At 39.5% G+C, this 60,948-nt stretch overlaps 2 protein-coding genes and 1 long non-coding RNA gene across 6 annotated transcripts; 2 read left to right on the forward strand and 1 right to left on the reverse strand.

Annotated features, from left to right (window-relative positions):
* The first annotated feature begins 6,804 nt into the window (after positions 1 to 6,804).
* LOC133265906 (uncharacterized) lies at positions 6,805 to 18,483 on the forward strand. The gene is made up of 3 exons (XR_009742171.1): positions 6,805 to 7,145; positions 13,128 to 13,229; positions 18,102 to 18,483. It is a non-coding gene; the product is annotated as an uncharacterized LOC133265906 (long non-coding RNA).
* A 3,419-nt stretch (positions 18,484 to 21,902) lies between these two features.
* IL16 (interleukin 16) lies at positions 21,903 to 53,538 on the forward strand. Of its 4 annotated transcripts, XM_061446821.1 has the most exons (21): positions 23,004 to 23,134; positions 31,162 to 31,271; positions 32,121 to 32,257; positions 32,896 to 33,025; positions 35,176 to 35,269; positions 35,740 to 35,882; positions 38,035 to 38,145; positions 38,760 to 38,874; positions 39,092 to 39,165; positions 39,248 to 39,461; positions 40,514 to 40,631; positions 41,656 to 41,788; positions 42,655 to 42,742; positions 43,413 to 43,885; positions 46,103 to 46,241; positions 47,409 to 48,498; positions 49,011 to 49,194; positions 50,793 to 50,894; positions 51,593 to 51,842; positions 52,681 to 52,806; positions 53,064 to 53,538. In XM_061446821.1, the coding sequence occupies exons 2-21, from the start codon at positions 31,245 to 31,247 to the stop codon at positions 53,255 to 53,257; spliced, it is 3,942 nt and encodes a 1,313-aa protein (XP_061302805.1). In that variant the 5' UTR covers positions 23,004 to 23,134; positions 31,162 to 31,244; the 3' UTR covers positions 53,258 to 53,538. The 4 variants fall into 4 exon arrangements, with proteins under 4 accessions (XP_061302806.1, XP_061302803.1, XP_061302804.1 ...); XM_061446819.1 differs by lacking the exon at positions 31,162 to 31,271 and having other exon boundaries at positions 21,906 to 23,134; XM_061446820.1 differs by lacking the exon at positions 31,162 to 31,271 and having other exon boundaries at positions 21,906 to 23,134; positions 46,106 to 46,241.
* A 2,431-nt stretch (positions 53,539 to 55,969) lies between these two features.
* STARD5 (StAR related lipid transfer domain containing 5) lies at positions 55,970 to 60,366 on the reverse strand. The gene is made up of 6 exons (XM_061446823.1): positions 60,196 to 60,366; positions 60,071 to 60,120; positions 59,803 to 59,935; positions 59,083 to 59,200; positions 57,984 to 58,077; positions 55,970 to 57,427 (listed from the first exon to the last, which is right to left on the reverse strand). The coding sequence occupies exons 1-6, from the start codon at positions 60,283 to 60,285 to the stop codon at positions 57,280 to 57,282; spliced, it is 633 nt and encodes a 210-aa protein (XP_061302807.1). The 5' UTR covers positions 60,286 to 60,366; the 3' UTR covers positions 55,970 to 57,279.
* Between the last annotated feature and the right edge of the window lie 582 nt (positions 60,367 to 60,948).

The raw sequence follows: 60,948 nt of genomic DNA on the forward strand, positions 1-60,948 counted from the left end.
TAAATTCTGTGATGTCTTAATTTATTTTACTGTATTTTGTGAGCTTGCTGCCGAAGTGGCAGTTGAAATTTGCTTTTCAAAACTTTCCTATTGAAATACCAGCTTTGGAACAAACCAGCAATTCTGGCAGAAGTCACTGTATTGTACAAAAATTTTTATGACCAATAAAATATTTTTAGACCTTAAGTAGAACAAATGTTAGCAACTTGAGCAGGTTGCTGTGGTAATGGTAAAACACTCTTTTGGGAGTCCCAAGCAGGCATAGTTGAATCTATCAGCATCCAACTCTAACAGAATGGGCAGATTTAAAGGTAACTAAAGAGTGCTTCCTGCCTTGTTGCCTGTAGAGGGGAAGGTCTGAGTACGAACCTGCAAATCTTACAGACGTAGTGCAGTTAACCCTGGCTGAGCAAGTTCTTGAAGAAAGCACCAAAACGCACATCAGAGGACGGGGCAGGCCACCCGGTGGTCACGTAGGTGTATGGCATTACAAATTCATGCTTATCCCTATTGTGAAGTAAAATGTATAATAGATTATAATTACAAAAATGGGGGCTGAGCTCACTTCTTAAGCGCATGGTAAATTGAAGTAGCTCAGGTGAGGGGTGGTAACTAACTCTGTGTTTTGGTTTTATGGCACCATTGTAGATCAGTGATCATAGTAGATAAAGAGCAAAGAGATTAAGCAGGCCAAAAATGCACTATGTTTGAGCTTTGGATCTCTGATTACTGTTTCAAACAAGCACAAAACTCCTTTCATTTCTCACTAATATAGGTAATGAAATTCTATTCTGCTCTCTCTCATACATGTATCATGCTTTTTCATTCTCCGTTTACCATATCTGTGCATCAGTGTTTCTTCCTGTCAAATGGACATGACTCTGTCCTAAAGGAAGATAGTAAAAAAGTATTTTGTGGATATATACATTTGCTCTCAAATGACACCAAATTTCACAGGTTGAATTAATAAAGTTATCAATCTTGATCAAGTTATCAATTTATCCACGTTTCTTTTTCAGACACAAATGATGCTTTTTTTTTAAAGGGGTCCGTATTTCCATCTCAATAATTACGATGTACAGACCTTGATACAACATAGCTTATTGTTCTCACTGCTCACTAAAAATGTTGATGCTTCCAGAAGTACTTGTAACTCAACACTTTCCTCTGTCCCATGCTAATTAATATCTAGCTATATATCAAGTGATTGTACCATGTTAGGCAGTTATGGAATTTTGCCCTTAAGTGCTAACTCATTTTGCACAGTATCACAGCTTGGGACTAGTGAATGGTTTCTACTAAACACTAGGCTTTATACAGTGTTCAGAAACACCAACACAAATTCCTGCTTCTTATGAAATTAGCTTAGCAAGGATTTGGGGAGTAACCATTTGCACTATATGGCTGATGTGTGCAACCTTTTCATTTAAGCTATTATTTCTGAGAACAGAACGTTCATTCATTACAGAGAGAATTGAGAAAAAGTGAATTTATACTGCATATTTGACCTGTTACATACACAACCATTAGCTGCTGGGTTTTAGAAGTGTTACGTGTAAGCCAAAAAGTGGTAAAGGTTTTTTGTCAGCCCATGTAACCTATAGCAATTTTAGGTTTTCTGCAGTAACCTAAGGTTCACATTGTAAAGAAAGATGTTGTCAGAATTTGAATAAATGCATAACAAGGTTTTCCAAACATATTTGAAGCCATCCTGTGAAAGAACTTAATAACATTCTGTGGTAGGGCAGCAACTTCTCCAAATGAACAGTGCAATTAAGTGAGCCCAATACTCCTGTGTATCTGTCATGATCACCTAGATCATCACCTAGAGTTCTGCCCACAACAGAACAGCATTGCTGGCTAAGAGGCTTCATGTGGGTGGGACAACGAATCTGAAACTGAACTGATAGGCAATGAAAGGAGTTCTTAAAAAGTTCAGAAAACACATCCATGAGAACAAAGTTACAGAGGGGAAATAAAAAGAACACCAACTGAAGTTTTTCAAAATACATTTAAACTTGCAGAGCTAATCCCTTGGGATATGATATTAAACTTCTGCAGGTGAACATAGGCTATTTTCCGCACAGAAATAAGCAATGATCATGTTATAATTTAATAGTCAAAAATAGCCATAGTTATAGTCTTCAATAATAAGCTATGAAGTATTGTCTTTATACTTTTCTCTTTCATTGATCAAAGTTAAAAAAGTTCATTCAAAGAGTGTTTTAGAGATCAAAAAATCCACCTTAGACACAGTTAAAAACAGTTTGCCTTGTATAGGTCCTGTAACTGCAAAAAGATCTTGGTATGATAAAGCCACTGATTATAGAATAGAAAGTGTATTGGGTTTACAGCTCAAAGTTCATTGATGTATGTAACGTTTGTATGTTGAGTACAATCAGGGCAACACCTAATAAGTTATAATTAATAGCTTCACTTAGGTAAAGAAAACAAACCATTAGTGAGTTGGATCTATTTTATCTGATTTTGCCAATTACTATATTACGTTCTTCCAATCCAGAAGAATATTAATGGAAAATACGAATGGCTGGGCATGCTTTTGAAGACACAACTAAACAGAAACAGCTCCCAAAATTGGTTATGGGAGTACTAACTGTTGAAATGAGATTAGTTACTATGCCCCCAAAAAAGTACATCTCCGCTGTGTTAAATTGCATAGAGCAGAATAAACATTCCAGAAAGTTCTAATTACCTTAATGCTGAACTTTCATTTAACCATATTTCTGATTCCAATATATCTGCCTTCAAATCCCAGTCCTCTGAATTCTGTCTGTACACAGACAACAAAGAAATCACGTTGCAAGAATCTGCTGGAAGAAAATAAAACAAATTCTTCAGTCTTTTACTGCAAAACACATTCCTCAGACTTCTTATAATTGTTTTCTGAACTCTTCCCACCTTGTTAACATCTGTGCTAAAAAGAGTGGATGCCAGACTTGGACATAGAGTGGCTCGCTTAACGCTTTATTCAGTAGTAAGCATGCTGTTTTTTCCTTGACGCTTTTTGGCACATGCATCCATTTTCAAGGCTACATCCAAGTCCATGGTGAGGGTGGGTGGCCTGGGGCTAGCTAAAGGAAAAAGTTGCATCCTCCAACCCCCCTATTCTCATTTCTGTTTGCTTGAGCAGCTTGAGATTAGCACAAACTGTTTCCCCCAGAGTCGAGGGAGGGAGAGATGGAGAAGTGAGGTTGGATGCACAGAAGTATGTGCTTGGGCTCAGTAGTTAGGCTAAGAACACCTGGGAGCTGTTATACTGACTTCAGCTGTTGGTGAATTACTCCATGCTGCTCTTGGGAGACTGGAAAGGACTTTTTGTGCATTGAGATTACAATTTTCTGTCTCATGGTATTCTGCTGCTCTAGGTAAGTGCTAGCTTTACCTATAACTACTTTGTCTGCTTTTGTCCATACAGCATTTTAACAGCCAATTGCCATTAAATTCTTTATTAAAGATATTAGTGTAAAGGATAAAAGTATAACTTTAGAGGTATAACCTAGCTGTATATTTAAAATGGCATAAGGTGTTTAAGGGTAAAGAATAACAGAGGACTAAGAAAAATACGACTCAGAAAGTATCCAGACTGAGTACACAATACAAGTTAATAGTTATTTTGAGCTGGGAGGGATATGAAGAAAAGGGGATCCCAAGACCTACACCAAAACTGGGGTTAATTTCATATATTTACTACTCACCTGGAAAGCAAGCTTGCAATAGCGGAGACATCCTAATTGGGAAATTATACATGATTGTGTAGAAAAGCCACAACTATAAAAACAAAAAAGAACAAACAAACCAAAACCCTAAAGGAAGGGACTGGACAAGGTGGCAGCTGAAATTTAGTGCAGGTAACTGTGAGGTAACGTGTGTTGAAAGGAATAATTTGAATTATTCATATGCAGAGATGATTTGCAAACTCACTCAAGAAAAAGATCTAGGCGTTGCTGTGGACAGCTTAATGGAAACTTCTACTCAGTGTGCAGTAGCGGTCAAAGAAGCAAACAAAATGTCAGGCTATATTAAAGATGGGTTAGAGACTAATACTAGAAATAATAACAAGACTATCAAATACATCAATAAAGTGTTCTTCCTTGTAAGATTAGATTATTTAGCTTTCATTATCTGAAAAGAAACAGGCATCCCCTGGAAAAGGGAATTAAAAGGGATTTGGGGCACTTCTATAAAGTGAAAGATTTTTAGAGGCTGTCAGAATCATCACGGCCTTCAAAGTCAAAATACTTTCTCTAAACAACTTCTCTGCTCATCAGTTTGTAAACAAGGATAGCAGAAGCCACTGACCTTTGCTATATCTACTGAGATGAATGGATGAAAAGTGGCATACAGACTGTGGATGACCTGCTTTTGAGCACACAGCCTGAATGTCATTTCCCTGCTTCTCCAGAGAAAAGAGGAAAGGGTCAGTTCCTTACCGAACCTCTTCTCTGCTCTCCCTGGAGCCCAATCTGCAGGGCCTAATCCAGCACCACATTTTATACAGCTTAGGCTCAGCTGATGCCTATACTAAGCACCTTTTATTCATTCTGTACCTACTTCTCAAATCCAGTTTAGCACCCTAACTTGAGATCTTTCCTCCTTTAATTCTTTCCTTCCCATTGTTCTCCTGCACTTACATATCTGAACTATCCTCTGCTGCTTCCGCAATCTCACACCAGTTACCCCACTGCTCCAAACATGGCCTTTTAACCCACTTTCCCCTCACAGCAGGCACAGCTCACCAGCTTAGTTCCTTCAGTGTCTGCTGTCAGGATTATCAGCACTGTTGGATATGCATTAATTTGCCTCCCCTGCAGTACCTGCACAGCAGCCCACTTCCCCATGTTCTGCAGACCACCAAGAAGTGCATGATGATGTTGACATTATCAATTACTATCTATGGTAAATGACAAAGAATGAAATCAGAGCTTAATTTATCACAGAGGACCCCTTCTCTCCCTCCCTCGCCTTAGAGTTATAGCATGCATCAGTGCATATAGTGCTTAGGTATTAAGGCAGAAGGTTTCTCTCCTAATCATTTGACATACTAGATTCAAAGCTGTCCTGTGGATTATGGACAATGATATACACCAAACTCTGTGGTTCCTAGGGTAAAGTGCTTGCTATAAATAGATGTCAGATTTGTAAATTTAACATTGTTTAGTCTGAGGGTAAGTGAGGAAAAAGGGAAACTCATTTTCTCAGCAGTGGGAGGGTGTGGAGTGTTGTTTTCTGCTGGGGAGTTTTATTTTTATTACTAAACTCTTGAGATGTCAGAGCCTAGAGATGTCACAAGGTCCTTTTGCTGTTCTGGGCTGTGAAACCAGAAGGGGAAAACATGAACTGATGCAGTTTCATATAACTTACGAATGTGTTTAGCATTTCTGTGACAGTGAAGGCAGAAAATTTAACTGTTTCCTTTGTGAACTTTATTTTGTTTGTCTGGAATTTTGCTCTGTTCCAGCAGAACTGGCAGCAGCCTTGTCCGGAGCAGGACATTTTCCCATATAAGCAAAATAAATCCTAATTACAATAAAAACAGGAGAAAAAAAAAAAGAAAATTTAAAGTTGTGCTGTAAAATGGCATTATTACCTCTTTAACAGGAAGCATATGGAATAGTAGCGTGCACATAGGTCTGAGAGCCAGGAATAAATCAGTGCTAGTCTAGACATGCTGATTCCAGCTGTGGTCCTGAAACAAGCTGTTAGGGCTAGAATTTGATTAAGTCTAATACCCATCTGGAGATGATGATGAATGAAGGCAGAATAGCACTGTCCTATCAGAGTTGTGCTAGAGGTACTTAGATGATTGCTAGGACACAGGCAGGAGAGCAAGAGTTACCCATTGTATTCCCTCTAACAGTGACTGAATCCACAGCCAGTATAAGAAATCAGTGTGGCACATCCTATGGAATAGTGTCTTATCACATTGCCACATTCTCTCCAGGACAGAAAAAGGAGGAGAGGAAATGTCTTTACCCAGTCCAGTTTTCCACTTCTTAGTATGTCCTTCACTCAGGATTTTGTCTGTGCTTTTTCCCCCAGTGTGGCTATAACACTTCATTAACTAATATTTATAAGAACCCAGGAAGATGGAAAGCCTACATGTTATCTATTTAGGGTAATTACCTCACAAAAAAACATAAATAAATGTTGACCAGTGATGTAATTACAGACAGCAAAGAACTAGCAGTCTTACAAACCCTCACCAAAATAACTCCTCTCTCCTGCCTCCACTCCTGAAAACAATGAATCTGTCTGAAGTGGTCTAATATGAATATTTGCACCTCCTTTACTATTATCTTATTTTCACACAGCAAAAGCATCCTAGCTTGTGTCTGTTTGCTTTTGCTTGATTTCTGCCACCTTCAGACAAAACTCTTCCTCCAACTACACAGACTTTATTCACCAAAGAAAAAACTCCCAAAGCCCTTGCAGACCTTATGAAAGGCGTTTTCACTCACTTGGGTTAAATGAGCACTGTGTGTTTTCTTTCTCCTTTTTTGGGGGGGGGGGGGGTGGGGGGTGGGGGAGGGAGGTGAAAAGCAATAAATGAATCATTTCAACTTCGGGCGAGAAGTTTAGGTGTTGTATTTATACCATGCAACTACATAAACACAGAATCAGCCAGTTAACCAATGAACTGCAGGAATGAGAAGCAATGAGATGATCTAAAACATTTTAACACATTTTCCATATATTAGCCCTTGGACTAGTTGTGTTTTGCTTTCTTAAAACAGACACAAGTCAGTAAGCGTCCAGAAGGAAAGTCTGAGGTTTTACATTTCTGTTTGTGGTACAGGAAAAGGGTTACGATCTCAGTGGTTGATTCAGTGAAATAACATCTCTTTTATACACATCTGCCTAGCAAGTAGGGCGGTAGTTGGAAATACCCAATCTAAAGTATTAAAGATTTGCTGGCAAATAGCAAGGCATTTTCTGCAAAGGAAAAGTTATACTGAGTAGTCACTTTGAATGCTTAGGAGTTACAGTCAAATATCCAAACACTGTGGAGTTACACTGCATATATTATTTTGTCAAGTATTTAACACACTGGGAATTGACTGCTGCACAGTTCATAACCAAGAAGGCATGATAACAGTGGACTTTTAAGAAGAGACTTGGCAAAGGTAAGTTATATTTTTATAGCAAATTATTCAGGCATCATGCAGTTATCTTTTTTTACATGTCAGCATGTATAATTTTCAACTGTTTTAAATTAAGAATTTAAGAGAAGAGTAAACAAATGAGAGGTAAACCAGAGGTGTTTCACAAACTATGTTTTTGTCTATTTACTGTCATCACTGTTTTGTTTTTAAGTGATATGAGAAATTTGAAGTAACAATCAGCATTATGACTTAACACAAAGATGCTTTGCATGGACATACCTTAATTTAGGACACTTTCATTTCACTGCACATTTGTCCTATTTCTACTGGCACATATAAAAGCCAAGTCTTTTGTGAGTTTGTAGCTTTCTTCAGTTTTGGAGGCCTCTGTAAACCTGCAATATTAGAATAGGCAGAAAAGAAACAAAATCACAAATCAAATGATTCATTACTCAAAACAATTTTAAATCAACATAATCTCTCTGACTGGCAGTTAATTTTCATAAATAAGAACTATTAATTAATTTCAAAATGAGATGAAAAGGAGAGGGGATATGGGCTTATTGCTATTCTTTTTAAGTTAAGCCCATTGTTTTTCCAGAATTGTTTATACTCTTTGTACTCATTTCAACTCTGCTATGTAACTGCATGGTTTATTCTTTAAATATTTTATTTTTCTTTCAAGAAGCAATGCAGAAAAATGCATTTCTCCATGAGAACTGGATAGGGGTAGTAATCCTCTGAAAACACATAGATATTTCCAAACTATTTTAAAATTAAACATTAATATGATTATCCACTACAGTTTCAGAGCATAGTTCTAACCAAGACATCCAAATGCAATATTTACTTGAATCTCTGTATGAACTAGCCTATACAGGAAATCAGTAAATTGCTCCAGAGTCTCAGCCTCAAAGGGGATACGTATTTGTTTAGTCATACACTATAAATAACTTCTGTAGACTCGAAGCCTTGCCAGCATTATTAGTGCAGTGTTCACTTAAAAGTACCCTTTATTATGAGCCTCATTAGTAACTGATTTATACAGTATGAGCCTACAGGAAAAACATGCAGGCAAGCATAGCACACATATATTGATGTTGTATTATCCATATTGCCAGTGTAACCTCTGTTGTGGTGCTAGTATGCTCCGAGTTGGGCAGCCCCTTGGGAGACACAGAAGAGGGGTCCTGGAGCACCTTTTGTTGCTCCTCTGCAGGGGGATTGCTGTCAGGGTGGAGGTGGGAACAACACACTCCTCTCTTCCCCCAGTGTACCAGTCTGTGTCTGTGAACTGCTGACATAAAGCTGGGGGGTTGCCAAATTGCTGCAATTTATGCTGAAGGACTGACCCAACAGATGATGGCCTCTTCATCACTTTTATAGCTCTTTGCTATTAGAGAGCACTGGTGATGTGATCTGCTGCTGTTATTTGCCTAGTGCTGTTATAATATTTATGCTGTCTATATTACAGTATGACACACACTGTACACTATAAAATAACTTGCATGCTTTATCATATGGAATAAACTTTGTATGCAATGGATTCTGCATAATACAAGATAGTTTGGGGTAAAATATCATTACTTGACATCAGCAAATTCTTACTCTTTTCCACGAGTAGCTGTTAATTATTTCGTTTATTGTCCCATTAAAAAAAATCCAAAACAAAACAAACAACAAACATTTAATTATCTTATAACATTTTTCATCAAGAGTAATCCCCATCCCATGCATCCAAGAAAAAATGTGACAGCCACAACCAATTTTCATTGATGAGGACAAGGATTCAGAAGTGATGGAAGGTAAGCCTATCCACAGTCAGAACAGCAGGTCACTATCAGAGCTGGAAGCAGATCTCCACACTCAGTACAGTGTTCTGCCAAAAAATGAGCTGTGCCTGACTGTTACTGCTTTATAGTGAGTGGTTTGTATTAGATGTGGTTGGTAAGGTTCAGTTATATGTAACCCAAGATTAATGCTGAGCTTAAACTGACATTGTCAAAATCTGAACTTTTTGCTATGCTCATTTTATAAATTTGAGTCCAGAAATACCAAAAAAATACTTAAAAAATCCCCAGCTTTAAAACTCTGTCCTTGTATGTGTTCCCCAAAAGCATAGGTACTCTTACCTCCTGAATGTGTGAGTGAAGTCTACTAAGATTCATTTCCATGAATTAAAAGACAAAGTTTATAGTAATTTTAAAAGATATTGAAGAAAAAGGAAAGAAAAGGAAAAAGGAAAACCTGGGTTATGTTGGTGGTTCCATGGTTGTCTTAGAACATGATTTTGGACAACCGCTTGGGACTTAAATTCCAAAAGAGACTGTTTCTTTTCAGAAATCCAAAGGCGATAATATTAATTCTTCTACAGAACCTAGTAGAAATTTGACCTCCCTGAGCACATGTCTGCTCCCATGTCAGTGGCTACTCCCAGGACCAAGCTTATGGGAATACATGGCATCGTGAGATCCTCAACGTGCTCTTTTAAACATTCACAGACATACTAGCTTTTTGTGCATGTCCAGACAGCCTTTTCCAGATAGTCAGTTCACAAGACAGCCATGTCTCTGGAGGCAATCTATCACACAATTGAATCATGTAGCTGCTCATTCCCTCCTTCAGCTGCAAAATGAGTATAATACCTGCCATCTGAGTAACACCAATTTCTTATGGATGAAGGTATTTGTCCTGGTTTCAGCATGACAGTATACCTTCCACTCCCTGATGCTATGGAGCTTAATTACTTACTATCTGGTAGCCCTGGACTACAGACACTGTGGACCTAACAGTTATTTTAGCCAACATTTAAATTGAGGTCATCACAAAAAAAACAAAGCAACCAAATATTAGCCCATGAAATAAAGCTCTTTGGTGCTTCCCGCTCCATGGTCTCCCTTCCTTATCTTCAGAAAGGGTGCTAAAGTAGTGCCAAGCAGTAATAGTCAAGCTTTTTTTGACAAACACAGAAATAAAGCAAATGATTACCAGGACACAGCAATGTTTAAAAGAAATGGTAACTAACCTGTGTAACAACCTGTCTGAGGGTGTAGCAAGTTTTCAAGATTAGTGGAATAATGCATTTACATTCAGATTTAGTGCTTGTTTTAAAACACATGCTTCAGCTGGGGCCATCAGTACAGGAATTAGAGGTTAATTTTGTCTTTGAAGGTCACTTAGACTAGCTAATTACAACTACTTCTGGACTTGAAACCAGCGGTTCTTTAGAAAAAACAAAACCCAAGAGCGGGAATCCTCTCAGGATCAGGACCCTCTCAGTCACTAGCTCCAAGCTATTTAACATCAGGTACTGCTCAGAAGTTGCAGGTTGATTTCAAAACATGGAGGAAAAGTCATCTCTAAAGACACTAGATCCTAGACTGTTTAGGATGCTACAGCTGACTCCAGCACCTATTCACATCTATGAGAGTGTCATCAGATCTCATGAAGCACCAAAAACATTTTCAGTTTGTGTCTTACCAGGGGCTATTTATGTGACAGATAATACCGTTTCACTTACGAGAAGTTTATAAAATAATCTAGTCACATCTTGCTGTCAAAAATAATGTGCCAACACACACGTGGTGTGCATTCCAACTAAAGTTGGTGTTTAAAAGATATAGTTTGCAGAAGTTAAGAGAGCTGCCATCACAGCTTTGTACTGCTGTCTTCAACACCATAAATAAAACTATCCACTTGGCTTCATTCCAGCTGTCACAGCCTTAGAGATAAAGTAAAGCAGCATGAATGTGAAAGGTCCTCAAGACTTCCTTAGTTCAGTTAAGCAACAGCCTGTATTGAGTAGCTTTGCCTCTGCTGGCACTAGGAATGACAAATAATCAGAATTAGCTGCTGCTAAAGCCTTGCAAGTTAAAATGACAACTGTACTTACAATGTGGTAAAGTCATCTTATTCAGGCACAGACATCCAAAAGAAGAGACTGCATAATTCATCAATCACTGGCAGTACTATTTAAAAATAAACAAGCAAACAAAACCACCCAACCAAACCCCAAACCCAAAAACTCCACAACAACACCCTCAAAAAAAAAAAACAAAAAAACCAACCCCAAACGAAACCAAAACCGCACTCAAACCATCAAGTCCAGCAAAGCCAGACAGGACTATGCATGCTATCTATGAAATACTAAAGGATGGCCGCTGGCCATCATATTTGAGAAATCATGGCAGTCAGGTGAAGTTCCCAATGACTGGAAAAAGGGAAATATAACCCCCATTTTCAAGAGGGGGAAAATGGATGACCTGGGGAATTACAGAGCAGTCAGTCTCACCTCTGTGCCTGGCAACATCTTGGAGCAGATTCTCCTGGAAGGCATGCTAAGGCACATGAAAAACAACAAGGTGCTTGGTGACAGCCAGCATGGCTTCACTAAGGGGAAATCCTGCCTGACCAATTTGGTGGCCTTCTATGATGGGGCTACAGAACTGATGGATAGAGGTAGAGCAGTTGATGTCATCTACCTGCACTTGTGCAAAGTGTTCGACACTGTCCCACACGACATCCTTGTCTCTAAATTGGAGAGACATCAATTTGATGGATGGACCACTCGGTGGATAAAGAACTGGCTGGATGGCCACACCCAAAGAGTTGTGGTCAATGCTCAATGTCCAGCTGGAGACCAGTAACGAGTGGCGTCCCTCAGGGATCGGTGTTGGGACCGGTCTTGTTCAACATCTTTGTCGCTGACACGGACAGTGGAATTGAGTGCGCCCTCAGCAAGTTTGCCGATGACACCAAGCTGTGTGGTTCGGTTGATACCCTGGAGGGAAGGAATGCCATCCAGAGGGACCTCGACACGCTTGTGAGGTGGGCTGATGCCAACCTCATGAAGTTTAACCATGCCAAGTGCAAGGTCCTACACCTGGGTGGGAGCAATCCCAGGCACAGCTACAGGTTGGGCAGAGAAGAGATTCAGAGCAGCCCTGCGGAGAAGGACTTGGGGGTGTTGGTTGATGAGAAAATGAACATGAGCCGGCTTCAGTGTGAGCTTGCAGCCCAGAAAGCCAACCGTATCCTGGGCTGCATCAAAAGGAGCGTGACAGCAGGTCGAAGGAGGTGATCCTGCCCCTCTACTCTGCTCTTGTGAGACCTCACCTGGAGTATTGTGTGCAGTTCTGGTGTCCTCAACATAGAAAGGACATGGAACTGTTGAAATAAGTCCAGAGAAGGGCCACAAGGATGATCAGGGGACTGGAGCACCTCCCGTATGAAGACAGGCTGAGGAAGTTGGGGCTGTTCAGCCTGGAGAAGAGAAGGCTGCGTGGAGACCTCATAGCAGCCTTCCAGTATCTGAAGGGGGCCTATAGGGATGCTGGGGAGGGACTCTTCATTAGGGACTGTAGTGACAGGACAAGGGGTAACGGGTTAAAACTTAAACAGGGGAAGTTTAGGTTGGATATAAGAAGGAAATTCTTTCCTGTTAGGGTGGTGAGGCACTGGAATGGGTTGCCCAGGGAGGTTGTGAATGCTCCATCTCTGGCAGTGTTCAAGGCCAGGTTGGACGAGGCCTTGGATGATATGATTTAGCATAAGGTGTCCCTGCCCACGGCAGGGAGTTGGAACTAGATGATCTTAAGGTCCTTTCCAACCCTAACTATTCTATGATTCTATGATTCTACAACAGACCCCCGAGTTCAGTAAGACCAAGATCAGGCTTCTGTAGAAAGTGGTGCCTGTACCAGATTGTAAAATACTGAGCTAATTCTGCCACTGGTACTCAGATGGACTAGACACATTCACCTCTTTAGTACTGCCATTCATTCATATCTGGCTGTTCAAGGAGTAAAGGAGGAGGCAGTAGCAAAGAATATGACAGAATCCAACACAGACTCACAATGAAATGTAAAACCAGACAGGTCCATATGCACCTTTTATACTCAACTCATGAAAAATACAGAGAAAATTTTCATATGATATTTTTATGCAGAGTAAGTTCAATCATAATTTTGGCAATTGATATTTCTCCTTTCATTCAACCTAAAGGGCCCCTTATGTCAGCCTACAGTTCAAGGGAACATAAACCAAAAGGAATGCAAAGTCAGATGAAAAAGGAACAGTATGTGACTGGAAATGTGTAGAGAAGAGGTAAAGTCATAACTTTTTAAAATATTTGTTTTAAATTAGAATGACACCATACAGGGAAGCTCACATAATGTTTTTACTACTCTGGTGCACAGTTATAAACTGTGTATTGGTCAATGGCTTTTAAGAAAATGATGGACCTTTTCTTCAGTACCAGATATTTAGCAGCTTCATAGCTGACATAAATGTTCTGTCATGTTCCTCTAAACCCAAGATAATCTCTTACGTGTAGTCTATATACCCAGTACTAAAATAATAAAATAGCAAACACAACCCACAACACTGTTAAAAGGGTTCAATACTTTCTGCACCTCATACGCTGCACCATGGCTACAGTCAACGCTCCTCACATTTATAGAGCTGTCATTTTTCGATCCCATGCTCTGAACACAATATTTATGTAGATGACATGGTCCACTTTTTCTGCAAACAAAGAATTGCACATATACAGTAACATATTCTTCACAGAGTTCTAGAATGTGCTCTCAAGATGAGGTAAATATACTTTTTGATGGATGGACACTCAGTGTTAGACCCTCTTCCATGGAAGTATGTGAACAATATTTTACAGCTTATCTCTAAGGCATTGCAACAAATAAGGACACCAGAATAAGGTGTGAGTGCATGTCATGCAACACATGTTTTTGGAAAGATAAGGTCTAGGAACTCTTATAAACTCACAGGAAAGCAATTCACTGGAAAACAGTCTAGAATGCTGTAGAGTGGGACACTATTATGAAAGAGTCAGGTAATAAAGTTCACAAAAGGAAGTGGATTTTAAAAAATGGATCTGAAGAAGGAGATCCAACCATATGAAAGCTGAAGCAAAAGAAGAAAAGGTAAATGCATGTAGAAGATAGAAGATGATGTCAGTACAGAGGTCAATGAGAGAAGGATTCGATAGAGACTTGAATATCAGGATATTTTTCCTAGTTGTTGTACTAGGAACAAATCTTGGAGGCAATGAATTTAAAACAATTAAAAGGAAGTACATTTTTAGGTAACACATGAAACTCATTGCCTCTGGATGCTCTTGAAATCAAAATCTTAATGGGAGCCAGAAATGGATAAATTACAGTTGCATTACACAGGATTCATTTCATCTTTAGAAGAAAAAAAAGGGTCTTTGTGCTTCCTGGCAAAAGTTAGGTACTAAGTGGTGAAAGGATTTAGAAAGTGATTTATCTAATTTGACATAATGCAATACTTATCCATTATGAGGCAGCTGTAGCTTCTGCTAAAACAAGGCTACCCAATCATAATGTAAAAACCTCCAACAATATTGGAATACGTACAAAACCTCAGAGTGCCAGCCTACTGTTACCAACAAGGTACTCAGAAGAAAATCTTCCTGAAAGCAAGCTCTCTACTACCTCTCTCATTTTTTACAAGGTAATCCTTTTGAAGCATTTGCTATTAGCAAGAAGGAGAAGGATACTGGATTAACTGTGCTCATAGGGTGACTCAACATGCCATGTTGCTGTTTTGACGGAAGGGCAGAGTGAAAGTTGCAAAACCCAAGGCAGTGACGACTAATCCAGTCCTGGCTTAGAAGCAACGAGGAGATGGATTGTCCTGTGCGACATAACTGTTGTCTGGAATATGGCAAAATGTGAAATTTGTGACTGAGTTTAAGTCAAAAGTAATTAAACAGCTTGCTGAGTAATGTAAGGAAAGGACAAAAACTAGAACACTCCAAACTATTGGCTTGCTTTCCTATTAACACAAGTAATATTCAGAGCTGGGTGGAGATCAAGACCGAGGCTAAGTGCCATCATTACTTCGGTTTGCTTTGCCCAGTACTAATGTTCTGTTTAAATTTATATGCTCCTTTTTGGAAAAGGTTATCACCAGTAGCAACAGGCAAAATATTTAGTACTGAATAGCCTGCATATTTGTCCACTAGAATCCTAACCTTTGGATATGGAAAATAATTTGGGGAAAAGAAGGATCAGCTCCTGTATCTGTTATGGTTCCAGACACATCCTGGTTTTAGTCAGACAAAAAAGAGCAACTGTCATAAAGAATAAATTCAGTGGCTCCTCTATTTCCTTCTCCCACCTCCAATAGGCGCTAACTCCAGACATCAGAAAAGTTACTCCATTTTATGGTAACTAGTACCTTATCCCATGGCAGAAGTATCACTCTACCTGTGAACAGTACTGTTTGACTTTTATTCTGAAGCAAGAGTTGCTGCCCCTTCTGCATATTATTCCCTTTAACTACAGATATTATTTCCATCAACTCACATCTTTGGGTGAAATCTCTGTCCTACTGAAATCAAAGGCAAAACAGCTAACTTCAAAGTGCCCATGATTTCTGCTATATTCTTGTTCCACATATTAATTCTGCTCTAGGTTTTAAGTACTTCCTTTTATTTGTTTGAACTCTCTTCATTTTACTGCATTCTTATTTTCCCATCCCTTACATGAGAAGGCAGTAAAGAAACGCATCTGATTTTCCTTATAGTACCTAATATCTCATAAACCTTTATCTGTACAGCTCCTTTCTATAAAGGAGAGTCCACATAATTTCAATCTTCTAATACAAAATTCCAGCCTCTGATCAGTGTTTATTGCCCTTTTCCTGGTACAACACCTTACAGCAAGGTAGTGAAGATTGACCACAGTATCCAATATCAAAGCATACCGTTAACGCAACATGGCAGGCACAGCAGAGGTTCTCTCTCTCCTTTTCCTTGTGGCTTCTAAACCCCTGCTTTTCTGTTCACCACTGGGCACTGAACAATTACTGTACAGAGACGATGGAAAAAACTGCAAAAGGTTAGAGTGAAACAACATGAAAAATCTGCCCCTCCTTGTGATATTTATGTTTCTGCTGCTAGCCCTGGCTGAGGTCCAGATTCTGAATGAACAAAACTCCCAGTGGCTTAGGCACTACAGTATTCAGCCCACAGTCAGGAAACGCAATAGCATGTGACAATGGGAAGAAAAAAAAAAAAAAGTAAAAAAGCTTTCCAACGCTTTTGAGCTTCCAGCTCAATCAGTTTGGATCAAAACTCAGGACTGTTGAGATTTTGTGTGAATGAGTTCTCTATTGCTAAACAAAAACATGTGTGTGCTACAGTGTAAGACAGTTAAGTGGTAAACAGTATGTGGCTTTGCTTCCTCATTGATATTTCATTTGTAAGGTACTAGCACTATAAAACCTCATTTTATGTACAAGGCCACTGTTGTCTCTATTCAAACACAGTAAAGAATTCTTTCCCAAAACACAAAGTCATCTCCTTACTTCTCCTCCTTTCCAGAAAAGCTACCTGATAACTGTTGTTCGCTACTCAGTGTCTTGTTCCTTCTACAAGATTAGAATTTAAAGGAGTTGTGTAATGCTCCATGTTTATTGTCATCCAGTGATCCAGGCTAAAACTCTGTTCTTTATGACAGTTTTCCTTTGGGGAACTAATATCCTGAGAACTTGATTGTTGGGATAACAGTGGCAAATTCTCTTCTTTTTGTAAAAACTTAAAATATAAATTAGCCAATTTTTTTCAGGACAGAGTGTTTCAGGGCTCCTGTAGACACTGGGCAGAACAGAGATTTCATCTTCACTTTTTCTCCCAGGATGTACATCATTCTCATGGGGCTGATGCTTGTATTCACAGTCCATGTTTTATCTACAAGTCACAGGACCACTAAATATGAGATCATATCAGTGCAATATTTTAAACATATTTTATAATTTCTCTCTCTCTTTTGCAAATTTAGTGTTAGTCCAACTGATCCAGGACCTTCAAGCCACAGAACACATAAGGCAGGAGGTGTCTAAGCACTTTCCTCTTGACCATTTCCATGACCAGATAGGGCTAGGTGTAAAATTCAGGTTTCTGTTTACATTTTCCTGAAAAGTATAGTATTTCTAGTTTGTGAGGACATTCCAAAGGAGACTCACTATTTCAGTAAACTCTTTCAGAGACAATTGTTTCTTTTATGGATCTTTTTTAATTTGAGGGTAACAATCTCACTAAGTACCTTATCACATAAATTCATTGAGAGAAAGTAGATTTCTGCAGCAAGATTTTATTTGTCAGTGTGAGCAGAACTCAAGATTGACAACTGGGGACTGACTAGGGACATGGCGGAAAGGTGGCTGCCTGCTTCCACAACTGATGGTTGCTGCAACTCAAGTAGTGCTTCATTAGGGGAGCTGCCACAGCAGTAGAAGAGACTGTGAACCATTTACTTTATAGCGAATGAAAAGTGTAATTGAGGCAATTTGGAATCTGTGAAATAGTTCTTATTTCCTGGATGCTCTATGGAAAAAAAAACCCCAATATTCTGAGTCCTTGATCAGGTTGGATCATAGAGCTGCAGTCTAGCCCGTAAAGAGGAGGACTGGTAGGTTTAAAGGTCCATGCCACTTCATGGTGAACAATACAAGGGCTTGGCATTCAAAAGTGACTCCTGCTTTGTTTTGCTACTGGAGCAGAAGTGGTCTATGAAATTCTTACTAGCTTAAAATATCTGCTAAATATTACAAGAAACATGCTTGCCACCTCAGCCTCCAGCAGGATATCCTGCACTTGATTAGCACAGATTCTGGCTGCCCCCCTATCCTTCCCCCAAGTAGGTTTCACATGCCAGAACCCCATCAATCGTAGGATCGGTGAGCAATGGGTAAAATCAAATGACACAACCTCCTTAAATGGTCTTTTCTTCTCTGGGTAGCTGGGACCCTGCTGGAAACAGTTTCCCCAATACTGCATCCCATTGCTTTTGTTTATCTATCCTTGCTGACATTTTCTTCAATTAGGAAACAATAGCTCCGTTCCAATGTACTGAGCAGAATTACTGAAACCAAGTCACGTGGCACCACAAGAGTGTGTTTTCAATTATTCACTCTGTCTTTTTTTGCCAGGCCTATGAAGAGGAACAGCCTTCTGCAGGAGTCAGGTTTGTCTGCCTCGCTGTTGTAAGTTCCTCCTTTTGAATTTTTATTTTAGGATTAGGTATTTTTTAATTTCTCTTTTTTTTTTAAATTTATTTTTTAACAGTAAATTCAACTCCCCAAGAGCTCCTTACTCTTTATCAGAAAACTTCCAAATCTCTAGCCCTTCCTACTGCCTGGAAATCCTAGACATCTGCAATAATTCAGTGCTAATAGTACTGTTCAGTAATGAATCTGACAAAGATCATAAGATATAGATTAAAGTGGGACATAAGATATCATGCTGTTAGCACTTGGTAATGTAAAACTCATCTAGTTCTTGCTAGTCAATACAAGTTCTATCTTTCCTACTGTCTGGTTAACGGCATTCAGTCTGGGAGCTACACCAAAGTATTTGCATCTTGTAAATGCTTGGTTCAACATCCAACCAAAAATTTAAACCAAATGGGCACAGATCAAATCATGTATTTTGTTTGCAGAAGACAGACTGAGTTAGGGCTTTTTAGACTTAAAGCTGGAAAAATAAAGCTTGGGGAAAAAATAATAATAAAAAAAAAAAAACAGAGAAGGAACATTTGGTTTGCATTACAAACCACAGACAACTTCCATCAGGCATGCTGGAGGTATAAGAATGGCAAAAGAAAATGACAAGCAGTGAGTGCACTGGAGAAAAAGATGAATGTTTTGGAGAACTGACTTTGAAGTAATTGTCCGTGCCATCGATACCTTGAATTAAATTTGGTGGAAGATGGAAATGAATCATAAAGCTTCTCTGGCACTTGCAATATTGTTTTCTGTATAATATAACATTTCTGGATATTTTTATTGGAAAACTTATAGACTATGTTTTTGGTACCTCCTATATTTCTTCCACTTATGCAATCCTGAATCAGCAGCTCTGGAAAGGATGTTGCCTTATTTGAGACTTAGGCTGTGAACTAATACTTCAGAGCAAGAACAAGTATTTAACTGGAAGCCTTCAGGTCTACTGCGTTTATTTTCACCTCAGCCACTGCCTTGCTTTAAGATATTAGGTAAGTCATTCAGGGTTAAACTCGGTCTTTGAGCTGATGGAGCTCTGTTGGGGGTGGAGGAAACAGTTGATGCAGCAGGGCAAGAGAGACATTCTCTCTGCACGAGGTAAAATTCCGCAAGAGCATTGCATGGGGGTGGGATGGCAGAATGCACTTAAAGCAATGTTTCCTTCACTGTTTCAACAGGTGCTTATATGTGTTCCCTGCATCCCAGATACTTAGCATAGTCAGAGAGGCATCCCTTGGAGTATTTAGTACTGATGGCAGTGCTCCCTGTTTAAGCTCAGCAGCTTTAGGAGAGCAAGAAAGGACTACTGCATCTCTCCATCCTTCATTCTAGCATGCTGGTCTCCAGAGAGCTGTATTTTGACCATTAAGCTATCAAGTCTTCTGCTTACCCATGTGCTTAATAGCTGTTTTCTAATTCTTTCTCTTTGGGGAAATAAGAGCAGTTAATGCTTGTACATCATTGAAATCCTTGAATGAAAAGCGCTTTTTCTTATAATTTACCCCTGTAGGCAAGTTTGTTTAGGTCTGAATGTGCAGCTTGGACTCATTTCTGATGTTCTTATTGCTAGTGTCTAATAGCAATCACCAGAATCACAGAAACAGTGCTGATTCCTATTGCAGATTTTCAAGGGATATGTATTCCAGACACCTTTAGCAAGCACCTTGTTTTTTTTTTCCACCCAGGTTGCTGGGGATAGGTACTTTCAGAAGTTTTCCTCACCCTAGCCATCCTATTGCTTTTTGAACTCCACATTCTGGACTAAGGGGCCAGATTGCATTTTTACCTACCTTCAAACATACATGAAAAACAATATCAAGCTGTGCAAGATGAATTTCCTAATTCACTGGGGACATTAACAGGGTTTTCCCAACACAAAAATTGCAATTAGGTACATACATATAAAAGACAAAGCTCTAGGCCTACCAAAACACTTAGAAAGTGTATTACTTTTTTGTTTTAAATAAAGAAATGAAGAAAATCTCCAAACCTTGAAAGTCTTTACATATTAGTAGAGATAAGTGTCAGTCAGATTTTAACTAATCAACAAAAAAAAAGCATATAAAGAATTGTAAACTTGTGATGCTGAATTATACCACCACCAACTACTTACTTCAGTTCTCAAAATTATACTTCTAATATAACTCATAGCACTTTTCATCTCTGTACTTCAAAATGAATTACTACATAGAGGCTCTGAAAAGTAGGTTCTCTCAACAGTGCAGGAGGAAAGAGCAATCTTAGAAAATAAGATTCCAAATCAACCACAAAACCCATGTGTTAAAACTGAGCTCCATCTATATCATACCTTTTCCCATTCCCTCTGACCACTGTGTCCTTACACTTGGGTTCAGATGTCCTTTTATTCATCATGTGCTCTGTGTCAGAAGGGAGCATGGCTGTGCTGTTGGGCAGTCCTCCATCCACATAGCGGCTACATTCAGCCATGGTTGCAAATCTTTTTATTCATACGAAGAGACACTGATAAAAGAAATAAGTACAACATCCTATGTACTGAAGGGAATGGAGAATACAGTAGCTCAGTTTGACCCTGAAAGCTTCCCTCATGCCACTGAGGGTAAAGGTGGGAGCCCAGTGACTTCAGTTCCAATGCTCCTATCCAAAGGGGTTCGACTCTCCCACAGGAGCAGAGGGGATCCTAAAGACACACAGGACAGGGGCAGAAAACACACCAGCTTTGTGGAATGTGACATGTTCTCTGGATACTTTCAGACTTGAACTTTGCCCTGGAATAGTGTCCTGCTGGGAAATCCAATGAGTTCCAATACTCAGGGAACATGTTTCTAAAGTGTTAGGGATTTGGAAAAGAGACAACAGGGAGCAGAGCACTATTAGGACTGGTATGATGGGAAATACATTATGATGGAAGGCTGCAGGAGCATTACCTACCAAAAATACCAGAAAGAACTGCATAAATAAACACCTTTTTTTTCCTTGGGAGATGAAGGGACCTCATTGCTGCTCCTCATTGCACACTGAAAAAGCTGTGTAAAAAGTTTTTTCTTTTACAAATTCAAATGGCTTCAGAGTCACACTGAATTGTGTCTCTTTCCAGCAGTACCATAAAACTCCCTCAGACAGGTACTCAATGGCATAGTGTTTATAGTCTGTTTTTTTTTCCTCATTATTGGGAGGACGAGAAGCAGAGTAAGGGAGAAAATAATACTGCAGATTTATTATAAGGTTGGCTTGGCTTTATGATATGAATCTGGCTTGGTCAGAACTTGCAGGCCTCTGTTGTAGTTGTAAGAATCATTTAGAAAATCTGCTTACATTAATTTCTGTATCACCAGTGGCATTTCAAGTACATAGTGCTTACATACCTACTTAATTCTGCATAGAAGCAGAAGAAAAGCCCAAAACAAACACAACAACCCAGTTTGGAGCACAATGTACACACCTTTTCTGTCAATAGTATACCTGAGAAGTGTTTTTCAAATTACATGGATCTTCAATTTTGTATATAACAACTACAGCATCTTTGATTTATGCAAATCCTTACGTTTCAAGGGCATTTTTTCTGGAATGCCAGCATACAGTATCAATTACGTACTGCAAAACCAATCAAAAAGTGTGTGTAATAAACATGATAATAAAAATTAAGTTAGAAAGTCAACGCAACTAGGCTTCCTCTTGCTGAATTTTCAGCACTGACATACCTACCAAAATATTTCCAGAAGACTTTTTCTGAAAGAAAAAGCAAACAGTTTAACAAAGCTCCCCTTTGTTATCTTCACATGCTCATGACTTACAAAAGCTCCAACTTTTGCCATATTTTGACTGAATAGTATTTCTTCAGTTTTCTTTTAATTTTGTATGCTGAATCATACATCGAAACAGACCATTTGTAATGGGACTCTTTCCAATTGATATACTGGATCTATATTCCTTTATAGACTTCAATCCCTAATCAGATATTCACATCTTAAGTGCTTCACTGGATCTCTTTGTTACTGTTAAATGCACGGTCTTAAGTGAGGTCTGGTCTGCAAAGGTAGGAGTTTTATAGCAACCTAACATTCCTTACTCTCTCATGCCTAAGATCTACTTTTGCTAAACCACTTATAAATCAGATGTGCCAGGCAAGGAACTTAACCTCAACAATTTGATTAATCTTTGAATTGCAGTTGTTTCATGAATCAAACTTCAGAAGGAGCTTCCTCTTTCCAAATAATATTAGGAGGATAGAGTAATGCTTTAAAGTGCCTTCCTTTTCAATTTGGGATTTCAACATGCAAATTCAGCAGAAGCCCAAAGTGAGCAGCACAATGGAAACATGAAAAACATTTATTAGAAGCACTCCATTGTGCTTGGGGAGCATGGAAAGAGAATGAAAAGGTGAAGGAGAATTTAGTAGAGCACTGCACAGAAACAGAATTAGCAAGTCATAAGATATCACGTGGCTGTTAGCAGACTGAAAGGCTCTGTTGATTCGATTTATTCATTAGGGCTTTTCAGTAGTGTAGGTTATTAAGTGGGAGAAAGTGGGGTATATTACAACTTACTTTTTATATTTCCTTTCCTGGAGGATATTTAGCACCAGAGAAGCGGAGAAAGTTTCTGAAACTATCATGCCTCATAAATGGGAGAACGATAGGAAAAAGAGCGGCACCACCAGCTCTCTGAAGATGGATAGAAAGAGCAATGCTGGGAACAGGAAGTCAAGAAAGTTTCGCTCCATTTCAAGATCACTTATACTTTGTAATGCGAAAACCAGTGACGATGGGTCAAGTCCTGATGAGAAATACCCTGATCCCTTTGAGAGCTCTACCAGCTGGGGTCAGGAGGACTTTGATTGCTGTCCTAGAACACAAGTGCCATGCACATCAGAGACAGAAGACAGCCCACCTGATCCTCCACACGTGATCACCAGCACAGTCCAGTCCAAAGCTGCAGCAAACGAGAACTGCAACAACATGAGAAGAAAGTTACTCACTAAGGTAGGCAATTTGGTGCAGTATATTGTAATGTTTCCCACTGCAGCAGCTCCTAAATGTATTAATTCATACTTTGCAGGAGTACAAGATTGTACTTCTCTCTTTCAGCCCCTGTGAGCCTGCAGTGTTCCTGCTCTGTATAAACAGCATGAAAATGTATTAGCTTCCCTGCTGTTTTGCTGGAATCAGTGCCTGCTAGGCCACTCTCAGTGTATTCAGACTAGCACAGCTGGTGCTTTCTACCTGCAATATAGTATTCACTTCAAAATATAAAACTGCCACTATAGTAAAGTACATTTGTAAAGTGATGCCAGGAGGTCTCACAAACTGTTTAAGAATGAATTCATAATTAATATTAAGAAAGACACAGGAGATTCAGCAGACAGATGTTCTTTCTCACTGATTAAGGAAGGAGGTAGTGATGGTTCTAAAATCACCAGCAATAACACTTTTTCCTAGAGATGTAAAAAGTCTTAACAGCCTCATATTACAACACTATTCTTTAATCAAGAAGTAACTATGTTAACCGGAATCTGAATAATTTTTCAGTCTGAACAATGTATTTTAGATGCCTTTAGAAAGTTCCTTTTCAGGAATTATCTTGGTTTTCTGACAATCCTGATTTAGGAAAATATCATATTTTTTTCTACTTCCTCTCTGTCTGTTGGTGTGATGCATGACAGGGACCTCACTGTAGGTACGACACGTCTTTTAGCAGTTTGGGTCCTCATGACACCTCCCTTATTATATGGCTTTTACCTGTGTGAATAGTGGTTAATGTGAAAGAACTGATTCTTTTGCTAAAATATTTCTTATATTATTTATATTATTTTTACAAACCTTTAATAGAAATTGGCTAAAACTAGACTTCTGCATCTAAATATGGAGAGCAGAGTGCCACCGAAAATCAGAATCTTCCCTTACTCCTTGAATTTCTTGCTAATGGTCACAGCACGCAGCTCAATAATCCAAAAGCTGCAGCAGTAAAGAGTTCCGGATATGAGATGTTTCAGCCTCTGGCAAAGTCCCAGCATAAGGACAAAACCAAGCCAACTTTCTATTACATTCTGACAGAAAACATAAAAAGGTGACACTCACCCAAGTCCTAGAACACACTCAGTCACGTGCAAAACCATACCACCTCCTCCCTTTTGGAAATAGTCCATATGAACTCTGCTGGTTTCCTTCAGTGACTGAAGAAGGAGCTGCTGCTGTGATGTCCCCTCTTTTAACAAACCTGAAGCACCTTCTCAGGCCTATGTCAGCTGCCACAATCTATTTGCTTCCGTACCTCCAAATACGCAGGGCTCCAATATCTGTTGTGATTGATACCCATATGAAACTACTCAGTATCTTACTGCAGACTGTAAGTTTAGACCATTTGCTTTATAGCTGGCAAGCAGCTCAAATAAGGATCTTGGGAAAAAAGCAAGTCTCATAAGTAATGCCATTGCAGATGAAATACAACTGCTAAGTGTATAAATCCACTCTTAGGCTGTTAGTGTCACTGAACAGGATGGTTCAGGATCATGGATGAGTGTTGACATAAATTAGTCAGCAACTCAGTCTGTTGCAGCAGCATGTGGGTTGCTTCGTGCCACTGTCAAAAATGGGTACATTAAATTCCCTCTCCAGAGCTCTCATAGCAATATAAACCTTCTGAAATGCAATTTGCTAATCTTCCATACCTTACAGAGTCACGGATCAGTGTGTGATTCTAAAAAGTCTTATCTCAGAATGCTAAATAAGATGAACTTTGGTAACAGCTATACTGACCTTACTCTGTACTACTGTTGCTGAGGCTTTGCCCTGTGGTATGAAACCAATGATCTCTATTTTTCATGTGGCATGAGCCTATCAGGAAAATCTTCATGTACCATGTGTCTTAAAGTGTTTAAGTTTAAACCCTTTCTCTTTAAGAAAGGAGTCAACAAGTATATTTCAAGTCCCAGCATAACACTCGCTCTCCCCATGCGACACTTCAGAAATTCATGATGTGTGACTCAGAGCTGAAGGATCCTTGTCTTTGTTCAGGAAAATTGATTCCATTCTTTCTGTGGTGTTGCTGAGGATATTCCACTATTCTTCTGCTTTCTACTGCCTGCAGTCCTAAAAGCATGACTCTGAAGGTGCTAATAACTCTCACAGAACTGAACCATTTTATTTTTGCTGTCACACTGTAAGGAGAGAAGAATGTTTGAAAGTGCTGCATGATTTAATGTGCCTTGTGCATTTCTTCTCAAGAGCTAAGGGGGAACCTGGTACATCAGTATTCCAAATACTAATTCCTCTCTTCTGTTCAAAAAGCTTAAGTATCAAAGCTTAAGCATCTGAGACATACTCTCATGTATGGAATTCACCATAACCATGAGCAAATCAGTGTTTCAGGACTTATGTATATGTATTAGAGGTGTTTTTTCCTGATTTCAAAATCTTTAGTATCCCAAAGAATATTTCTGTGTCCCTTACTAACAGTCTGAGAAACTAGGTTCTATTTACAATACGGAAATGAGAGCTAAGAGGAGGATTTTTGAAGAGAGAGCACCTATGCATCATGACATCAATTCCTTTCATTTCAGTCTGCAACGGAAAATGTTGCTGTAGCCACTGAGGGAAGCACTGCAGCATGAGCACAACCTATATTAAACTACAGAAAATCACCACAAACACTTTGTTCTTACTGTACTACCTGTAGAAAAGACTTTGAGCTGGAACTCAGATCTTATCTCACAAAAGAGAATTTCAGAAGGCTGAAATTCTGATGATATAACAGCTGGAAGGAAATAAGGTTGAGACAAAACTTAAATAGAAGCTCATTCACCATTATTTAGCAGTTCAATATATTCACGGCAAAAACCTCAGTGCTCCATCCATGTGAACTATGCAGTTACTTCAGACATTTGGATGACCAGATGGCAATTCCCACCCTGCCAAGACATGGCCAGTTTAGTTCACACAGGGCCTTGTGTAACAGTCCTTAGCTGTTATGTCCTACTTTAACCTCAGCCTATCCTACTGCCACAGATATCTACTTCACTTTCCTGCTGCAGTCCTATTCCCAGTAATTTTTTTTTCACAGAAAAGCTGCCACTGTGATGTACAGAGAATGGAATTAAACAGGAGACAATCTGGGGAAAAGGAAATGGAGATGGTAGAGAGAGTGTGGAATTGCAAAGACAGGAAAAGAGAAAACAGTTGGTTATGGGATACTTTAAAGCAAGTGAGGAAAGAAAAAGTGAGGAGCAGCAAAGTACATCACCTAACTACTACCCACTTCCTATCAAATGCCACATTCTTCCTTCTTGCTGTCTCTGTGTCCTCAGCATCTTCTGTGCATTGCATCAGCAGCTTCATTCATCTACCTGTTCTCAGCAGGAAAGCAGCTAGAGATGTTCCCACTAAGGACTATCATTTAATAAACTTCCCAGCCATCTCTCTCCTTCTGCTTGGCTGATTGTACAAGAAAGCTGTAGAAGTACATAATGTGCACACCCAGGAAAAGAGAAGCTGTACCAAAATCTTAGAGCACATAACAACTTTGCCTTGTGAGACAGCACCTGAGAAAAATCTCAGTCCAATCCATTAATCTATACATCCTCTTCAAAGTATTTCATTATATATTCTAAAGATCAAAGATTCCCCTCCCTCCCCCATCTCTAATGTACTGGCAGCAACTATGACAGCAGATGAACAGCCCTTTAATTCATTCGGTTTCTGTGTTCCAGTGTTCACTCATATTGCCTATTGTTCATTGCATCTAGAGCACCCAAAATTACCTGGGTGTCATCTGTTCAGCCAGCTCCTGGACTACTTAGCTTCCAAGATTTGGTGTGCTTAGTCTGGTACAGACAGAGCTGGAAAGTCAGTGTGTCAGTGTATAAACAAGCAGATCTCTTTTATAGTTTACTTCTCACAGAATCAGCTATATTCAAGTGGCCTGAAAGGAAAACATAAAAACACTGTGAGCAGTGTCTGATACCTTGTGTACGAACACAGCAAACCCTGGAAGATGTCTGTGCCTGCTCATGTCCCTACAAAGCCTGAAACTATGCCAGTTGTAGGGAGAACACACAGGATTAGATAATATCAACTCCTTCAGAGAAGAGCAGTCTCTGCTGGGCTCGAGAGCTGCTTCAAGCAACATTCCATTACCTCTTCCTTGCACCACCAATGCCCTGGGAAGCACCAAGAGTTACCAGCCAGAGGGAGTAGTAGCAGTCCTGAAGTAACATCTAGAATACACTGTAACAGGGAAGGGCTGACTACAGGAACTTTGGATCCAAGCTGATCCGACTGCATGGTTTCACTCAGTTCTAGAGACTTCGTTATTCTTGCTTCCTTTGGTCCCTGACCCTCTGCTTGAAGGACAAAGATAATTTTTCTCCCTTGGTCACCACAGAATATAATTTCATTAACTCACTTTTATGCAAGTACCAGTTAGCTGGCCCTTTGGTACCAGGACAAGTGTTACAGCAACAGACCGTAAGGTCTCTAACATGAGCCTAAGGGCAGGATGGAAAAAACAAAGCCAGGAGAGGAGACTGCGTTTATTTAGGCATTCATGTGTCCTCCTCCTTTTTCCTACTTGTTCTCTCCCTCTGTCTTCCTGGCCTTCTTGCTTTTGGGACACTGGGGCCATGTTATCTCCAAAGTAAGTTGGGAAAGAGGCTGCTATGCTAAGACAGTGTGTGATGCAAAATGTGTGCCAGGGCAAAGACTCCCAGAAAAACATACCAAAGGCCAAATGATTGGTGAAAAGGTTCATCTGTAACATCTGATATACTGAATCATCTGCCTTGGGCAGAATCTTAATCCCATGCCATGCTTCTTGCATCATCCAAAGGCTTTCTAGCTTCTGCCATTTAATTAATTGCAAAGGGAATATGTTGCTGGGAAAATGAATTACATCTACTATAAATATTTTGGAAAGACCAAGGCATCGTCAGAGTCAGTGGAGTCACGTCGGTTTATGCCAGACAGAATCTGGACTTTCCTCTGCTAAAATAGATGCAGAAGTAAAATGGTTATTGAAGAAAATCCCCAAAGACTGTATTCTCTTACTGTTTCCCCTGGAAATCCCAGCCATTTCACAGTCAGGAGGTCAGAAAGCTAAATGTTTAAATTCATTATTGTACTGTTGTTAGATTATTTTTTGGTCCTTTTTTTTTTTTTTTTTTAAACCAGCAGTCAATCACCTCATTGTCATACACTTGGTTAGCTGAGTCAAAGACCTTACTTGAACTAGCCTTGTATAATACTTTACTTCATTTCAGACAATCTAACCACTGTGTTTTATGTTAAGAGCACACAAAAGTTTTTCAGTTTTCCACAGATGCCATGGTTACCCTTATTTCTAAACAACATCTGGAATTAGATGTTTTGAGATGGGACTGTAGGCTAGAAATACCTAATGAAAGCATGAAGGGAAAAGAAATCTCTTAAATGGCAGATAGAAAAACATCCTCAAAAGCTTTGCACTTAGCATCACAAAAAAAAAAAAGAGTCGGGGAGCAGGAGAGCTGGCCTGGAAACACAAATTACTTTTCCAGAAGTAAACACATGAAAAATTAATCTACTCTCACCTGTGACAAAATTGCATTCAAGAAGTCTCTTGAGCTCGAGCTTTACTCTTCATTGTGCAGCCAAGCAGATTCAGTTTAAAGACATATTTTGCTTATAATGCACTCCCACAGACTTTCTTCATTTTGTTTTCAAAGCCATGAGTGGATATTATAATGCTGATAACAAGTTTCCTCAGAGTCTTGAAGGTGGCAAAAGCCCCTTAATAAGCAGAGAGATATTATTCACTTACAGCAAGTATGTGTTTAAACATATGTCCTAATAAAGACAAGGCAAGGCTGACCTAGAATCCACTTGCCAACTTTATTTTAGCAAATTTTCAGCATTCATTACGTTCAGAGCTACAAATCACTTTTCAGAACAAACAGAACACTTTAAAAAGGAGTAGGATGCAAAATAAATGCTGTCTTTACTCTTGGAACCATCAGCAGTATTTCTATGCATAAAATAATGAGACAGGAAATAAAAAATATTAAAGAACAAAACCCAAAGCAAATTGACTGCTGGCACATGAACTGGTCAAATGTTTATTTTTCTAAAGAACAGCTTTTATTAATTTTCTGTCATGTTGCAATAACTTGGATGTGAATGTAGTGATCTATATCCAGGACCCAAAAAAGTGCAAAAAAAGCATAGATGCTGACAACATACAGATATTTGCCACATGTCCCTCCAGCCCCATAAAAACTTATTCTTTTTTAAAATGATTCACACAAATTAATTGCAGAAAGGGTTGACACACGGAGCTAATTTCAAATGTAGTGCAACTTGGTAAAATGACTACAGATTTAAACAAACATTGTTCCCAAGATTTTTCTGCAGTGTACAACAGATTTAACCTCTAATTTCCTTCTGACTAAGTGCATACAACTTATTGGTTTGGGAAAGAATATTCATATCAGATTTTACTTGGTGTCATTTCACATGTATGACCCAATACAATCCCTAATTTCCCACCTGGCCTGTGCCCCATTGTACAAAATAAAACTCCTTTCCCAAAGGATTTATGTGGTACTGCAATGAAAAACTTCAGAGCCAAACCCACTGCACTTTTTGATGTCCTGTGAAACTGACTGAAGCCAAATAACTTCTGGACAATTAATTATGAGGATTTTTATAAACACCATGAACAAGATTTAGGAATGTATAAGCATGCCTGTGCTCTTAACAGAGAGGAGTTGGGGACAGTCTGAAAAGGCCCAACATTAAGCTAAAATCAAGAACAAAATGAAGAGCTAACAGCTATGCAGCTTTCTGTGCGCATGCCTGACCAGTATATATGAGAGGACACATAGCTATTTTAAGGGAGCAGTATGCAATAGTAAAGACTCCTAACAAGAGAAGATGGCAAATCCAAATTTGAGCTCTGACTGCAGAAAAAAAAAAACAAACAATAAACTTTTTAAAAGACTGACTCTATAATACAATTATTCTTTCACTTCAACCCCAATCCATGATCAGCTGACATCCCAAAATACCAACAGAATAATTTCCTACCTTTACTATATATCTTACAGTTCTCATGTTTTTCAACAACCCTACTGAAAACTGTGAGTTTAATGGATGCTTCATGTAAGCAGAATATGGCCTGTAATTTCTTACTGATACCTAAAACAAAGGACCAATGTAAATAAACGGAAAAGGTAGCTCACATATTTTGCTACTCAAGGTCTGAAACTTTAAGACATCTGAATTCTAATCTTTATTTTGTTATCACACCAAAAATTTCAAAACAGTGACACAAGATAAAAAAGAGCACAACGTAGTCCTGACTTCAGTTATGTATTTCCCAAGATATTTACCTTGGGTGAAAAGTAAATATAGAATTCAAACAATCTGGTTTAAGATAGAATTCTGTCCATGCTTATACACTTACCCATTACCCACTAGAAGCACTCTTCATGAACAGAAAAGTCTTCGTAAAATTCAGACCCTCCTCATTAATGGCAGACAATCTGGAATGCAAACAAACCCACCGAGTGAGCAGGTCAATCAATACAAGTATAGCCCTTATCCATTACCTGCTGAATTCAGCCTGCATTGAGCCTAGGGCTCCAAGTTAAATACTTCATTCATTCACAGACTTAGATTTACTCTGGCAAGCTTCAGAATGGGAAATAGGCTTCAACAGTCAGCTCACAAGATAATGAACTTTATTGACATTGCTGTAAATTCGAAGTTTGTGTTTGCTGTCAGTCAGGTATGATGTGATGCCTATTGATTTGTGGTCAAAGGACATAATGATTTTAGCCCTCAGAGCTGGATGAACTCTAACCCCTACTGATGGTGAAGAAGATGGTTACACAGCTTTCCTTGTGCTATTAAAGGACTACAAATTACTGGAAATAGTTCGTGCCACTCTGACCAGGGGACCTGGGAGCAATACAGACAGTTGACCACCACTATGTCTTGTGGCCTGTCCTAACATATGAAATTTGCCTCCCCTTCAGAAATCTATACCTCAGTCATACAAATCTCTTGGGAACAAGCCTGGATCCAGGATACACTGAGAGCCCTCTTCACTTTGTGGAGTATGGAGAGGCTGGCGAGGGCAGAGGAGGTGGGTTCAGTTAGGAGCAGAATGAGTTAATACTTGAATTAGGAGATTTACTAAGCAAATGGAAAAGAAATTGTGTGCTAACTTTCCAGCTTTTCTTGTCTCTTTTATATTTTTAAGCATACGTGCATATGTGCTGCAGGAGTGTATTTTCTAGATGAATGTGCTGTCCTCCACGTGCTGAGTCAATCCATTCCTTGTTTATTTACTCATATGACTTAAGACACTATTTCTCTTTCTGTATGGCCATTTGTTAATGATTCATAACTCTGTTAAAAATGTGCTTGTAATTAGTCCTCCATATGCAACACACAGACTACAGCAACCTCAACCAGTCTGAAGTGGACAAAGAATCTGCACTTTTGCAGACCTCTCTGCTCCCCTGCCTCCTCTTAACAAGGCAGCAGCAGGGGTGGAGCTTTTCGTGTTTTGTATACACTTATTTTCCATTCAGACCTCTTCTGTTTTCCAGAGTATTTCCTTTTCTGACACGTTTATTTTCCTCCCTTACAATAGTTAACGTAGACAAAATTTATCCAGTTACTATGAAAAGTCTATCATCTGTTCTCTTCCCCTCTATGTAAAGGAACACTCTATTCTGATACTTTCCTCTTGTAGCCAGAAGCCACTGAAGCCTTTAGGAAAACAACTTTTTTTAAACACTGACTCAATAACACAATTATTCTTTCACAACTGCATAGTGCTAAAGGCCTGTTCCTGTTCTACTTGGAGGCAATCTGGTTCTAAGAACAAGAGCACTTTCTGTATTTCTTAAAAAGGTTCAAGATAACTAAGTAACTTTTAACATCCTTGGTACATTTTCTTTCATGCAACCTTTCATCTTCTGAATAGGACAGCTGCATCTGCAGGCTATGTGCAACCACAGGGAACAGCAGCTCAGGAATAAAGCTCTCCAGGAGCCCAAAATATGCATCTCTCTGGAAGGGGCTCACTGGCTGCCACGTGCCTGCTGGAACAGCAGCAAACAGGTACAGTACATGTGGAGTCAGCAGGCTTATTAGGGAGCCATTTGTCTGCACAGATTTTGCATGACCAGCTTTCTGTGACAAGCTATGCCTTGAAGCTTAGTTTCAGGGAAAGGCTGAGATGTTTGGAATCATTCGTTACACCACTTCCAGTTGGACAGACAGGTCAAGATTCTAGAAAAATAAAACTGTGAACATTCAGGGGTCTAATGCTTCCCAATTACACTAAGAAACAAAACCTGGAAGAATGAAAGACTATACATAACATCAAGTTTTCAAATAGTTGCCCTATTAAAGGGCAATGTAGGATGTCACCAGCCTAGCAATGTAAGACAAAGTTCCTGACAGGGAATAAAGCAACTTGTAAATGCAGGATGCTAAGAGAGGACGAATATTTTGCTGAAATGTAAGCTGTATGTGGAAAGGCAGTCACTGATCACAAGGACTGAGCAGAAGAGAGCAGCAGCTCCTAGCAGGAGGTGGGGTGTACCACACATCAAGACATCTCACAGCACCTCTCTTCAAGCAAAGGAAGGATTGCAGCTGATTCCTCATTTAGTGAGACACATAGCACAATAGTGCCATACCGTTCTTTGTAAAGCAATATGCAAATGTGTTCCTTTTTCTATTTTTTTTTAAAGGGATGGATGTCTGAGCCCAAGGGATGAACTGTTAACACTAAATGGACAATCACTTAAAGATCTGTCCAGCAAAGAGGCTGAATCTCTCATTCACCCAACACGGCTGGTGAACATCATGATGGCTAGCAAAGTAAGTATGAAATTTGTGGTCCCCTCCCACAAGCTGTGGGGTGATTTGAAATTAACTTGAGAGAGAGGGGGAATTTGTGCATCAGGCGTTTGAAGAACATGGTTTTGCTCTTCCTGACAAAATCCCAAACCTCTTGTGGTCAGACTCTGGCGACTTTCAGCATAGCTTTGTTTCCCCAGATAAACAGCTGCTATGGAGGCCAAGCCCCTGGGAAATTCTAGCAAGAGCTGTATGACCCCTCCTTTTAGAAACACTTAGCTTGCCAATGTTAATTTTCCATTTGGAAGTTGAGCAAAGACAGAGGTGGATTTAAGGGAAGATCCATGAATCCAGAAGACAGACAACAGGCACTGTACTGAAGTAGTTCTGCGGGTCTAGGATCTAAAAACCTCCCACAGTGAATGTTACTGTTACAGAGAGAGGGGAACAGGAGGCAGTGTTAGCAGGTCAGTAACCCTGGATTATCACCAAGTCTTTCCATGGAAAACCCTTTTGATCTTTCTTTCACGGAGTCCGTTTCACTGGATTAGACACACTTCATTTCAGGCTTGCATTTCAGGCCTCTCATCCGCATCCCAACCAGATGGCACCAAAGGCTTTTTGCTTGCAAATTCTGGAGGAATTCTGGAGGATGATTACTGCACAGAGTTAGTCCCCTACCACACATTTACCACTTCGGAGATGATAGAACTCAGAAAGAGATTTGTTGCAGAGTCCAGATCTTGATATTCAAGGAGAAAAAGGCACTTTCTGTTATCTGCAAATGGGTCACACAGAAAGCTATGTTATAATCCTAGGCTGAGAAAGAAATCCTGACTGGAGCTGCTATCAGGTCTGAGTGCGCCTCGTCCTAATACACCAGTGAACTGTCTCACCCAGATGTCTGCTGTATTCTGTCAAGATTTCTGTTTGTTTTCTCTCCTTTAAAAGCCTAAGTGTCCAGAGATGAACTACATTAAACTCCTGTAGCATAGTGCCACCCGAGTGGCAGCCAGGTGACTTGTGCATTTAAAGCCTGCACCAAATTAATTAAGGGTTAATAGCAAATAGTTTTCAAGCTAGCTGGCTTGGCAAGAGAAACACTGCAAAATCGTTTTCAAAATGCCTCTTTATCTTCTCCGCATTTCTATTTTGAAGAATATCCTAAGGGAATGGGACTGGAAAGCCCTAGTAGGATTTTGCTACTTGACAATGCCTCCACCTGCTGTCGAAGAGGAAAATTATCATTCATTAGTTCTTGAGGTATCTCCAAGTCAGGCTTCTGGAAGAAAGTGTTTGTCTTGTTTGGATCCAGACAGAGTAGAACACATAGATCCTGCTCTGATGCTGCTCTTGTGGCCTTCTTACCCCCTACAGAATATTGCTGAGCAAACCTCTTTTACATTTGGATGTCAGTTTTCATATGCTGTCTGTATTTAGTAATGTTTTTCCTTAAACTGTGATTCCCTCGGGCTCAATGGCATTCCCCATGCTGCAAAAGAAGCAGGACTTTCAGGAACCATACCCATCCAGAAATTATTCCCAACATCAACTCTTATCAGATGTGATAATTTATTTGTTTTCAAACTGTTCTAAAAACCTGCATTTAGAGAGCTGAATGTTTCATCTGCAGATTCTAAAATGCTAGAATTAGTGGCCATATTTTCCAAAGCAACAAAGAGTTTCCAAGTAGAAGGGGCTGAATCTTCGCAAAACACTAAAGCCTAGTCCACAAAGGTTTTTAAGCAATCGGATCATATTTTGACTAAAAAGTATCCCTTTGAAATGAAAAGTTAGATGCCTATCCCCCACGGCAAAGCTGAGGCCTTTCTGAGGTGGTAGAGACCAATGACACAAAAGCATAAGTTATTTCAAGATATTAAGCAAGTATGGCTACAGTTTACCCATACATCAAAATACTTGCCTGTCTGAGCCAACTGGAGATTTCAAATCAATTTCCTGTCCATTTTGCATAAAACCCTGAATCTATTTCTATCTTATTACTTGGGCAAATTATAATCATTTTCTCCTTTATTATCTTGTTGATTTTCAATAATTTATTTTTCTCCATGCTTTTTGATTCAAACTAAAATTTATGCAAGACGAATTAGGAGAAATTTTATTTTCAAGTTTAGATCATTTTCAGCAACTTATTTTTTTATTTTTTTAAGGAAACACCAACCTGTAAGGAAAAGCCTTTCGAAATACAAAATGGTTTTCTGCACAATAAAGCTGCATGTCTACGGACTCGCAGTAACTCAACCAGTAAGTTGCAAAGAAGTATTCTTTTCTCTTGTGATAGTCTGGGAGTGCACAGCACTTCATCGTGTGATGGTACTGCAGTGATGAAAGAAACTGCAGCTGTTGTCCAAATTTAGTCTGGGATCTTTAGCTAAAAATTGCTGATGCATAAAAGCACCAGCTTTTATATTCACAGTCTCCTACAGTCAGATGTTTTGTGCATAAGCATCCAATTTTCTGTATTATATTGTGTTATATATATGTATTATGTAGCTGTATTCTAAATAGGCCAGTGCTTTTTTGGTAGGGAATGTTTGCTTTTTATTATATTTAATATCAATGGCTACCCCCACAGTGAGGATTAAGAAGATCACTCTCTTCACAGAGAGATTTACAAGAGAAAAAACATTTCTAAGTAACATTTACCTGATATGAATGTGCAGAAACATCCAGCGCCTGAGAAATAACCATGCTTCTCCCCCCATGTCTGTCAGGCATAAACTCGTACTGGATAGGAGAGATGGACTGCACGGTGCCACAGAAAGCTGTGCCCTTCAGAGACCGGCAGCCCCACGCTCTCCACACCAGCCGCAAATCTCTTTCCCAACAGCTGGACTTCTCTGGAGGCAGACCCCCGGTAAGTGACACAGGAAATCACCTGAAACACAGACAAAACTGCCTCCAACTAGAATGCCTCAACAACCTCAGCAGTCACATTCCCGCCAAAACCTACCTTGCAGACTCAGTCAGGGAAGATGGCACACGTGGCCTCCTCCACTTTTTAACCCCATCCGTCCTCTGTGAGGACTAAGAGTGGCATAGGCTCTGTGCCAGCAAAACGCCATTTTTTCATCATCTTCTCCCTCCCGTTGCCGCAGCAGGTTTTACAGTGTGTGTCAGTCCTGCTGCGTGGTTCACACCTCCGTGGTAGCCACCCGGAGCCGCCTCAGAACTCATCCCTGAAGAGCCCTTCCTGAGCGATTTCCCGCCACTGGCTGTGGAGATGCTCCATGCAGGTGGTCATAAAACCCCAGCCTGAGCTTTGGGCCCTGCCACCACGAGCCCCGCAGTCACCTCATGGCTCGTAGTGACTGTCTTCAGCTGTGCAGGCTGCAAAAGGCATCCTGCTTTCTGCCCCACAGTGAATCAGACATACTTAAACAACGCCATTAAGGTGAGCTAGAGACTGACAGTCTCTTGCTCTCCAGATGGATGCCAAGTGATTCACAGATGATTGAGAGAGCAGAAGATGGGCAGGGTAGAGAGGGTGTTGGCCTTTATGGATGAAGGTCCCCAAGCTCAAGCCTGGAGTGGGGAGATGAAGGTGAAGCTCCTCATGCTCAGCTGCCACCTCCCACCCTGCCTAAGGCTTGGTGGTGCCTAACTGCTGCTCCCTGCCTTTTCCTGGCCAGTCCCTCACCCTGGGGGCACCTTGGGCTTCCACAGGGTGAGGAGGTGACAAGCTGAAGCACACACCCCAAGCTAACACCACTCATGCAGACACACTGACCTTCAGGGATATGCTGGGCTTCCTGCTGCTTGAGGGTCCTATGTGATACATGCACCCATTGGCTGAAGCTCTTTGGCAGCATCCTGGTTTTGAGCATTGTTACCCACCACACACAGAAATACTAAACACAGTGTCCCACACAGAAGCAAAAGAAAATCAAAAACCTCCGATTGCCCATTCAGAAGCCCAACCATGGAATAAGTAATCAACCTCATCTAGCAGAGTTATGCTTTTTGGAAAGTATGTTTTTAGTATTGCACAGACATTTCCCTCTTAATCATGTTCCCAATCCCATGCTGAACAATTAATCTTGTTTTCATTTCAAAATCGAGACTTATTTTCTCACATATGCAGAAGCTGAAATTCTGGCTGATGTTCCACATGCTTCAACACCTGTTAGTTTCACTTTGCTGCATTACTAAAAAAAGCATTGAACTCTCTTGGACTTGTAACAAGTACAATTAACACTGGCCCTGCTGAACTTCATGCATAGTTAGCTTTCAAATGACTTTTGCCAGTGCTTAAATCGGTTTGCAATACCAAATTTCATGTTCAGATAGGAGGTTTTTATTGAATATTTCCTTAAAGTTTCATTAAAACAGGTCAAATCTCAGGGCTGAAGTTAGGAAATCCACTATTTATGGAATAAAGGGAGTAAAAGCCCTGAGAAATTTCTTACCTTGGTTATCAAGCAAAAAGGATGTGCTTCACCTGTTTCAGCAGTAGAAAGAAGCCTATGTGGTGGCTCAGCAGAGGCAGTACAGGGTAGTTCACAGTCTGAAGAACTTTTGTGAGCACTATGTTATTTTCTGGGAGAAATACTTGAAAACAGGTTCTCTTTCTCCCAAGAGAAAGTTACTTAGTTGAAAGATGAGGGAAGGAGTTAGAATTTCTTGTTTCTTAGTTCAGTTCTTACAAGCAGATAAAATAATACTTGTTTAGGGCCCCTAATGTCCACAAATGGAATTGCGGCATGGAGAATCGAGGGCATAAATAGATCTTTCTACACCATTGCATCATCTCAAGGGATAACATTCTTAGTTTCACTCTGGCTTAGTTACTATGGGACAATTTCAACGAGCAGTGATGCTCTGAATAACAAGTGGCTTCTGAAAATCAGAGAGAATTGTTTAGGATTTTTTAAGCTTTAATATCTGGTACTATTTATGCCATGTGGTTATGAGGAGGAAAATTTGAAAAAAACAAGTTGTCCTAATATATGCCCAAGAATCTGTGGCTCTGCATTAAAATGATTTGTCTTTTTTTTTTATGTTCACAGGCAATTTCAAGGCCATCTAGGTCACTAAGTACAGCACAGCTAGTGCATGCATCCTGTGGCTCCCAGGCTTCAGTTATCTCAAACATCGTACTGATGAAAGGACAAGGGAAGGTAAGACTGGCACTGTTGGTTTATCATAGAATTTTACTTCATTTCACAAATGTAATCTGCAAAGTGCAGGGAAGTGACTTCAGGTATTAAAGTTGCCAGGAGTGATAAGTTACCATTCAGTTGGTTCTTAACCTTCTAAAGTATCTCTTTGCTGAAGCACAGTCTTCAGGTTCTAATAACATGTCCACATCTAGCTAGCAACACTATCTAGGCAAAGAATAAGTAGATGAAAAGTATATACCTAGGAAGGTCTATTGGTGTTGCTTAAACTTACAACACATTAACAGTTTAGTAGAGAGTGAAACAGAGATACCTCCATGAGATCTCCATCTGTGTGTCTGAAATTAGTAGTAATATCAAAATCTGATATGCTGTTTTTTATCAATCTCATTTATGGGAGAGGAAATCAAGGAGAACAGAAAATTTAATATCTCAAGGCTACCTACTGGTTCAAAGACAAAAAAATTAAACACCTTCCTGTGTTTGACTGTTTCTTCATGTATTATACTATTCCACTGACCATACTGCCCATGTAGGTAACACAGAAGAAACTGCAAATGAAATATTGTAGGAACTGAAAATGGCTCTCACACACTTTTTCTTCAAAAAACTAGGGTTTGGGCTTCAGCATTGTTGGAGGGAAAGACAGTATTTATGGACCAATAGGCATCTATGTCAAAACCATCTTTCCTGGTGGAGCTGCTGCTGCTGATGGAAGGCTACAAGAAGGTGGGAAATACCACTTCTCTCCCTTTTCCCAGTCCAGGTTCCCAAAGAATGATACCTAAAGGCAAATTAAAGTGAAGCTGAAAAGAACCATAAGTCACTTTTACACCTGCATCCGTTACTGTATTTTCAAGACTCCTTTTGAGTACATGTATGTATCATGTAGCCTATTGCACAATACAGTAATAATAATATAGTACAATTTTCTCTTCAAAAACAGGTGATGAAATCCTGGAACTGAATGGAGAATCTATGCATGGATTAACACATTATGATGCTTTACAAAAATTCAAGGTCATGTACTCTCCTTTCAGCAGTTTCTGTCTTTGCACACATGAACTCAACTCATTCATCCATTATCTTTTCTTTCTAGCAGGCCAAAAAGGGTCTTCTGACACTTACAGTCAGGACAAGCTTCAGCACACCTCATTCTGCTTCCAGCTGTCTGTCACCCCACTTGTGCCAATCACTGAGCTCTAGTACATGCATAACAAAAGAAAACAGCTCTTTCAGTTCAGAAAGTGCAGCATTTTCATTAAATGCTACAAAGCCCAATGACAGGGTCATAATGGAAGTTACCCTAAACAAAGGTAAGGGCTAAAATTAATTGAGCACTGACAAACAAGGCACTGATTGACAAAACACTGTTTATTTGCTCTCTGAATGTCTTTCCTCACTAACCTGATTCGTTTTCTGAACTAAGTTTTTTTTACTAGGCTAAATGAGATCTTGGTGCTTGTTAGTGCTAACTACTATCTAGCAACAGCAGGAATTTAAACACCATCTGTCCTCAAGAGCCAATAATTCATTTTTTCCACTAAAGCACTAAAGTCATATTCATATCCTGCATTTGAAAAAGTAAACCTCTTGGCAACAACTACCAATTATCAAGCAGATTATGCAACTCTTACCCATAATTATGCGTGCAGTTAATTCCATTTTTGAAAAGGCTTAAAAGCAAATAAAATACTTAACCATTGTAGTTCTTTCACCTCCTCTCCAACTGTCATCATTTTCTATTTATAAACAAACACAGAATGAAATAAACTTTTAAACATGGCAACAAAGCAACGAACAAAACTCTCTATGCAGGAACAGTATGACTTACCAAACACTCAGCATGGGATTTGACATTAAAGTCACTGTCCAGAACAAAGATGGTAAACTCACAAAAATCTTAACCTGCATTATATAAAACAGAAAGGAGACCAAGATGATATAGCAAATATCAACAATAGCCACATATCCTTAATTCTTTTGATAATTTCTTTCCTCTTTTTTTTTCCTACTCTGTCTCCTTCTAAAGTCATTTGAATTCTTCTGTAATGACAGAATGCATTGCACTGTGTCTCTGACACACCAGTAATGAATTGCAAACCAGATCTTGGAACCCCCAAGCAATACTGGTGCGCACTCACTTTAATCAGGGAGTGGGGAGAGAGGAAAAAAGAAAAAAAGGAAAAGAAAAATATCAATAGGAACAACAGCTGATATTGAATGGGAAACATTCATGAACGCAAGACTCTGGTTTGTATAGAAAAAAGTAACTAAATTGAAGAGAGTTTTAAAAAAGGTATTTCCAATGCCTTGATTTGACTGTTTCTTATGTCTTTTTTTTTATTATTATTATCAATTCTTTCAGAGCCAGGTGTTGGCCTTGGAATCGGGTTATGTAGCATCCCTTACTTCCAGTGTATTTCAGGGATTTTTATTCATACCCTCTCACCAGGCTCAGTGGCACATATGGATGGAAGACTCAGGTAGGATGAGAAAGAGGGTCTGTCTTATGCCACAGGTTTTTCATTGCTCTGTTTTATGGTTTTGCATTTGATCTGTTTGGCCAAGAAGTAATACTGCATTCTGGGAGTTTGGAGTTTAAAGCATCTGTGTGCTATTCTGAGGGTTTTAGCATCCTTATTTAGGGTATGTGGGATTTCTGTATATAGCAACCCCATGAAATGATTGTCTGTTGTCCAGGCTGGGCTAACTTTGAAGGTCTTAGACAAGCATACCAAAATCTTCCTGGAGGAGATTTCCAAATGTGAGAAAGTATCCAGAAAAACCCAGACATATGGCATAATCTGCCTTGTTTGAGCCCTAGTTTTTCCTGTTGCAAGCTTCTCAAATTCTATCCCTTCTTACCCAACAGAAATACAGATTTGCTGAAATGAGATATACTGGGAGTGTAGAAATTAATTTTTGTAAGATTTATGACCAATTAGTATTGTAATGTCGAAAATATTTAGAATTGAACAGAACACAGAATTTCTAGTGAAGGCTTTTTTGATTTAACTTCAGATGCCCTGTAACTTTCCTCTCTATATACCTAAGATTTTAGCTGAATGAACTGTGATTTTTTCTATTATCAAGTTATTAATACATAGCAGAAACATTACATCCTTTCTGATCTTAAGTAACACTAGCAGACCATAAAGACATGAAAAGTGAAGTATTAACTTGAAAGGAAGGAAGGAAGGAAGACGTAGGTGGAAGCAGGAGCTGAGCTGTGTAGAGCAGAAAGATCAAAGACACAGTGTACATAGCTGAGCATGAAGAAAGCTCAAAGGTTGCATGCAACAAGGCACTTAGATCAAAAAAAACTTGCTGTCCAACTCTTTCCCATCCCATTTTCTGTAACAGGAACAAAGAGACATAACTATTTAATCTGTGATCAAATTAAAGTTCAACCACATGAATCTGCTTTTTGTGTATTTTCACATGGGTGAGACAAGGTCTGTTTTGTTTGCATCCTCAGTCTTTTTTCTTTTTTCAATCTCTCCTTAGGTGTGGAGATGAAATTATTGAAATTAATGAAGCTTCAGTACAAAATACAACTCTTAATGAAGTTTACGCTGTGCTAAGCCATTGTGATCCTGGTGCAGTGCAGATTATTATTAGCAGACATCCTGAACCACAGGTAGCACACTGTATTCTTTCTGACTTACAGTAAAGCACATACTGAGAACTAAGACTAAGTTTAACTAAGACTAAGTTAAGAATAGTAGGTGCTAATCTAAATCAGGTGAAAAAACATTGGTAACAAAGATGATAATCTCTCTGCAAACATCACTGCACACAAACAAACCTGAGATGTATCTTGATTATAATCCTGTCAGATTTGAAGCTCACTGGCGACAGCCCTGCATGAGTTTCTGTGCTGTGAATAAGGAGAACACAGAAAGAACATGTAAGGAAGAAAACTGAAGTATATTTCTTATGCAAGAAAGAACTTGCAATAATAATAATTTCAAAGAGGGAACACAACCCCAAAAATGAAAGAAATGCTTATGCACCCATCTTTCAATAGTTAAAATTTATGTCTTGCCCAGCCAACTTTTATAATTAATTCAATAATGAAGTAAAATATTCTTGCAAGATTTTTCTACAAAGTGTTTCCTAACACCAAAAAACATATCAATTATCAACCATAAATTTTCACATATATTATCGTAAAAACATGGTATTAAATTTTATTTTATTGGTAAATCAGGAAATCCACTTTTAATGAAATATGCAAACGAACATCTTTGAAAGATCCCACTTTATCTAAAGAACTGATAGCATATCCATAGATATACTTCACCAGTACTGGAATATATATAAATATAATTGTGTGCACTTACTTAGCTTCAAAATTAATTGATATGTGATATAACTAGATCTGTTCATTTCTATTAGAGTACTTCCAGGTCTTAGAAATTTTTGTGAAAGGAATAAATTCTTAAATGCTACTCATCACCCAGCAGCAATCTCATGAGAGTATAATGGCATGATATTTCCTAGGTGTCTGAGCAACAACTAAAAGAAGCTGTTGCACAAGCTGTGGAAAGCAACAGATTTGGAAAGGAGAGACACCAATGGAGTACTGAAGGTAAGTGCATTCACTGAGATGTGGTAATTCTGACTTAAGCAGAAAGGAACAATGAAACAAAGGGACTCACAGGACAATGCTCCTAACATGCCTCCTAAGATACATTACCAGAGGGAGGAGGAAAGGCCACATGTGTCTGATAGCCAGCAAAAATTTCTGTGGAAGTTTCCTCTGGCTGTTACCCATCTTTTCCAATTCATGGCCTCAGCTTAAAGCTTTTCAAACAACTGTCAACAGGTGACAGGACTATAACAAAGAACTGCATGATGCAGGTGATGTCCTGGGGAAAAATGGCTTGTTAATCCCCTCATCAGGAAAGGCATATGTAATTGTGATTAGAGCTATTTGCCCGGTTCAGGTATAATAGCCTCTCACAGTAACATATTGCAACAATACTCTTTTTAGTGTCCCCATTCCTTCTGAAGGACCATAGGTAACAATCATCATCAGTAAAACTATATTGCTGATTTATATATACACACACATATATATAAAAATGTAGTGTTATTTGCTGTTCAAGAACATAACTGTTGAATCCTTTTCTACAAATGTTTAACGTATACATCATACATTTGCATCAACTAATGATGCCATTTAGCTGCAAATTTTATCAGCTGAATCTTAGAAGCAATGTATCTGAATGGACATTTTGAACGTGTTCCTGATACAGGTGTTAAAAAGCTGGAAATGAGCTGGCATGGAAGACATCCATGCGAAAAACATATTGAAAGGAATGCTGCTTATTGTAACCGCAGGACACAGAAGCTAATGACCCGCTCCAGCAGTGACAGCAGCTACAACCCCAGATCCTCATGTAGTAACGATGCTGCATACCAACTGACTGACTTGAAAGCAAGAGTACATAGCATTGATGTACCAATTACCAGACAACCTGGCCTTCTATACTCATTGTCTGGTAATAATTCAGAGAGAAGTTCCCCTCCTACTTGTGAAGGAGGTCAACCCTTGCAAAACACTAAGAAATCATCAGAGATCCTTGTTCGAAAACCTAAATCATCAAAACCCAAACCTCCACCAAGGAAATATTTTAAGCAGGACTGTACATGTAATGACCAGGGTAATGTGGACAGAAAAGAAAAGCTTGTGTCAGATGTGGCTGTATCACCTATTGCAAGTGTTCAGGTAAAGTAAAATTTGCAAAATGTTTCTTGTGCTTGCACATTTGCGAGGCAAGGAAAGGATGGCAGGAAGAAGAGCACGGATGAAAGAGAGGGTGCACGTATGTGAGAACTGGGGGAAGAGGATGAGGCTCATGCATCTTGGTGAAGCCAGTTTAGTTCAAAACATGATGTTCAAACTAAGGTCAGAAGGCAGAGAAGAGTCTGGAGGAAATTTTCTTCTATATCAAGGACTCTGAATTAAAATCTCAATGACAGCAGCAGCAAGTCTGAGTTCCTCCCTCACTGTCAGTCCTTGTGAACATGTGCCACTGGTGGTATCGAGCACTGTCATGGTTCTGGTGTGACTGTAGCAGCGATGTGGTCTGTGCTGGGACTGGAGGAGCTTGTATAGCCTCTGAGGTCGGCTTGGTCAAATCATTTATGAAGTAGAGAAGTCATGAAACAATTTCTTTGTTTCAGTAGTGGATTCTTATTGGAAGAAAGTGCTAACGTTATGTAAAGCAGGTAATGTGGGGCTCATGCACATTTCATGAGACCGGATACTAAACAAACCCACTTAAATTGCTAGGCACATACAAATTTGTTGATGAGCTACGGTATTTGAAAAACTGAGTGTATATTTGTTACTAAATTTCAGCTCACTTTCATCTAAGATAGAACAGAAAGACAGTGTTTCACATTTGCATGAGCGTGAGGGACTAAGAGATCTGCATGTTGAAACAAAGCTGTGGTTTGTTTAAAAATGAAACCTCTTCCCCCAGGGTTTAGTAATATGCCAGTAGAATGTACAGATCTCAATGCAATGAAGAATAACAACCCCACCAAACAGCCAAGCCAGTTCCTAAGCTGCAGAGATCAAAACAAAACTATCTCAGACTGAAATCCATTTATAATGTTAATGTCCAAGAAAGTTTCAGTTCACCATCTCATGTAAGGTCACTTTTTTACCATATGCTAAGAAGACAGCAGTAGAAACACACTTGTCAGAAGCTACTAGAAAATCCTCTTCCAGAAGTAAAATACAGGGAAACAAGTACTTGTTGAACTTATCACTGCATGCAACTTGCTACTCCTTCAGTACTCAGTTATTCTAAATGATAAGGAGAAAACCTTATTTTTTTAATCTTTATTTCCCAGACATTTTGCATTAGTCAGTTTGAGGCCTGCATATCATCTCAGTTTCTTATAGGGGCTCTGTAGAATGTAAGGTTGCTTTTTCATGGCCAATAATGTTTGATATTTTTGACTGTGCTCTGAACTGCATCAGTATAAAGATAACTGCTATCAATAAAGAGTAAGATCAAACTATATGTTCATAGTGTTTCGAAATTGGCTATTGAATATCTGACGTACATATCTAATAGCAACAGAGCCAATGCACAACTTTTAAGAAGGATCCTACTAAACAGGAGACAGAGAAAGCTTTCCTAGAATAAGAAAGTTACATAAAAAACACAACTACATTACAGAAAAGCTAAGAAATTATTCAATTACTGATTTTTTTCAGTACAATCTCATTTGTTTCTAGACCTTCACTTTCTGTCCTGTTTGGTTTTGATTCCTATTAGTAAATTAATCTTAAATCTTAACTACACAGCAGAAAGCACTTCCAGTGTCACAGCAGTGCAGATGGTAATTTGGTATTGTCAGTTACAAAGGAATGAAGTAATTCTACAGCATGTGCTAATGATGTTGAGAGTTGCACTTACTGCAGCCTCAAACTAATCCTCTCACCCCATGTGTCCAGCTGAAACCAAGAAAGGGAGAGCTCTGAAACAGCAGTAACAATTTAGCTTGTCTGGTTTAGGCTTAAGGGCAAAAGGCTTCACCCGGAAAGAGAGTTTCATAAGAAGTTAGGGGAAATTTGCTTGACTGATTTGCAAAAGTCTACTGAATGGCTGGTTTTGCAAAAATTGAAAATTACAGTGAAAATTATAGTCTTTTAGTTTATTATTATTACTAAATTTGATATATTAATTGCATTTTTTACAGTCTATTTACAAGTGCAACCATAAAATATCATGCCAACATTATAGTAATCTACAATATATTAAGTCCTATGAGGATTAAATCCCAAACAGAAGTGAAAGCTTGATTTCTGTTCAATATTTCTTTTCAGATTAAAACCAAATGAAAATATGGCCAAGCTTTTTTCAGATTCATGAGGTGTGGTTTGTATAATTACATTCTGACACACTTCTGTTTCCTGTTTGTACAGAAGGAAGTTGGAGAGCCAGTGCTAGAGGGACATAAAACTGATGTAACCCACTGTGCCTTTACCACTTCTCCTACATCATATGATACTGAACGCACAACTGTTCCAGCGGGCAGAGATCAAGAAAGAAAAGCAAATATTGGTATGTTTAATTCCATGAACTTTCCTTTGCAGCTAAACCTAGCATTTAGGTTGGATTGCAAAATGGGTATCGAGCTGACTTCACCTTTCTCCTTAAATGTAGACTTCAACTCATATCTGTAATTTTTGGATTGAACAGGTGAAAATTAAAGTTATTGATTAATGTTTGGAAATAGAAAAAAGGAAAGTTAGCTCAAAAGCAGCATAGTAAGTGATTTATTGTAAAAAGGTGATAATGGACAGGTACTCTATTACTGTATTTCTTCAGATGATACTATTTATATTGAAGATTTTATATTAAAGGGTTTTTCAGCATTCTAAAAGGCTTTTTCTGCAGTTTCAAGGCTCAAGTATTGCGACGGTACAAATAAGTCATAATAAATTAGTATTTTGTAGAGCTAATTAGAATTAAGGAAACTTAATGATAAGGTAACTAGACAATCTTAAGAGGTCTCTTACAATCTAAACCATTACAAAATTCTGTAACTTGTGGCTCAGATCATTAAAAAACATGATGTCCTAAAAAATTTTCTTTATTTATACTGAAGCAGGTAACAGTAACTGTGCAACTGCACAAAAATATTTGCTGCTATTCAGCTCTATCATGTCTAACATCAAAATGCTTAATCAACCTATGAAGTAAAAGATATTCCTAATTTAGAATTAAGTTTTTACTTCATGGAAAAATACCACTGGACATGACTGCACAAATTTAAGGAAGCATAAATATTAATCAAAGACCTTACTGGGAGAGTCATTTTAAAGCAGGATATACTTATAAAGGTAGGAAAGAAAATTATTTTTTTAAATAATTTACTGTAACATCAGCTTTTTCACTTAGCTCCAAATACCACTGTGACTTTACCCGTCTGTTTTAACTATTGTAGCCTATGTCAGCACCCCAGAACTTCAGAAGTTGCAGGCCTTTTAGAAAAGGGATCTTGTATATAAGCAGGGAAGAGCCTTGTTTTTCTGTTAATCTCAGTGTCAAGAGTTAGAACTTTCAGCTGAAGAGTTGTGAATTTTAAAAAAGCTTCTTTTAGAAAATTAAAAGATACCTATTGGAGGCTTGAGAAAAAATCAAATGTAATGAATTAATAACAATGCACAGATAAGGAATGGAGAAGTAGAAGGCTGCTCATTTATAAACTATGTTTTTCTAATACAGGGAATCCGCTTTCATCAATACAAAGACCTACACTTAAAAGACAAGCACGGGTAGATTATAGTCTTGATACAACAACAGAAGATCCTTGGGTTAAAATTTCTGACTGCATAAAAAGCTTATTCAATCCTACCATGAGTGAAGACAACGTACACTTAGATTTGCAACCTGGCATGGACACAAAGAAAGAGAATCAAAATCGAAGCAGCTCAGAAACAGTTCTGAAGAAATCAGAATCAGATATAGTTGGTTCAAAAGTACTAAAATCAGATGAAAATGACAGTATGAAAAAGGGCCCTCCTCCTGTTGCGCCTAAGCCAGCATGGTTTCGCCAAAGTCTGAAAGGATTGAGGAAAGCAAATCCAGATGTAAAAACACGGGCAGATCAAAGTCCTCCTGACCTCAAGAGTATTTCCAGCACAGAACTGCAATCCAGTTTATGCCATGTCTCTCATAGGGGATCATCAATAAAACAAAGAATAAGCTCATTTGAATCCTTGAGTGCTCCACAGTCACCTGAAAGAACACACCGAAGGTTTAGCCTGAAACCATCAGTCCAGAAAGAACACTCTCCCACTGCAACAGGGTCAGAAGTGGCCCCAGCCCGTTTAAACCAAGCCTTTCTCCAACATTGTGAAACTAGCCAACAGTCACCTGTGGTCATGGGTACAAAGAGCCTTGATAGATCTTCCTCTCCCAGGGAGGCCCTTGTGGCTAGCTCAGAAAAATGCAATAATGCCAACACTGAAAAGTCCTCAGGTCTCTTAACTACAGAAGCCATTGCAAATTCCCACCTTGTACGGGTAGCAAAAGCACACAGCCTAAGATCAAGAAGCTTCCCACTTACAGCTACCCAGTCTCTTGAGATGATAAAACCATACGATGAAAAGTGTAGCAAAATCTATTCCATCAGTAGCCAGGTGTCATCTGCTTTAATGAAATCTTTGCTTTGCCTTCCTCAGTCTCCAGCCTCTTCTGGAAACAGTGCATGGGAAACTCTGGACACATTGTCTCAGTCCTCTGTGGAGGATGATGGGACTTCCCTCTTACCTGCAAGTGAGAACCATCACCTGGACACTGGGTTTTCACTGAAGTAAGATACCATATTTAAAAATCAGATTTACAGATCAGCATTGGTGAGCATCTGCGCTGATCCACTGACAGATTAACATTCTAAGGCAGTAGCATACAATAGTACAGCACAGTCTAAGTTAAGAACTTTAGGGCACAAAGGTCAAATAACTCACATGACTGTTACACTGGTTTTAATTTGTACTATATAAACACGTGTATAGGTTAAACCTCCTCCTATGTAAACTGGAATATTTCTAGCATCTCCATAATAAAGGAGATTTAACTCTGGTTTTGCCTGCAGCTAATAGATTATTCCTACTCTTTTATGTGATGTATCCTACTTTTGTTAACATGCTAATGTGATTAATTTATATTCATATTGCATTTAAAGTATGTATTATGGGAGCTACCACCCCAGTTAAGTGGTAATAAGATCAAAAGATGACTGCTTCAAAATTGTCTGTGCTATGCTTTTGTATATATTCTTTCATAACTCGATGTTTCTTTTTTATTCTTGTCACAATGCAACAGCCTCTCTGAGTTGAGAGAATATACTGTGAGCCTAGCAGACAATGAGAACAAGGAAGAGAAACAGGAACATGGCTCACCTCAAGCATCCGGTGTGTCAGGGCAGTCTGTCATCTCCCTGCTTTCCCCTGAAGAATTAGCAAAGCTGATAGAGGAAGTCAAATCACTAGACGAAGCCACCTTAAAGGTAAATCTACTTTTTGGTTTTGTGCATGATTTTCAGAAAGCTGTGCAGTGAATTCTCCAGGTTAATCTTCACAACTTGATATTATAACAAATAAAACAGTCATCTCAATATGTATCAGCAGAAACATTTAACTCAATCAAAAACTTGAACTCTTCAAAGATAACTAAGCAAGAGTAATACCCATTTAATTAATAAAATAACACTTATTCAGTGGATAAGGTCAGCGTATGCAGAAGTAGACATTGATATTTTTGAGATTTTTCTTTTTATTTGGGTTGCTAGTCTGAGACACCCAATGCATCATTTATAGGATACTGAGCAACCTTTAGTCTTAGTGGATTAATCTAAAACTGCAATAAAGCTCAGAATAAGTCAAAATCAAATTAAAAAATATGCATTCCAGAACTGTAAAGACTTTTGAAGACTGCTTACACTGAAAGAAAAAGCAGACAACACCCAGAACTCTACATGGAAAATAGTTCATCTTCTGCTGGCAGCTATGTGTTTGCTGTGATAAGACACTCCAAGCTGTGCAAAAGCAGCATATCTGCATTAATGCACCAATGAGCCTAAGATAACACTGTTTGCCTCTTGGGTTAACTGCAGTGGCGTGCCTCCCAGGTCAGTCCTGGTTTGTGTCCGTACTGCATGGAGCATGGGTAGAGAATTCATGTCTGCCTGTCAGAAGATGAGGCAGACATATTCTCATGTTGGAGACAAAATTCTTACTGACTGCATCAAGGTTTGCTAGTATGCTGCAATCAAAAAGCAGTTTGACAAGCAGAATTTCTGAAAGCCAAGTTTTGTATCAATTTGTGTTGCTTATCAACTTCCCATGTTAGCGTTTTTGATCCTATTAGCAGTAAAGCTATGTTGCAATGTTGCCCTCAATGGGAAATTAGCTTTCCATATCAAGTTGCTTGTTTTCATGGAATTGTCAGGATAAACACTGAGCAGCACGTACCTTCTGCCTGGTTGCAGCTGGCCAGTGGATTTAATCATGGAAGTAAACAAGACACAATATCAAAAATGCAATTACAGTTGCTCATATACTGAACATGATTGTGAAATTGTGGTCAAAAAAGCCACGTTTCCTTCAGCAACTAGGTTAAATGGGAGTGGTCACCCTATACAAACTCATTTTTGGGACAGCTTAATCTACCTATCAGCAGAATATTGTTAAAAAATAAAAATAAGAACAAGAAGCAATTTTTAAGCTCTGACACTTGTATCAATGTGAGTTATGTGCTAAATTCTTTTCCCATTTTTTCAATGAAAAGGTTCTCTAACACGATTCAGTATTATTTTCTATTTCTACAGTACATATCTATATTCTTTATTATAATTCAACTAATGGCCCAGATCCAACTGATAGCCTGTTTAACAAATCAGAACAATTTTAGACACAGAATAGAGTTTTGTAAACTAGGTAATTGATAGGTAAATTTGATCCAAATTGAATACTATTCATCTCAGTATTAAGCTTGTGCCGCTAAGTCTCATTATAAAATGCACAACAGACAAAAAGGAAATATGCAGATTTCCCACTCATATTGACATATTGGAAAGTTTTTGACTTTATTTCTTTCTTTACCTAGGAATTTGATGATATCCACGTTACAATTTTGCACAAAGAAGATGATACCGGGCTTGGATTCAGCCTGGCAGGAGGCATTGATCTAGAAAACAAAGTGATAACAGTAAGTAGCATCTTTCTTTACAAATACTCTAAAACCAACAACTCCCTCTAAAAATACACAACTTACTGGTTTTCTACTACAGAGGCTGGCTTTTGGCACAATCAAAGTAGGCTGCTGTACTGATAAGAGTCAGAATCATAGTCTCAGATGGGTGAAAATAAGACTGCTGCGCAGAGCTTCCCTTTCCAGCTGACTGTCAGTGGTGTCCTGTTTTTCAGGCACCATACTCCCCAAGAGGTCTGAAATTCAAGGCAGGACAATACACAGCCCTCAGCAGGAAGTAACCAACATCTTATTCACATGTTTATAGAAGACTGAGTGGTCAGGAGGAATGAGATAAGCATGTAGTCATTTAAGGGGTCTGGAGGCTAGAGACTACCTTCACGCCTTCTACCTCCCACTGGCAGAGCAGCAAGGACAGGAAGTAGCATAAGCAAGGTACATATCATGGACAGCAAGGCTTTGGCCACTTGATAAAATGGGCTAAACAGATTGCCTAGCTGCTTGAGGAGGGCTGTGTGCAGGAGAACTCTGTACAAATTATTTCAGTCCTCAGTCCTGAAACATGCTAGAAGCAACTTGCTCCTGGCAAAGAATGCAAAATGCACATTGTGAAAACTATTACCTGTTTTAGTGGTTTGTCCTTTTTTTCTCCCTCTTTCCTTGGGTGCATGTGTGGTGACTGGACTCTTCAACAGGTTCACAAAGTGTTTCCCAATGGACTAGCATCTCAGGAAGGAACTATTCAGAAAGGAGATGAAGTACTATCCATTAATGGAAAGTCTCTTAAAGGTGTGACTCACAATGATGCTTCAGCAATCATGCGACAGGCTCGACAACCCAGACAAGCTGTTGTTGTCACTAGAAAAGCTAAAGATGGAGAAAATCTCAATGCTTCAATCAACTCTAGTACATCTTCAGTAGCAAGTGATGCATCACCAGAGTCTGGTAAGTCCAGTGGCATTGCCTTGCAGCCCCCCACCTGCTAAATGTTTCCTCATTACCTGAAATTCGGGTGTTCATAGCTCAGCTGAGTTAATTTGAGAGCCATGATTGAAGACAGCATGGTTAATAAAACATTCCTGAACAGACATTTGGAGTAACTTTGTTGGAAAGCAAAAGAATTAATGGATTTCTAGAGTAAAATAAACAAGTGTGATCCTCTCTATGCCTTTCTGTAGACGTAAAAAGATTATCATTGTAGTAATACATCTAAGTGAAGGTATAATGACAACTGTGTGAACAGAGATTATTTAATATTATTAGATTCTAGTTTACAAGATTTTATGAAAGAGAATTTTGGTTTGAACAAGCAATGTGCTATTGTTTGCGTACCTGAAGCACACAAGGTCAGATATTTGCAAAACCTTTCACGTTCTTCTGATATTTTTTTGTGGATTTTCTCTAGAGGTCTGTGCCTTTATTTACATACTGCATCTTTTACAAACATTAACATCTTTGTAGTGTATATTAAAATTTCATAACTAACATCCAGTATGTTTACCTTAAATTTTGTTCATTGAACATGTTTTTTTTTCATTTTAGCAAATGCCACCAGCTTTCATCTTTGTATTTCCGCTGCCACAAATTCAAACACAAATTTATCTCCCCAGCTTCCCAGGGGGCCTTATAATAGTAAAAAGAGGAATTAAAAGTTATAGTTTTCTCTTTCATTTGGCAGTTTATGGTGCCTTTGTAAACAAAACTGAAGTTCATTTTTTGTAACAGATGTTTTAGCTTTTCAGACTGTGTAGTGCCCATCTGCTAACATTCCATTTGTTTCTAGCAACTGAACATACAATCTGCACTGTAACTCTAGAAAAAACACCTGCCGGTTTAGGATTTAGCCTGGAAGGAGGGAAAGGATCTATTCATGGAGATAAACCCATCATCATCAACAGGATATTTAAAGGTAAATACACTTAAATGTGTACATGGCAAGTCCTTAGCTGATGCAAACCTGCACAGTTCATAACTGACTGCTGATTTATACCCACGGAAATGACATTTTTTTGGAAATGCAGCATTATCCTGTGCAGTGCCAGTAATTCATTGCCTGCTGAGATCAGGTGGTGTACACCAAACATGCTGGTTGTCCTTAATAAGTGAAAGATACATCAAAGTCTCTCCCACACAAAGAATTAAAGGAAAGTAATTTTCTTTCTCCAGGGACTGCATTAGAACAAAGCAGCCCTGTCCAGCCTGGGGATGAGCTGTTACAAGTGCACACAACTGCCATTCAAGGACTCACTCGTTTTGAAGCATGGAATATAATCAAGGCATTACCTGATGGGCCCATCACAGCTATCATCAAGAGGAAGAATCCAAGCTCTGTTACCACCAACTCATCCAAAACTTTGTAAGAGGAGGAAACTAGACTACTGCCAATATTACAAACAGAAAAAAGGATTTTATTACTTGCAGCCATTTGGCTAGCACAGTAAGATACTCCAAAACTGCACATGAAAAGTACACATGATCTTGCTGCCAGTTACAGAGCAAACTGCCTCAGATAAACTAAGATGTGCACAAGATGTGCATGATTCTTATTTCAACATTAAGAAAGAGATGTTTAAGTACAGAATTACAAAATTACTTTATTAATAATATACTGGTTGTAATAAAATACGTGTCATCTATACTACTCTCCTGTTTAAAGCCATTAACTTAAATATTGGAAGCTCATTCTGTGCTAAGTTTTCAGTCCTACTTTACAAGTCTTGCACCCTGCCTTACCTTCCAAGGAGGCAGAAATACGTCTACAAGCCTACATCTCAACGCTACCTTACAGACTGCAGAGGGCAGAGAAAGGGGGATGCAATTCTGTGTGTCAAAATGACAGTGTGTCGTAGAAAACTCCAGCTTTTCTATTTAAACGATAGAACATCCAGGACAGCCAAAACCTTCAAGGTAATTTTTTACTAGCAGTTGAGAAAGATATCAGCAGGCAAACATGGGGTAGGCAGGAAAGGAGTGTCTCAGGGTATTGCAAGGGTGCAGCAGGAAGCTGAGAGCAATACAGGGAAGCTTTTCCTAACCATCCTCTGGCCAGAGGTCTCCAAGGACTACAGCAAGAAAGTAACAAAGCCATTTAGAAGCAAGTCTTACCTTCTAACCAGACATTTTTTTAAAATGTCTTTGTGTTAATTTTGTAAGGAAAAGTACCAGTGAGAATATTAGGGAATTAGAAGTTCTGAATCCAAATGTTTGTTCTGGAGATACTAAATAACTTGGAGACAAGCCTATGCTTCAAACGCTGCTATGAGCATTTTGGCAGTTGCTGCCTAAGCGGCAAATGGAATTCTGCCAGAAGCAGCATGTTTGTCTATGGCAAGATGGTCCTGTGCATGCATTTGCTCTTCTCTGACCTAATTCACCAAAGGGAGAGATGCTCCATCAGGATAGAAGTAGTGCCTAGATGGTTGAAAGCCAGATCGCTGCACTGTTGTTCCTGGCCTTTTACCTTCCTGTAGCTGGGAATTTGTCGCACCCTTCTTCAGTTACTTAATTTCACCAAACCATAAGCTGTAGGAGTTCAGAAACTATTTTCCGTGCACTTAACACAATGTCATAGAAACAACAACTGAAAGGGAAGTAGGGTAGACAGCAGAAGGTATTAGTTGCATCTACGCATATGACTTGCTCTGGCCTTTCCTCACAAGTCAGCTCTATGTTAATCCTTGAAAGAACATTCTTGACAAGCCATCTGCACCACACTTCCACACCCTTTCCCAATTGAGTTCTTTTCCAAAAACAATCCAAACAATTCTCAAAGCAAGATTTCTATGAATTGGTTAGCAACCAAAAGAGGAGAAATGTGAAAGGGAATCTTTTTATGCATTTTTTTTTTAACTGGTACATACATAAAACTCTCTGAATTTTTTTTTTTTTTGGGTAGAATTTCTTGTATTTGACTTTATCTGCATTATTGGTTTAGGCTTAACTAAGTCTAAGGCCTAAGGTGCATAGAAAAGATTCTAAGATTTTTTAACCACTTGCCCATACCACCAATATAGAAAAACTGTACAGAAAGGATTTCTGTATATCCGATAGGATTATAGAATCTGTACAGAAAAGTGTGAACTCTTCAGCACTGGTAATGCTATTTCTCATAAAATGCACTTTTTGTCAGCTGCATGACTGTAACGAGAGAGACTAGACTAGTTACACCCATGGCACAGAGTGCCTTAATTACTTCAATGCCATCTGCTGAAGGTGTCCTCACCTGAATCAGCCATTTAATATCATCAATTTAAGAAATTACATACACCCACCATGACAGGTTTGAACTCGTTTTTTTTCCAGAGGTGATGTTCTCACTTCATGTCCAAAGTTCTTCAGTTTTTGTATGCCTCTGCATTTCCTGGCATCTGCCAAGATCAAAAGAAGTGAAAACATGCTGTTTGACAGGCAGTGTGTCTCACTGGTGAATCCTCCAAGATCTTACGAGATGAGCTTTGCCAACACATTTTCATCTCCAGTTTGGCAGGCCAGAGGGCTGAATGTTAAGGACTTTTACTTCCTTCTGGGTAGAAAATTTTGAGCATGTAGAAAAGGGATTCTTAACTTATTCCAAGAAAGAGCCTCATCTATCACCTTTACTGCTCAGAGCAATAAAAAAACATTAACTGTATGATACATAGCTAATAAAAAAACCTGTTTGCAAAAGGTTTACTTGCAGAAATAATGAGTGGAGGCCTGAGCTCTGCTTCTTGAACTTTTTGCTGAGATATTGCACTTCATGCCTAATGACTTTAGCACATTTAGATAAATATGTATCAGCCTCTGTAATATCAGGGCCCAAATCTCATCAGTGAATTTGTTAGTCATCTTAAGTACAGAAAGCAGCAATTGGAAATTAGGACTACAAAAGCACAAAGAAGCTGGGAGGAGAAAGGATTATCGCCAAAACACCTTTACCTACAGCTCTTCGGGAGTGTAAATGGAAGTGAAGGCTTTTCCCTTTCATTCCTTTCAGTTCAGAGAGATACTGGAGGTCTAGGTGGCTCTTAGGTTTCCTTGATGGGCAATGGTGGGGAACCATTTTAAAGGATGATCCAGGAAAAACAGTAGGATGTAGCAAAAAAATATTTATTTCATCACATGCATACAAGTTTTTACATCTTTGTATACAAAGGAGACTAAAAATTGTTTCACTTTAAAATCGATTCCATAGAGTGAGATTCACAGTGGAAGACTGTGTGCAAGTCCATGTCCTATACTAAATATAAAGTAAATACTAGGACAGAAAGCAGAGCACATTAACCTTGTTGATTATTGAGTTACAGCATTAAAATCACAACCTGTACTTAAATTCCTAATTTGGCAATTAGTTTTCCTTTTGTAATTATACATAATACACAATAACATCTGACATTCCTGCCATAACCAGCACCATAAGTATTTTCAAAAGCTAGACCCATCGCTGGACACAAGATCAGGAGCTGATTTCCCAAGACTGCTGTCAGGCAAACCAGTCTTAGAAAAAAAGCAACATCCTCATGGCCTGTCAAGACAAAGCTATAGAAAAGATTATTTACCCGTTACAACCTCTCACCACAAGTGAACAAAAAATGTTCACGTGCAGTTAAAAATGGTCAAGTGCAGTTTAAAAAATGGCAAGTAAAGTGCTTAATCCTCTATTTACTGACACCATGTCAGTGCAGTTTGTTTCATAACATTGCGGAAATCACTGGTTTTGGTACAGAGGGGAGAAAGGAACAGGGTCTATTTACCAACCCACTGACCTACAAATTCATTTGCATGGCTAGACTTTGATTTATTAAAAAAAAAAAACCACTTAAGGCATATTTACTAATAGTACTGAAGTCTACTGGAACAAACAAGTAGGATCCTCCAACAATCCAATTTGTTCTGGCTTTTACCATTTGCTGGCTTGGACCCATTGAAGCATCTTAGCAGGTCTAAATGGGCTGGCAGCAAAAGAACTACCTCTTCTTTTGGGGAAGGACCACTGTTTCACAGGAGCTTCAAGAGACAAAACAGGCTGACCTACACCAAGCTAATGCTGTAGTGCTAAGTGGATTTTAGCAATGCTCCTCCTCACAGACACTGACAAAGTGTGGCCAAGAACAGATCCAATACATGCATTAGCTCCCTGCAGACAGCCACCAGTGCTGCCTCCAGGACTCTTCCAGCCTCTGGTGTGGTATTTCTCTACGAAAATGAAGGATATAGTATTAGAAAAGAATACATTGCTTTGCATAGACAGATAGAAAACACTGGTTTTAAAGTTCATTGCTCCCCTTTCACTTTTCCTAATATCTTTGCTGGTAGAAAGTCCTGTAGGCCAACTTCCTATTTCTACCCTCAAGCTGCCAGGTTTTTCCGTACCCTCAGCTGGTGAGGTCAGCAATTGGTCTCATCATGCTTTTAACTGCTTAACAGCTTTGGTCAGGTTACTGTAAAATCCAGCTATGCTAGCTGGAAAGAAGGAATCCACCACCGTTTGGGGAAGATAGCCACCAAGATCAGTCTGAAAGAAACTGAGGAGTTGAGTCCTGTCTGGTTCCCTGCAAAGACAATAAAAGTGATTTTTATAGCCAGGGGTTTAAGATCATTAAGAAATTTACAATGGCTTTTTATCTATTGTCTGATTATACATATTTCTAAGTACTTTTTTTAAGCAAACAGACATTTATTCCAAATTTCAATGAATGTGACTATCCCCGCAAGTCGAATTACAGTTAAACTAGGCCCTAAATTAGGTTCATGACTGTTTATGAATTATGGCAATGTAATAAACAACCAGATACTCATTTGCCAAAAATTAAGGCCGTATTTCTATGTTCTGCTGAATCTCTGCTTAAGAGGTCAGGGGGAATCCTACTGTGATGATGGATCCTGTAACATCAAAGACTTCCCTCTAGGAAATGAGGACAGACTAATATTCATTGGACAAAAAAAAGAGAACAAAAAGGGCACTCAGTCATAACGATTACCAGTCAAAGGAAAACAGAAACATGCCATTGCCAAGAGGCTACAGATCACATGTGGCCATATACACACATCACACAACGGATAAGAAGGGCTTTAGAATATGTAACATTCAAATAGATTGCTGCTTACCCTGGAAGAGGTATACAGAAACAGCCACAGGGATAATTCAAACCTCTCACAAAATTTGGTCTAGGAGGACACAGCGGGTGTTCCACATTGGTTGCTATAAGAAAAAGCATTCAAGAGAAGTGTCATTTTCCCAGAAGATGATGAAAAGAGTCCTTGGTACTCAAAGCCCCAGTTGAGAAGCAAACTCGCTATATGAGAATATTTTTAAGAATGGAAGTAGAACCTTTTCAGCATGGGGCTGTGTCATAAAAGCGGTCAGAAGAGGCTATGGAATGGGGAAATCAAAGAAGTGTTTAATTTAGAAGCAATTATTACTGAACTCTGAAGTAAGCATTAAGACACTTTGAGGGAGTTTCATTGAATCCATGTGGTTTCAGGGCACTGCTTTTCTTGAGAGGTCATTCAAGTACTTCCAACAAATCCATGACACAGAAGTATGCCATGCCACTTGACTACTGAGAAGCTGCACTCTACCAAGTATATAAATTCCTGGCAAGGCATTCCTGAACAGGATGGGAAAATGGGACAGCTGAACAATGGGGCAATAAAAGCACTCACTTGTAACAGTTAAACAGGATGAAAGTGAAACAAATAAACACCCTTCCATGAAGTGGCAGACCTTTAAATATCAAAACTATTTAGTTGCATAAGAACAATTATTTCAACATACAGGAGTGGTACATTTATTCAATGACTTCACCAACTAGAGGCAGTGCAGAAAAATTTAAAAAACAGGATTTAGGCTAAAATGGGACTCCTTTTAGAAAGCTTGCAAATTCTTAAAACAACAACAACAAAACCATACACACACAAACACACACACCTGTTCTATAGTAAATTACTTATTCAATCTCAAAATCATAGCAAGAGAAGAAAACACAGACCAACAATATCATTATCTGAACATTAAGATGACTTATAGACTCCAAGAACAACAGTGTAGATAGACCACTAATACTTTATCTTCTGATAAAATACGTTGATCAGATCAACATCTACAGAACAATACGTTACTTATTTTTTATTTTATATTGATCTCTGGTACCTGCTGGTTATCTCCTAACATATTGTGAACACGTTGCAAACACAAGCATCTTACCAGCAGATAGCATCGTCCCATCTTCAAATTGCTTCATCAGTACCACATCCACAAATTCTCTTGGTGAAATAACCCTCATGAAAGCTGAAGGTGTCGTGGTTCTGCATACAGAGACAGCCTGAAAATCACAAAACAGAGGTATGTCAGTTGATGCTTTCAAAAGCACAGCAGAAAAAAAACCCAGTATTTTCTGGTACTCTCTCACATATGCTTTCTAAACTGTACCAAAGGGTTCTGTTACACCCTTTGTTGAACAAACTCAAATTGACACAGCTAAAAGGCACTATGGTGTGCTGATGAAGAACAGGTTAATGGAGAAAACCAGAGCGCTAACACATTGCTTCCAGGTTGATTAAGGTCAGCTACCACAAGGGATGTTGAAAAGCTAAGATAAGTAACAACAGTGTAGTGCAGGAATATTTAATGTTAAACACATATTTTATGCCTGCAGTATTTAGCCAAGAATATATTAGCAGCTCTTTTCAGAAAAATAAGACAATTGTTAAGCAAATATATACAATTTACAGAAAAGTAAAAGAAAAAAAGATCTCTAACCCCAGTATCACCAGACTGATCCAGACAGAGGCTGCACAACTTCTGGAAGCATTTCGACTGCCCTGAATTTAACACAGGCTGCACGCCAGGAAGGTCTGTGCAGGGCCCAGCGCTCCTGAACCCCATGCTGCACTATCACACCAGCACGTTTTTTAAGGAACTTACATCACTGATGACTTCGATGACCTCAAAGTCCTTCACGTTTTGGTCCCACTTGGTCCTGAGCCCTCCGGCCACCGGCTTTATACATTCCCAGACATCCACGGGGCTGGCAGGCAGGATCCCCTCTCCCCTGTACCTGCGGTGGGATGAAATGAATCCCAACCTCGCTGCTCTACCCTCCCCGGCCTCAAACACCCGCGGCAGCAGCGCATGGCGCGATCCCGCACCACGGCACTTCGGGACCCAAACGCGGGGCGCCGGGCGTACTCACACATTGCCATCAAACTCCGCGGAGGGTCTCCATGACACCGAAACCTCGCTCTGCGGAAACGGGAAGCTTTCAGCCGCCGGGCCGGGTCAGCCCCCCGCCCCTCCGCAACCGCACCGCCCGCTCACCGTGCGCCGGCAGCCCCGCCAGCCACTGGGGTCCTGCCGGTAGAACCCCATCTTCTCGGCAGCCGCCTCGGCGAGCGCCGCGTAGTCCATGCCCGGGAAGGAGGAGCCACCGCTCGGATGCCTCCTATGAGGCCTCCGTGCGCACCGCCCCCGTGGGCCGATGGCGGTAGCACCGCCTCCTCACCTGAGGGGCCGCGGCCTCACCCCGGCCGGCCGGGTAAACTCGGCTCGCTTAACGGAGCGGAGAGGGAGGCAGGGCTCGGGTTATCCGTGCAGGGTAGGCCAGGGCCGCGGTGACTGAAGCGTGGCTCCCCCGGGCAGCTGGTAACACAGGGCCTCGTCTCAGGCAGCAGCCGCAGCCACAGCCACTAGGCCGCAGGCAGCCGCCTCCGGCCTTCACAACCGGCAGGGAGCCAGGGCAAAGGATCTGCTGTTCTCTTACCTAAAGATGGGACTCGCCCACTTAGGACGGGCTGTGGTGCGGCCATGCTGGTCACACCTCCGTGCGAGGCCAGCGAGACACCGCAGGAGGCCAGTCTTCCATGCAGCCCTGGGTGGCATGGCACAGTGTGGTGGAACCAGCTGGAAGGAGACTGCAGCTCTGGCTGAAGGCCAGTGATCCTTTTATCCCTGTGTAACCCACATGACATGGAGGAAAAAGAAAAAAAAAAACAACAAAAAAACAACAAAACCCCCACCAAAATACCGGAACAATCTTCAGAATCTAAAGAAGGTTAAAAATTGGAATGATGT

Source organism: Pezoporus flaviventris, unplaced genomic scaffold, assembly GCF_033815535.1.
Source record: "Pezoporus flaviventris isolate CSIRO_AGI_PZ_B2104156 unplaced genomic scaffold, CSIRO_AGI_Pfla_v1 ptg000006l, whole genome shotgun sequence".
Classification (NCBI taxonomy): Eukaryota; Metazoa; Chordata; class Aves; order Psittaciformes; family Psittacidae; genus Pezoporus; species Pezoporus flaviventris.

Coding starts and splice junctions, on each gene's coding strand:
- IL16 (XM_061446819.1), top strand. CDS start 22,766: ATGCCTCATAAATGGGAGAACGATAGGAAAAAGAGCGGCACCACCAGC. Junction 35,270..35,739: donor GACTCGCAGTAACTCAACCA/GTAAGTTGCAAA, acceptor CATGTCTGTCAG/GCATAAACTCGTACTGGATA. Junction 51,843..52,680: donor TGATGCATCACCAGAGTCTG/GTAAGTCCAGTG, acceptor ATTTGTTTCTAG/CAACTGAACATACAATCTGC.
- STARD5 (XM_061446823.1), bottom strand. CDS start 60,285: ATGGACTACGCGGCGCTCGCCGAGGCGGCTGCCGAGAAGATGGGGTTC. Junction 60,121..60,195: donor GGCGGGGCTGCCGGCGCACG/GTGAGCGGGCGG, acceptor CCGTTTCCGCAG/AGCGAGGTTTCGGTGTCATG. Junction 59,936..60,070: donor GCGGAGTTTGATGGCAATGT/GTGAGTACGCCC, acceptor ATCCCACCGCAG/GTACAGGGGAGAGGGGATCC.